The sequence below is a fragment of the Castor canadensis genome, chromosome 12, assembly GCF_047511655.1.
Source record: "Castor canadensis chromosome 12, mCasCan1.hap1v2, whole genome shotgun sequence".
Taxonomy (NCBI): Eukaryota; Metazoa; Chordata; class Mammalia; order Rodentia; family Castoridae; genus Castor; species Castor canadensis.
In genome coordinates, this window is record NC_133397.1 from 111285666 (window position 1) to 111357315 (window position 71650).

A 71650-nucleotide genomic window follows, 5' to 3' on the forward strand; every position below is an offset into this window, starting at 1 on the left:
CTGGGATTACAGATGGAGTCCACAGCCCCTGCTCTTTGGCCCCGGCCCCTGTCGTCTTCCTGGGTCCGAGTCGCGCCGGGGTCCATTCAAATGCTTGTGGTCGCTTCCCGGCGACTCCGCGCGCCACCGTCCCCCACACCTCGGGGTCGGGCCCTGGGCGGCCTTTGCCTTTTCTCTTCCAGAAACCTGGAGGTGGCGCGGCGTTGGCGGTCGCGTGCAGCCGGCCGGGGTCCCGCGAGGGCTGAGGGCGGGGCGTGCGCAGCGCGCATGCGCGGGGCCGCAGTTAAAATGCTGCGCGCGGCACAGCCGGCCCCGCGAGCTCCCCGCGCCGCGAGGTCCCGGGCGTTGTTCCGCTCCACGCCACGGTCAGTGGGGTGTGTGGGAGGGGTCAGGGTCCCACGAGGAACTGACGCCTCTGTCTCCGGGGGACGGGAGGGGAGGGGAAGGCGTCCCCAGGGGACATCGTGGTCTCCGCGTGGCTCCGGAGCGCTGTGATGGTGTCCTGGGCCCCGACTCGCGGACAGCAGTGCGGCCACGGGGACCCGGGTGATGGCTTCATCCCCGCCGCAGGTGCTTTTGGTGGGAAGGATGAATGGGCCGTGAAAACAAATAGGGCTGATTAACCTGCCTTCCAGGCTGTCCTGGGTGGGATGTCTGGGGTGGGGGTGGTGGGTATGGTTTATTGGGGACGTCCTCGAAGCCACTGTCACCTTCTCATCTTTGAACATGATTTGACCATCTCTCCTTATTCATGACCTTGTTCTGCGTAAAGAAAATTTCATTTCTCCTCACAGTACACCTTCCTTCTTCATCGTGTGTGTGTGTGTGTGTGTGTGTGTGTGTGTGTTGTATGAACCTGGTTTTAGTTCGTGTGTTTTCCCTCAATAGATGCTAAGTTTCTTTAAGGTATGACCATCTTTGTAGTGCCCCTAACACACAGAGTTCAATGGAACACTGGGTGTATTCTGCGACTTTTTGGGTACTGCTGGTGATCTGTGGGCTACATGGATCACGTTTCTTAAATTAGTCCCACACCTGGTCTTCAGCCTCCCTTGTAAGGCAGGCCTCTGTGTGGGTGTTGCCATGATTCGGGTTGGTGGACCTCGGATTTGGGATACGTGGTCTACAAGATAAAAGTACATCCCTCTGTTGGGAAGGATTACACCATGCTGGCATTTGTAACTTGTCATTTAGAAGATTCTAAATAGAGAAGTGGGAAGGGGGAAAGAATGATTTACTAACGTTTTCAGGTAGGTGAAATAGGTTGACATTGCTGTAAGTGTACTTCATAGTGAAATAATTTTTTTGAGTAATGACTATAAAGCCTAGGATTTATATTGGCAGCTTTTAAACACGTTTCACCTGTAAGTGTATTTTAGAGTAACAAAACTTCGGTTTTTATTCTTCCTTAGTGTCCAAAAATGCACTCTAAAACAACTTTACAAATATCTATTTGTGCTTAGTGCAAGTAATGCTTATGATAGACAGACAATACTCGTTTACTAGTCGTCTTTGTGGATTGTCTGGAACAAAACAACTTGTTCCTTTGAGGTTTGGGTGGAGATGTGGCAATAGAAATGATCAAGACTCATTCATAAATATTAAAACAACTGTGCACAGGAAAGTACTAGGAGAAACAATTTAAGAGACTCAAATCTGGGGTGAATGCTTTCAGAATGATGGATCCAGCTTTGAAGTAAACCTTGGTGGTTTTAATCATCAAAACCTTTGAAATATTTTCCACCGGTGCCCAGCTGAAGAACTGTGTTGTGTTCATGCCTGGGCTTTGAATTTCTTTGTCCCACAATGCTTCTTTTCCATGCTCTTATTTCATTCGCTTTCTTTTTCTTTCTGAATCTACTTTAAAGATACTAGCAGTTTTAAATATAATTTTGATATTGTTTCAATATAAGAAAATGTTACCTATTAAGAACAGAGTTCTTGGTTACCCCAAATTGTAACTTTGTAATAATAAACTGTGGCCAGCTCAAAGTTTAATTATCCAGTATGTGCTATATTAGCTTTTCCAAGTGAACCTTAGTGTATCAAACAGCTATACTGTAAACTGGCACTGGTGTTTTACTGTAATCCTAGCTACTCAGGAGGCAGAGATCAGAAGGATCACAGTTCACAGCCAGCCAGGGCAAATAGTTCAAGAGACCCCATCTCAAAAAAAAAGAAAAAAAAATCACAAAAAAGGGCTGGTGGAGTGGCTCAAGGTGAATGGCCTGAGTTCGAACCCCACTACTGCCAAATATAAAGGGGGGGGGGTGAAACTATACTGTGATTACAGCAAATGTAAGTGTAAATATCCTGGGATGAAATGGATTTAATCATTTTCCCCCTCTTAATTCAGAGGAGAACTTACCTTGGGTACTTCTATTTAACTCTGGAACCCAACTGTTTACTTTGAACTGAGATTATGGCTTCATTAACATAAGTGGTTACTCTAGGATAAGTATAACCTTCAGTTTCAAATAGTGGTATAGTCCCTAGGATGATTTTGTACCACCTCTCTTGAGGAGTTGGGGGTGTAGCTCAATGACAGAGTGCATGCTTAACATGTGTGAAGCCCTGGATTCAGTTCCTAGCACCAAAAATAAATAAGGTAAAATAAAGTGATCTCTACTAAGAGGAGAATAGGTGCCTATGTACAAATTCTCTTTTTCTTCCTTGCAAAACAAGGCTGCCTCACTCATCCCAGTTCTTATGCTAGTGTACTACCCAGGGCATAAAAAGAAAAACAAAGGAAAAAACCCAGAACGTATAGCTCCAGAGAAAGGACTTTGCAACAGACCCAGGCAACAGACTTCTTCCTATGATTGTCTTCTGTCAGTGTCAGAAATTGAAAAGAGAAATAGTTATAACTCATGAACTCATTGCTTTTTTTTCACCCTTTATTGTTGTGCTGGGTGTGAGTACATCGTAGCATTTACATTTACAGAGGTTCTTACACTGTATCAAATATGTCATTTTTGCATTTACATACATATGTACACATTATTTGTACATATTCATCCCCCTGCCCCCTTTCCCCACCACCTCAACTCATTGCTTTGAATTCAAATGAGGTCAGACCTTTTTTAATAATGAGGACTGGCAATTAATGGCCATTTTCCATAAATGAAACGAGCCAAGCACCATGGTTTTCACAAAGATGCATTCAATGCACATATAATACAATATAAATGTAAAATATGCCAGAAATTATGTCTTCACATCCATTAAACATATGCATTTGGATAATCAGTGTAAGGGAGAACAAAGTTGAGTTGAAGACCACAAACCTGGGAGACCCTTTGCCACCCCTAGTTCTCCTCCAAGTAAATCTGAGATATTATGTTGAAAGAAGATAGACATAAATGACTTTATGTCATTCTGGGTTTTTTTTCCCCAAAAAATGAAGTGATTCTTAATCTTCAGGAAAAATCCTCTCTAAATGATATTCACGATTCATCACAAGTTAGGTTGTAGTTGTTTTTGATAGTAGGTATTAAACCCAGGACTTCCCATGTGGACATGTTGCTCTACCACTGTTCATCCTGTCGACCTACACCTCTAGCCCAGACTTAAGCTTATAATAGGTCTTAGAATTATTTCAGTAATCAAGCGTGTCAGAACATAATGCAGAGGAGGAACAATTATGATTTCTTAATATTCCAGGGGGAGAAAGACCTTTTTCAGATACTGAAAGAAATTTGTCTTTCCACAATGTTAATCCCTAAGACTTTTCTCCTTTATAGACTACGATAGTATATACTTGTTTCATATTCTTACTCTATACAGAACTTCCACAGGAAATTTCTGAAAGTTTCCCCAGATATATAATACAACATTTTTTTGTCATCCTTACAACATTTGCAAAGTATGGTATGTACATCACATATAGATTCTCTTTTCTAAGTGAATATTAATTGTACAAAGGGGTTTACCTCCTTTGCTCTTCCTTATCCTCTCCCCTTTCTGAAAATAATTTTTAATGGGTTTTGTTGTTTTTATACGTGTATATAATGTACCTGGATCATAGTTACTCCCATGCCCCCTCCTTTCAGGTACAGATTCTAGTGATCAAGGGACTTCATAATTCCTTCTTTAATATGCTCTATGAGGTTAGTCAAATTTACAACCATTGCTGTCACAGGATCAGTCTCTTTCCATCCTGTTATGACTTTATAATCATGCCTGCTGACATCTGAATTGCATTTTCCAAACAGTTTCAGCTTTCCTTCATTATTTAGAGATTTGTTCAGCAACTGGCGGCTGGGCACTGGAAAGGATCACTTGATGCCCTGAAGTGACCGGCATCCCCAGCCTCAGCCTGGTATCTTCAGCACCTCCCTCAGCCCACTGTGGGGCTGGACTTGCCCAGTATTTTGTTTGATATTTTTTTCTGCTATACATCAAAAGTGAGTCTTCTAAAGGCCTACAATTGTGAAAGAAAATTAACTTGTTAATTCTATCTAAAAAAGACCCAAGTGAATGAATATTATTGAATGTGGCACAGCTTTTCAGAGCAAAAACAAGAAACCAAGCCAGGGACTGAGTTCAGAACCAACCAGTGTCAACAGAGGCCTTTACCAAGGGATGACATGCCTTGGGAGTTGAGGTCCAGTGGTCTGGGGAAACTCTGAAATGGCTACTATGCCAGTCATCTCTTTTTTGCAGGGGAAATGGAAGCTGTGGTCTGTTTTGCTTCAAGGACTTTACTTGACCTTGTTTACTCCATCAATGAATGGGAATGGGTGGGAAATTGTATTTCTGACAATTTCATGGGGAAAATTGCTGAAGAGATGAATCTGTAATTGGTATCACAGTGGTGACCTCTTGTTCAGATTTGATTCTTGTTCATTTTTGGGCTACAGCAGCTACTAGACAAGTTATATATGTTAGGAGGAAATGTGAGAGCTGTCCTTAGCTGGCCACCTGTCCCAAATCACTAGAGGACTGGAAGTTCTCTGATGGTGTCTGGACTCCTGCAAGCAGAGCTATCCCAGCGGAACCTGCTGGCCCTCATCATAACTCAGTCCTAGTTCTCTGGGCAGGAAGTGCTGGGAAGTTTGGGGGCCAGGCCAGAGCCTCTCAAGGAGCCTTTGGAAGATGTCTGTCATGTGGCTGCAGGAGCATTCTGAAGAGTTTGCTCAGGCTCTGCTTTGGTGGTGGCCTTGCCCTGATAAGTGTGAATGTTTCTGTGCAGACTATGAGTGAGCTAACATTTCTTAGATGCCCATGAACACGTGTAGGGGACAGCCAGCACGTTAGGAAGTTTTTCATAATTTGTATTTGGTTTTTTTAATCAACAATCTAAAATAAATCATTTTCTGCATATATATTATACATATTTTTTCTTTTCCTTTTTTTTTTTTTTTTTGCAATACTGGTGCTTAAACTCAGGGCCTCCACCAGCCCTTTTATGTGATGGGTTTTTTTTGAGATAGAGTCTCGAGAACTGTTTGTCCAGGCTGGTTTCGAACTGCAATCCTCCTGATCTCTGCCTCCTAAGTAGCTAGGATTACAGGTGTGGCCACTGGTGCTAGCCAGATACCATAGTTTTTTGTTTGTTTGTTTGTTTTTGGTGGTATTGGGGTTCAAACTCAGGGCCTCAAGCTTGCTAGGCAGGCACTTTACCACTTGAGCCACTCCACCAGCCAGCATTTTCTGGATATTGTGGGTGACTATCTTTTTAAAAGTAAAGTATTATGTATTTATGTTTGGTTTTAGTCATTTCTGATAACAAACAGTATGAGTTTAATTAGGTTGGTGAAGAATATTGAACATAGTTAATATTTAAATGATGGGTTTACACAAGTGAAGACCAGATGACTTTATGCCATACTTTAAACATAATAAAAATATGTTATTTATTTATTTTTCTGGCGATGGGATCAAACCCAGGAACTCATGCATGCATCCTAGGTAAGTGCTCTACCACTGTGCTACATTCCCAGCTGCATATTAGTTTAAATAGAAAAGTGTATATAGTAGTATAAACATACTCGCTATGACAGCATTAATCTGCTTACAGCAAAATGTTATCCATCTTATAAATTAATGTTTGTTTTGTGATTTTGCTTAGTAGTACTGTACCTAATATCTAAGTAGGATTACAACTAAAATCATCAATCCAGAAGTCTAAGTTTTTATCCTTTCCCTTTTTAGAAAGACTTTGTACATTAAAGTGTATGTGCTTTAGAACCAGATATACTTCGATTCAGATGTGGGCTCTATCACTGAACAACTTTGGGAATCTCTTCATTTATAAAATGCAGCCTCATTTAATTTTACAAATATAATTGCCTACGAACTTCTAGAAACTGTTCTAGACAAGGGGAGTATGTAATTGAACATGATGGATACAGTTTGTACTCACACGACCATACATAGTGGGAGAGAGAGGCAAACAGGAAATTACACTACAGTGTAGGTGTTACCACAGAGTAAGGCTAGGGTCCTGTGGTGCACATGGTACAGATGCCTAGCCTGCTTGTGGCAGCTGAATGAAAATGAGACCTGAAAGATTCAGCAACACTCAAGTGATGGGAGAGCCAGTTTTACACACAGGAACAGAAAAATGTAGAAGGTAGAAGGTGAAAGCACGTGGTACTTTGGAGAAGTTCAAGTGCTCTGGTACCGTTGGAGCTGGTATCTGTGGAAATGAGGAGAGGTAAGCAAGGGTGAGATAGGAAGAGGTTTGGAAGCTTTAAGAGGTTGTTATGAGGGTGACACATTGGATCCACAGAATAGTGTGAAGAAAAGGAGCACAACGAGCAGGGTTTACTTTCAGATCACTCGTACTGTAGTATGGAATATCGAGTGGGGCGAGAGAAAGGTGGAAAGCAGGAGCTAATGGGAAGCTGTGGCATTGATGTATTTGAGATGGTGGCCTGAACCAAAGGGCAGTAGCTGTGAGAGTGTGAGGAGGATAGGTTCAGGAGCTGTTCAGATGGGTCAGATGTGGGGCATGGAGGCAGAGGGGAGAAACGGACCACAGGTTTTTGGTTTGGTCAGTGAGCTGATCTGGAAAGAAGCAATGAATCATCACTTAGAAAGGAAGACATGAAAACAGATGAGATCTGCATGTCCATAGTATTAACCTGAGGGTGTGTGTGTGTGTGTGTGTGTGTGTGTTGTGTTGTGCATGCTTAAGGCCTGGCCAGCATCCATTCTCCCTCTGGCTGGCTCAACCTCCTTCTCCTTGATTTACTTATCAGATACTAGGCCATTATTACATGCCAAGAGGCTGGGGACAGGGCTTTGGAAAAGTCTCTATTTTCAGCTTTCTTATTAGTATGGGGTGGGGAAACTGACAGCAGTAAGAAGCAGCACAGTCCAGTGGTGAGGAGTACAGATTTGGGCACCATTCTGCTTAGGTTTGACTCCCACCTCTGAGCAAGTCCTGCACAACTTATTTTCTGGTTTTCAGTGTGCCCAGCTCTAACTTGGGAGTAGTGATAGTATTGACTTCACAGGGGTATTGATGGCATTAAATTAATCAAGTAAAGTGATTCATGTCTGCCTCATAAAAGCATTGAGTGTGTGGATTTAGTCTCTTAGATAGGTGCTGTGGAGGAAAAATAAAGCAAGGTAAGTGGAAGTGAAAGGCTGCTATTTGTTCAGGATGGTCAGAAAAGCCTCACTGCTGGTTGCCAGTGGCTCACGCCTGTAAATCCTAGCTACTCCGGAGGCAGGGATCAGGAGTATCACTATTGGAAGCCAGCTCAGGAAAATAGTTCAAGAGTCCCTATCTCAAAAATACTCAACACAGACAAAGGGCTGGCAGAGTAGCTCAAGTGGTAGAGCGCCCACCTATTAAGCATGAGGCCCTGAGTTCAAATGACAGAACCACAAAAATAAGTAAAGTAAGTAAGTATTTTGGAGGATAAATTTTGGGAAAGGAGAGAAAATTATAAAGGAAAAGACTTTTATATTGTGTGTGTTACATGAGTTTTCGCAAGTAAGTCAAATGAGTAATTTGGTTATCTTTGGTAATATAGATTTCAGTTATTGAAACAGGTATAAACTTGAAACCTATTACCTTTATTGAAAAGGATTTGGGCATGTAGCTCAAATGGTGGTGAGTTTTTACCTTCAGGCCTCTGAAACTTGGGAGCAGTACTATGCCTGTTCCACTGTTTTCCACCATATGCACACAAGGCAAGTACCACTGAGAAGCAGGTTAGTTCTTTGTAATAGGTATTAGGAGTTGTGTGGGATTGCTTTGTTATTGACCTACTTGTTATGTACTGTTTTAATTTCATGTCCTTCAGATATTTGGATTTGAACTTGGAATTCATCTTACGATGTCATTGTCAGATGGAGGACCAGTTGGATATACCCCCCCAGATGGAGGCTGGGGGTGGGCAGTGGTTGCTGGTGCTTTTGTTTCTATTGGTTTCTCTTGTGCATTTGGCAAATCTATTTCTGTATTTTACAAAGAAATTGAAAATATATTCAATGCCAGCACCAGTGAAGTGTCCTGGATATCCTCCATCATGTTTGCTGTCATGTACGGTGGAGGTGAGTACCCACTATGGCCTGCTCTGTTAACTTTCAGTAGGCAGACAAAAGCTCTGTGTTAAGTTCTTTCTATTCTTGATGATTTTATCAGTCAGTTATTTGAAACACTATTTTCTTGAAGCTATGTGATAAGAATCATTTTTCTTCTTAACAACAAAAGCTACATGACAACTGTGTACTCTCTTAGGTCAATTATAATATTGTAAAACAGCTGTTTATAACAGGGTGACTTTTGCCAGGCATGGTGGGATATGCCTGTAAATCCCAACACTCAAGTGGCTGAGGCAGAAGGATCATAATTTCAAGGACAGCTATGCTACCCAGAGAGAACCTGTCTCAAAAATAAACAAATCCATAAAGGGTAACTTTTAAAATGTGTTTTCTAATTGGTGATCAGTGGCTTATGCCTGTAATCCTAGCTACTTGGAAGGCAAAGATCAGGAGGATCATGGTTTGAAGCTAGCTGGGGCAAATAGTTTGTGAGACCCTATGTCAAAAAACATTCAAAACAAAACCAGGGCTGGTAGAGTGACTCAGGTGATATAGAGAGCATGCCTAGCAAGTGTGAGGCCTTGAGTTCAAATCCCAGTGCTGAAAAATAAAAGTGTTTTCTGGCCAGGGGGGGTGGCTCAGTGATGGAGCATTTGCACGCATGAAGCCCTGGATTCAATCTCCCTCCAGCACTCTAAAACAAGAAATAATGTTTTCTGCTGTTGCTGGTGAAAGGTAACTGATCTTTCTTTTTTTTTTTAATCATATATTCTATAACCTTGCTAGACTCTTGTTTCTTTTCTTTTTTTAATTTTTATTTTATTCATATGTGCATACAATGTTTGGGTCATTTCTCCCCCCTCCCCCCCTTTCTCCCCACCCACCACTCCCTCCCTTACCCTCCCCTTACCCTCCCCTTACCCCTCGCTACCTAGCAGAGACTATTTTGCCTTTATCTCTAATTTTGTTGAAGAGAGAGTATAAACAATAATAGGAAGGAACAAGGGTTTTTGCTGGTTGAGATAAGGATAGCTATACAGGGAGGTGACTTGCATTGATTTCCTGTGCATGTGTGTTACTTCTAAGTTAATTCTTCTTGAACTAACCTTTTCTCTAGTTCCTGGTCCCCTCTCCTATTGGCCTCAGTTGCTTTAAAGTGTCTGCTTTTAGACTCTTGTTTCTAATAGTTTACTGATAGATTCTGTCAAAATTTTTAAATATAAAAAAATATCTTCTACAAATACTGATAGTTTGGTTTCTTCCTTTCCTTACACCTTTTTTTCCTGTCTTACTGCACTAGCTGGGACTTCAAGTAAATGTTGAAGAAAAGTGGCGATGGTAGGCATTCTCGTTTTGTAGTTTTGTGTTGGTTTGTGTTCTAGCTAGTTTGTAAATGTTCTCTAAAGTCAGAAGTTGGATTGGATTGAGTTATACACTGCATCATAGTTATACATCTTTGCTCCCAGTGCCTATCTAAAAAATTACAACAGAGCAAGTTTGCTATGTATATGTTGAGGGTGTAATACATACTTGAAGAAGCCCACACACAGGAATGTGCAGCCTGCTTTACCTTACAAGAGGTAGATTATACTTTAGTTAAAATCCATTTAGTATATTCCAGATGAGTTGAAGATGTACAACCATTACTGTTTTTTTTCCCACTACACAAACCTATAACTAAAATGACAGAAAGCAAATATCCTTTACACTGCCTCTGTTCTGTTTATTCTGGGACCTTTGTCTTGGCTCCTTTCTTGGCAGTAATGCCTATGTGGACATGGGAGTGAGGAGTGGGCTTTTGTTCGGTACCAGGTTGTTTACCAAGTTGTGTGTTGTCTCCCAGGTCCTATCAGCAGTGTCCTGGTGAACAAGTATGGCAGCCGCCCGGTCATGATTGCTGGGGGCTGCTTGTCCGGCTGTGGCTTGATGGCGGCTTCCTTCTGTAACACCGTGCAGGAGCTTTACTTGTGCATTGGCGTCATCGGAGGTGAGTTGCTGCTGGTTCTTTTTTGTGCAGTCGTTTGTGAACAGTTTATAGCATTTACCTTCCTGTTCTTTTCATTAAAGAAATTACTGAGTGTTATTTTTAAGAGCTTAGATAAGTTAACTTAAGAGTCCCAGAAAACCAGGCTTTCAAAAAATATCCCGGCACTTAATTCACATTATTGTTTGTTGAATGCATGAATTTAAAAAAAAGCATTTCTGTCTTCCCTCTCTCCCCCTTGCCTTCTGTCCTTTCCTCTTAAGAAAGATAGTGAAAATCAGTGAAAGTTGTGGTCCATTGAGTTGTTGAAAGGGCAGATAGCAATTCTCATTGAACACAGCTTTTCTACCCAAGAAGGAATTGCCCATCTTGGCATAGGAGAGACAGGGTAAACTTTTCTGGTAGAGAAGCAGATACATTTTCAAGAGTAAAAGGCATATTGAGAACTCTTCCTGCCCCTTTTTAAAAGCTAAATTAAGAAAATGAGCCAGGTGCTGGTGGCTCACACCTGTAATCCTAGCTACTCAGGAGGCAGAGATCAGGAGGATCACAGTTTAGAGGCCAGCCCGGGCAAATAGTTTGAGGGACCCTATCTTGAAAATACCCAACACAACACAAGGCTGGTGGAGTGGCTCAAGAGGTAGAGTGCCTGCCTAGCAGGTGTGAGGCCCTAAGTTCAAAACTCCAGTTACTGTCCTCCAACAAAAAATCAAACTGCCAATATATACAAAGAATGTAGATTACACATAGCTATACACTTCAAAGTAAACCACCATTAACATTTTATGCTATATTCATTCATACACTTTTCCATGCACATAACAATTTTTTTAGGACAAAAAGAGTTGGGACTATATGTTATGTGTGTAACCAGGTTTTTTTGCGGTGGGGAGGTTTGCAGGGCCTTGCATTACACCCCTACCCTGTTGCCAGTTTTTTAAACATTGTTTTTTCATTTATAATAGTCTCTTTAAGAGTTCATTTTAAACCAGTTTCATTGGCCACAGAAAATAAAAGGACTATGAATAGCCTTTTATGAAACATGCAGGGAGCTGAGGAGGGCCAAGAGGAATCTAGGGCCTTGGTAGGTGCATTCCCTGGGGAGGGGGGGGGCCTGAAAGGGAGACCAGACAATCAGGTGAGACTTCCTGAACAACAGCATAACAAACAGGTCTGTGGTGATGTGGGCCTCTGCAATCGGACCCATGCCTGTTGGCTAAGGATGGAAGAAGGCCTCGAATTCCTGAGGGAGGGGGCTGCATCCCTAAGGGGGCATGCCCATTGGAGTTCCTCTGCCAGGGGAGATCCCCACTGGGGGAACCATGGGAAGCCTCATGCCAGGACGTGCATGCATCATCCTGAAAGAGAAAAGACCAAATATAGCTCGAGTGGCTTTTCAAGTCTTGAAAAGGTAGCAGGAACCATGCAAGGCTGTACACCAAAGCAGATGGACCATTCATCCCTCTCAGCTTCTGCTGGCAAGCTGGTTAAATGTCACACACATAGTTCCCCATCTCAATAAAGATACTTCGGCCAACATTGTTTTTCCATTGGCTGGATGCCATGATTCATCTCATCGTTCTCTGGTTGATGGATATTTTAATTCTTCACATTCTTTTTAACTACTGATAAACAGCATTTATGTGACAGTACTTCTCTGTATACCTTTACGCAAGTGATTTTTTTAGGATGAATTTTTAGAAATGGAATGACTTGGGGAAAAGGTTTGATACAATCAGGCAATGTACTCTGTTAGAAAGGTTATAGTAAGTTACAGCCCAACCTTCAGCATATGAGATAATGCTTATAACAGTTTTTTTAAATCTATGCTTTCATTACATTAATGCATTTAAGTAATTTAATCTATCCAGAATGTTTTAATTCTGTGAAGAAGGAATATAAATTCTCACATGATTATGTAGTCTACTTATTATTTCACCTATTAATTAATTCAACAAACACTTATAGAATCCCTACTCTGTTGCAGGCACTGTTTCAAGCAGTTTGGGGATAGAGTGTGACAGGCAGGTTTCCCCTTTTTTAGTGGAGGGAAGCAGACAATATACAGACCAACAAATAAATGAATAACAGTAATAATTAAAAAGGTAGTAATGAATGCTATGCAAAGGCTTGAAAGAGTTTTGGAAGGAGAAAGATTGGCTAGTTCCTGAGTGGAAGGCCTCTTTGAGGAGGTCACTTTGAGTTGAGATCTGAAGGTAGCACAGAGCTACCTAGACAAAATCTAGGGGCACAGCTAGTGTAAAGGCCCTAAAGCAGTAATGTACTGAGCACAGGTAAGAACAGACAGGAGAGCCTGGGCAGTTTGTATAGGCCAAAGTACTTTTCATCCTAACCCAAGGTGAGAGTTACAGAGAGGTAGTAATTGGAAAAATTGAATGGATGCATCCTAGTCTGGTTTTTACCTCACATGGGAGCTTAGTGGGGTAATCACTCATCCTAGCCCCATAGATTGAAAAGTTCATTCTTTCCCTATTAAATGTATTTTTGGTTCTGTTTCTGGACTTCTGCTTACTTTCATTGATCTGTTTTTCTAATATGAATAAATGCCATACTGTTCTAATTATTTTGGCTGTACCATGTATTTTTATATCTGTCAAAGTTGAGTCCATCAATGATTTATCTTTTTCAAATATTTCAAATGCATTTGTCATTCATTTATATTTTGTAGTCACTTTACCTCATTTGAAAAATAAAAGGCACTGCATTTTCATAGAAATTGCATTAAGTTAATGGATTTAGTTAATGGAGTGGTATTGGCATCTTTGACAATTTTGGTTTTGCTGTCCAAAGTTTTTCACTTGCTCAGTGTTCTTCATTTGTGAGATTTATCCTCTCTTCTGGTTTTCAATTCTGCATTCCTCAGGAAAGCTAATATCATGAGATTAAATATAGGATCTTATGTTTATTATTCTTTTGGCTGCTTGAGTGAAAAGAATTACGTTATATTGTAAATCTGGTATTTGGCACATAAAGAGACTTATGTGTGAATATTTATTTATCAAAGCCTACCTAATGAGCTACTAATTATAATAGCTTCTCATAGTCAAAATTTTGTTCTCTTTCCATTCCATTTCTTTGCCTCACTAATTAATAACAAATATGTTTCTGACATTTACTATTGTATATAGTTTTTTCCCCTCCCTCCTAGGTCTTGGGCTCGCCTTCAACTTGAATCCAGCTCTGACCATGATTGGCAAGTATTTCTACAAGAAGAGACCATTGGCCAATGGACTGGCCATGGCAGGCAGCCCTGTACTCCTTGCTATCCTGGCCCCCCTCAGTCAGACTCTCTTTAATATCTTTGGCTGGAGAGGAAGCTTCCTAATTCTTGGGAGCCTCCTGCTAAACTGCTGTGTAGCTGGATCCCTGATGCGGCCAATAGGGCCCAAGGCAACTGAGGCTGAGAAAGTTAGGTCCAAAGAATCTCTCCAGGAAGCTGGCAAATCCAGTGCAAAAATAGGTGCAGGTGATGCAAGTACAGAAAGTAATGAAGGAAACCGCAATGAGGAGAAACTACTGGCATTCCAAACAATTAGCAAAGTCTTGGACTTGTCCCTGTTCACTCACAGAGGCTTCGTTCTGTACCTCTCTGGTAATGTGATAATGGCCTTTGGACTGGCTACTCCTTTAGTCTTTCTTAATAGTTATGCCAAGAGTAAAAATTATGCTAGTGAGAAGGCTGCCTTCCTTTTCTCTATTTTGTCTTTTGTGGATATCATAGCCAGACCTTCCATGGGACTTGTAGCCAACACAAAGTGGATCAGACCTCGAATCCAGTATTTTTTAGCTGCTGCTATTATGGCAAATGGTGTGTGTCATATGGCACTGCCTTTATCCACCAGCTACGTTGGCTTCTGCAGCTACTCTGGATTCTTTGGTTTTGCCTTTGGGTGGCTCAGCTCCATATTGTTTGAAACACTAATGGACCTCGTTGGACCCCAGAGGTTCTCCAGCGCTGTGGGCTTGGTGACCATTGTGGAATGCTGCCCTGTCCTCCTGGGGCCACCACTTTTAGGTATAGTATATCTTCCTACCTCTCTGGTTCTGTTATCATAAAACAGGCATACACTATGGGAACAGTGATAGAAGGCAGAAGTTGGTGAGCTATTTGGTGAGTCTTGTTTCTGTACTCTTGGTGCCTGGTCAGACACATACAAAATGGGATTAAATTGAACCAGCAAGCTGAGAGGGGGACCAACAGCTCTTACAGTTCAGTAATTCTTAACAATAGTTCTTCTGGTCATAAAACTAATAAGCTTATTGTAGAAAAATGTGTAATACACAACTCCACCTTTAAAATACTAATAGTGATTTCATTTTAATCATGGAATTTATCTCAGTACTATTCAAAATAATAACAGCTATCAGGGGAGGGTTCACAGAGTACCAGAGATTGTCCTAAGATTACATTATATATCCTGTCGTATTTCACAAGTCAATGAGGTAGAACAGCTAGTGCCTGTTTTTATAAATTAAGAAATAGAGGCTCCTAACCCTCTTACACTGTTGGTGGGAATGTAAACTAGTACAACCACTCTGGAAAAAAATTTGGAGGCTACTTAAAAAGCTAAACATTGATCTACCATTTGATCCAGCAATACCACTCTTGGGGATATACCCAAAAGACTGTGACACAGGTTATTCCAGGGGCACCTGCACACCCATGTTTATTGCGGCACTATTCACAATAGCCAAGTTATGGAAACAGCCAAGATGCCCCACTACTGATGAATGGATCAAGAAAATGTGGTATCTATACACAATGGAATTTTATGGAGCCATGAAGAAGAATGAAATGTTATCATTCGCTGGTAAATGGATGGAGTTGGAGAACATCATTCTGAGTGAAGTTAGCCTGGCCCAAAAGACCAAAAATCATATGTTCTCTCTCATATGTGGACATTAGATCAAGGGCAAACACAACAAGGGGCTTGAACTTTGATCACAAGATAAAAGCGAGGGCACACAAGGGAGATATGAGGATAGGTAAGACACCTAAAAAATTAGTTAGCATTTGTTGCCCTCAACACAGAGAAACTAAAGCAGATACCTTAAAAGCAACAGAGGCCAATAGGAAAAGGGGAACAGGTACTAGAGAAAAAGTGAGATAAAAAAGAATTAACCTAGAAGGTAACACACACGCACAGGAAATCAATGTGAGTCAATGCCCTGTATAGCTATCCTTATCTCAACCAGCAAAAACCCTTGTTCCTTCCTATTATTGCTTATACTCTCTCTTCAACAAAATTAGAGATAAGGGCAAAATAGTTTCTGCCGGGTATCAAGGGGGTGGCGGGGAGAGGTATGGGGCAAGGTGGGTCGTAAGGGGGGCAGGGGGGAGAAATGACCCAAGCATTGTATGCACATATGAATAATAAAAAAAATAATAAAAAGAAATAGAGGCTCCTAAAAGTGAAATAACCTGTCCAAGATTCCACAGCTGGTAAGTGACTATAAAACTTGCTGGATTGTTCTCTAAGAATACCAGCTTCCTTACAATTGAAAATTACTGTTTACTATCAGATATGACAGTAATTTGGCCCTCCTGGATATACTCATGCTTTTGAGATTATGAATTATAAATTAAGAAAGAATCATAGAAGATCCACTCCTAACTTCCAAACTCCTCTTCCTCTACACCTATACCTGTCCAGGGAGTCTCCACATCCTGCCAGTTTTCATCTCCAAAATCTCTTTGTAATTTGTCCATTTTCTACATCACAACTACCTCCCTTACCCAAACTCCTGTCCGTAACACAGGCTGCTTCTAACAGTTTCCTAACTGGTCTGCCTGTATCAGCTCCAGCTGTTCTTCAGTCTGTTACAGCTCTCCATTCCACTGCTCTTAGGGTAAAAATCAAATTCCTAATGTGGCTTGCAAGGCTCTGCAGAGCCTGGCCCTACTGTCTCTCCAGCCTCATTTCCTACCTTTACCCTTTGCTCTCTCTGCTGCAGCAACCTGGCCCTTCTTCCCTCTCTCACACCGTGCTTCCACCTACCCAAGTGCCTTTGCACCTGCTGTTAGCCTGTATCCTCTCCCCACCCCTTCTAGATGACCTTATCCTCCTGCCATTCTCAGCTCTGTTAACTCTTCAAGGGAGGAAGCCTTTCTCACCCCACGTAGCAGTCCTAATCCTCTGTTTTCTGTTCAGAACCCTCCTATGGCACCTGTCACAGGTCATGTCACTGTTTGATGAATGTCTCTCTGTTCCTCTGAAGTGTGGATGTCGTGTCCTTTGCTCACCTCATCCACAGAGCCAGTGCCTGGTGTATGACAGCTGTGGGCACTGCAGGTGCATGATGCCCGAGTCAGGAAACCAGGTGGCATCACAGGGGGACCGGTTAAGTGGAGAGTAGGGTTTCCAAAGTTTATTCCTACAAATGCTGTTTTGATGAGATGCTTATAAACTGTGCTATAACAAGGGTTTCATGGCCAAAAAAAAAAAAATAATTCAGAAATACCAATTTAAATAGGCTTCCTTACTACCAGCCCTCACAGAGCCTTCCGAGAAAAGGAGGTGATAGGCCATTCCCACATTCATCTGACTTTCCGCCAGTGGATGGATCCTGCAGCGCAGTGGTTCCAGGTGCAGGCCTGGAGTCGGACTTCCCAGCTTAAAGCGGTCACTTCACTTGCTGGCTTTGTGACCTTGGAGACATAACTTAATGTTTCTACTTCAGTTTTTGTATCTGTGCAGTGAGGGTGACAGTAGAATGTGTGGTGGGAGGACTAGGTGCCTAGAATGGGTAAACTGTTGCTGTTAGGTAAATTTTCAGCCCAGGTCGAGGAGCCCATCAGGGAGGGTGATTGAGAAGGAGCGCTGGCCTTGGCCTTGGGAACTGGATTGCTCTGGCCTGGAAGGCCCCTCAGCCTCTGAGCAACAGGCTCAGAGAAGTGGTTGTACCTGACGTTCAGGTCTTTCTTGATTCAGACATGAATTACTGTCAAGCATGAATTGTTTTCAAGTTGCTAAAAATAACCAAATGTGTAAGGCCTATAAAATCAGAGACATTAGAAAGAGATGATCAGATAATTTTCAGCAGTTCTTTTTTATACCAATTTGTCATTGTGGGCTCTTTGAAAATTGAAGTGACATCTTTTTCTGAGTTTTCGTTACTGAGGCAGGGTCCCACTACATAGTCCAGGCTGACCTCCAACTCAGCCTCAGCCTCCAGAGTGCCAGGATTATAGACAAGTACTACCTCGCCCAGCTTCTGAGTGGACCCATAAACTGTCTGGGAAGGGGTATCCTTGTTCACTTTTATGCACATCGCTTTGTTTTTACGTCTCCCCAGGTAGTCTCAATGATATTTACGGCGAGTACAAATACACGTACTGGGCGTGTGGCGTCATCCTCATCATCGCAGGTGTCTATCTCTTCATTGGCATGGGCGTCAATTATCGACTTGTGGCAAAAGAACAGAAGGCAGAGGAGCAGAGAAAGGAAGGGAAAGAGGACGAGACTGGTATGAACTCAGATGAGAAGCCAAAAGAAGTCACAAAAGCAGCAGCTGGCACAGAACAGAAAGGCCTGGAAGAGAAGCATCGGTCTGAAGTATGGATAACAGCAGGAGATTTTGACTGAAAGTACTGGAAGCAGTCTGCTGAACCCTGTTCTTCTAGTGCTGCTTACGGTGGATGGTGGAGTTTGTGGGGAATCACACCAGTATTCACTGGTGGCGTTTTATTTCTTTCTTTCACGGAAGTCTAAAATAAATTCATCAATCCCTTGGGGACAGAAGATTTGCCAAAGATAATGGAGTGAAGGAGATCACTTTTATTGAAAGTTAGATTGATTAAGGTTTACTTTACATGGTTGTTTCCCCACCATTGTTTTTCTCTTTCTGGAGACATATATAGCCCAGGCTGTCCTCGAACTCACAGCCTTCCTGCCTCAGTCTCCTGAGTGCTGGGATTACAGGCCTGTGCCAACCCCCATCTCGATTTCCTTTTTTTTTTTTTTTTGGTAGTACTGGGCTTTGAACTCGGATCCTCATTCTTGCTAGCAGGTGCTCAACCACTTGAGCCACTCTGCCAGCTCTTTTTTGTGTTGGGTATTTTTGAGATAGGAGGTCTTGAACTGTTAGCTTGGGCTGGCTTTGAACCTTCATCCTCCTGATCTCTGCTCTGAATAGCTACAATTATAGGTGTGAACCATTGGTGCCTGGTTTCAATTTCCATTGTTTTAAGAGTATCTTGGCAAGCACACGCAATCCTAGCACCCAGGAGGCTGAGGCACGACCACCATCAGTTTGAAGCCAGTCTGGATTATTACATATCGAGACTTTTTTTTTTTAAAGTAAAGTTTGGAGAGTTTTGACAAAGGTGTGTAGTGGAATAACTACCCCACAATACAGAGAGTGTGTCAAAGAGCCGAAGTAGTTACCTCCCTTTGGGGTCAGCCCCTTCCTCCACCCACACCTCTGGCAGCCAATGACCTGGTGTTTTTCCTCTGTAGTTTTGTCTTTCCAAAATGGAATAAATGGTATCATAGTGTCTAACAAGGCATAAATTATTTGGTCTTTGTCCCCAGTTCCTGGCACACACCTGAAGAAGACCCTGTGGAATCTCTGGAGGTCTTTTGCATGCTAATGAGGTGACTTGTGCCTGGGGCCTGTAGATAGCTTCAGGATGGGGGCTCCATTGTGTGTGATTAGAGGTTTGGAACTTTCTGCTGCACCCCTTCATCTCAGGAGAGGGAAGGGGCTGGAGGTTGAGTTCAATCACCAAGGTCAGTGATTTCATCAGTGTGCCTGTGTAATGAAATGTCCATAGAAAGCCCTAAGCAACAGTCTGGAGAGCTTTCTGGTCAGGAAAGACCCTGATGTGCTGGGAAGGTAGCCTGCCAGGAAACAGCATGGAGCTCCATGGTGGCCCTCTGCTCCTTTCCCATGTGGCTGTTCCTGAGTTGTTGCTTTGTGATAAACCAGGAAATGTAAGGTGTTTTCTTAAGTTGCATGAGTTGTTACAGCAAGTCATCAAACTTGAAGAGGGTTATGGAAACACTCACTGTATAGCTAGGTAGTCACCTCCAGTGGCAACCTAAGAGTCAAAAATGTGTCTGAGGGAAGGGCATTTGTAACTTTTTTTGTTGTTGGTACTGGGGTTTGAACTCAGGGCCTCACACTTGCTAAGCAGGTGCTCTACCACTTGAGCCACTCTGCCAGCCCAACTTGTGTAACTATATAAGCAGCTACAAAACTACTTTCTAAGTGGCTGTAATTTTGTAATCCATGGCATTGTGTGGAATTCTAAGAGTTCTGCATCTTTGTGAGCAGTAGGTATTGTCAGTCTTAGTAGGTGTGTAGTATGGCTTAACTTTCGTTCTCCTGATGACTAATGTAATTGACCATTTTTTATGAGCTTGTCACACGTATATTTTTAGTGAAGCTTTGTTTTTTAATCCTGACACCAAAAAGGGTCTTAAAGATACTAAGTGCCCTGAGGTTTTATATTTCAAACTCTTTGGGTGACTTTTCTTGGCATATCTGACAGTAAAATGAATAATAAATTTGAAAATTCTTAAATGTGTGATAACGAGTTTAGATAGATGGTAATGAAGTCTGATAGCAAGGAAAGATCTTTTATTTTATAAGCATAATGTATTAGGCCAGTATGTAGAATACACTCAGGGAAAAAGGGGAAGGAAATTTACACAGAATTCCAATCATATTTGTGTTGTGATGATACTTTTTCTCCTATTTTCCTTATCGTGAATGTGATTGTTACCTTGTCACTAATAGCAGGAAATAAATAGGTTTGAAATAGAGGCCTTCAGTCAAGAGACCTTATCTCCTAAAAATGAAGCACTGGTTACTACAGACAAGTTATTTTTTTTCTGCTTCTCCAGGAGAAGCACTGGTGGAAGGGAGGTGAGTGTGGCATGGAACTCAAGAGCACAGTGGTCTGTGGTCATCTTGCTGGGGCTGGACCAAAGCTGTGGAGTACAGAGCCCACAGGTCACCTGGGCCAGCCACAGGCCTCCCTCCTGCAAGCAGGTATCTTGGGACAGCATTCTTGTGGTTCCTATTCTGAGCATGTCAGCTGCAAGTGAATACTTAACTCAGGAAGTCAGAGGTTCTGTACTCACCCACTTCACAGCTTTGTGGTTGCCACTGAAAACAGTAACACTGATGTCACAAAGACAGGGTGATGATAGCTGACCAAGGAAGTCTACCTTCCCACACATTCATTGGCAGGTACTGTTGACACTTGGACTGCACTGTGCAATTCTGAGCTCTGTCAGAATTTGAGAATCCAACAGGAATATTCAGTAGACTTTATTTATAGTAGGAAGACCTGCTGAACAGTAAGTTATAAGGAAACAAGTTTTCAGACCACAGCAATAGATACAAGATGAGCCTTTATTCATCGTTTTTATTTAAATGGTAGTTTGGGCTTAAGTTGATACAAGAAAGAGTAGGAAATACTCTGGAGTTAGTAGGTATAGGTAAGAACTTTCTCAATGAAACCCCAGCAGCACAGCAACTAAGAGATAGCATAGATAAATGGGACCTCATAAAACTAAAAAGCTTCTGTTCATCAAAAGAAATGGTCTCTAAACTGAAGAGAACACCCACAGAGTGGGAGAAAATATTTGCCAACTATACATCAGACAAAGGACTGATAACCAGAATATACAGGGAACTTAAAAAACTAAATTCTCCCAAAACTAATGAACCAATAAAGAAATGGGCATGTGAACTAAACAGAACTTTCTCAAAAGAAGAAATTCAAATGGCCAGAAAACACATGAAAAAATGCTCACCATCTCTAGCAATAAAGGAAATGCAAATTAAAACCACGCTAAGATTCCACCTCACCCCTGTTAGAGTAGCCATCATCAGCAACACCACCAACAACAGGTGTTGGCGCGGATGCGGGGAAAAAGGAACCCTCTTACACTGTTGGTGGGAATGTAGACTAGTACAACAACTCTGGAAAACAATTTGGAGGCTACTTAAAAAGCTGGACATCGATCTACCATTTGATCCAGCAATACCACTCTTGGGGATATACCCAAAAGACTGTTACTCCAGAGGCACCTGCACATCCATGTTTATTGCGGCACTATTCACAATAGCCAAGTTATGGAAACAGCCAAGATGCCCCAACACTGACGAATAGATTAAGAAAATGTGGTATCTATACACAATGGAATTTTATGCAGCCATGAAGAAGAACGAAATGTTATCATTCACTGGTAAATGGATGGAATTGGAGAACATCATTCTGAGTGAGGTTAGCCTGGCTCAAAAAACCAAAAATCGTATGTTCTCCCTCATATGTGGACATTAGATCAAGGGCAAACACAACAAGGGGATTGGACTATGAGCACATGATAAAAGCGAGAGCACACAAGGGAGGGGTGAGGATAGGTAAGACACCTAAAAAACTAGCTAGCATTTGTTGCCTTTAACGCAGAGAAACTAAAGCAGATACCTTAAAGCAACTGAGGCCAATAGGAAAAGGGGAACAGGTACTAGAGAAAAGGTTAGATCAAAAAGAATTAACCTAGAAGGTAACACCCACGCACAGGAAATCAATGCGAGTCAATGCCCTGTATAGCTATCCTTATCTCAACCAGCAAAAACTCTTGTTCCTTCCTATTATTGCTTATACTCTCTCTACAACAAAATTAGAAATAAGGGCAAAATAGTTTCTGCTGGGTATTGAGCGGGGGGGAGAGGGAAGGGGCGGAGTGGGTGGTAAGGGAGGGGGTGGGGGCAGTGGGGAGAAATGAACCAAGCCTTGTATGCACATATGAATAATAAAAGAAAAAAAAATAAATGGTAGTTTGGGGAGCATTGTCTATGTGACTGTAGCTTTGTGGCACCTGAGTACCTTCGAATCTCAAGGCTGAAAATTTCCAGGCTCGCTGGTCTCCAGATAACGAAACTATTCTGGATTCAAGTGGTTCTGATCACCACCTCATTGTTTAAGTAACATTGGAGCACAATAAGCAGGAGAGGCAGAGGACAGGCCTCCAGAGCTTATGCTTATTCAGAGAGGAGCTCTGCAAAGATTTCAGTCTTTAGTTGGAACCCCAGTGAGCTTTGGGTCATTTGTGAGGACTTCATCTTGCTCCTGTTATGTCTGTCCTGTCCAGCACTCAGTCCTAGCACATATGGGGTCTGCGCCTAGCAGGTCCAATTGTAGTGTAGTGTTGGGAGTGTGTATACCAAAGCAGCTAACGTGATCTCGGAAGGCTGCAAGAAGTCTAGAAGTACATTCCCCAGCCAGTGAGTTAGCTTCTTTGTTGTTCATAGAATAAGCATAATATAACCACAGATCTCAATTATGACGATTCACAGCTATGGTTTTTAATATTGGTTTTAATGACATTTTAATCCACTAACACCCTGCAGTGTAGTAAGAGAAGCATCGGGAAGTTTTTTCTGTTTGTTTTGAGCCAGGGTCTCACTTTGTACCCCAGGCTGGCTTCAAACTTACTGTGGCCTTGAACTCACAATCTCCCTGCCTCAGTCTCTCCACTGCTGGGATTACAGATGAGTATTATACATCCACAATTTAATTATTAACTAGAATAAAGATGGTCTGGTGATAACTACTTGGTTCTTCAGTTTGCAAAACCATTTTTCCTACATTTTTTCATCCAATCCATGCAAACTCTGGAAGATGGGTGTAATTAAAAACAATGGCCCCTCTAAATTCACTGTAGGATCCATTCCTGGATTGAATCCTAGAACTGGAAGCAGACATTAGTGAAAAAGCTGGACTGTCCTTCAGTTAATAGGATCATACCAATGTTAATTCCTTTTACAAAAGTACCACGGTTCTATAAAATTCACATGACGGCTGAGCTCAGTGGTTCAAGCCTGTAATCCTAGCTGCTCAGGAAGTGGAGATCAGGAGGATCACAATTCAACGCCACCCTGGGCAAATGTTCACAGGACTCCATCTCAAGCAATGACAGTGGAGTGGCACATGCCTGTCATTCAAGCTGCTTGGAGAAGCACAAATATGAAGATTGTGGTCCAGGAGTTCTGGGCATTAAGTGAAACCATATGTCAAAAATAACCAACACAAAAAGGGCTGGTGAAGTGGCTCAAGTGGTAAAGCAGCTGCCTAGTAGCAGAAGGCCTCAAGTTCAACCCCTAGTACAGCAAAAAGAAAAAGGTTAAAACGACAGGAAGAGCATGGTGCTGACTCCCTAGCTCGGTCTTCATCCTGGCAGGGCATCTCAGGCCAGAAGTGTGCAAAGCAGCAGCGTTCCAGCTTAGGGGCCTGAACTGAAGTGCAGGCTGAAGCTCTGGAGGCAGAGGCTGAATTGTGGGTGATCCTGAGGGCCATTGCCAAGCTAACCACCTGGCCTTGCATCTAAGTGAGTAAAATGATTCCTGGTCTCTAGAAAGTGCACACTAATTTATAAGCCTTTTCTTTGGCTTTGGGATTCATAATGGGATTCTTTTCACTTGTGGACTTCCTTTCCTGATACCTTTTCCTGTGGCAAGAATGAAAAGAGTGTCATTTACCTCTGATGGGATCCAGGAGGAAGTGACCTGCAGTCTGTCAGGTACCCACAAGGAGCCATGCATGGTGGCTCACGCTTGTAATCCCAGCCACTCAGGAGGTAGAGAATTGGAGGATAACCATTCAAGGCCAGCTGGGACAAAAAGCTATGGAGACCGTAAGTCAGGTGTGGTGGTGTACATCTGTTATCCTAACTACACAGGGGGCATACATAGGAGGATCACAGAGGCCTACCCCAGGCAAAAAGTGAGACCCTATCTGGAAAATAAACTAAAGGAAAAAGGGGTGGAAGCTTGGCTCAAGTGGTAGAGTGCCTGCCTAACAAGTGCAAGGCCCAGAGTTCAAAACCTAGCACCACCAGGGAAAGACAAAAAAAAAAGTTGGCATGGTAAGTGGCCTGGGAACAGGGCGCTGGGTGTGCTCGCTGTGGGTGCTAGCTGCTGTCTCTTACGAGAAGTTAACTTTCTGTCTTGTTGCTGTTTCATTTTCTGTGCCCTCAGTCTCTGCACCCCCCCGCCCGACTTTTTTTTTTTTAAATAAAAGGGTCAGAGTGCTTTTCTATCTGAGAATAATTCTTAATGTGTTCTACACTGAAGTTGTAGAAACATTTTTTAAGAACTGTTGTCCCAGCTCTAGAACTAGGCAAATTCTGAGCAATACCGTTTCTCCATGGCTAACAGTAAGCACAAGCCAAAGAAGAATTAGGCCACGGACACAGTTTTCTGAGCCAGGAGCTTCGGTGTTCTTCCAGAGTCCCTCCAACTCACACGCCCGCCCTACCCCTTCCTCCTGTGTATTTGTCAGCACTGGCCAACACCGACAGGTGGCCCCTTATCAGTGACTCCTGTCCACCCACCCCTCACCATCTTCCCTGCCACTGCCCTCTGCCAGGCCCTCACCCTGCTTGCCGGGATCCTGAAACAGCCTCCTATGCCCCCTCAGCCTCACTCCTCGCTCAACACTTCCATCCCATCTCCAACATTGTCACAGTCATAGCATAATCATCAAAAGGTTAGAACCATGACTCATAAATCCATAGAGAACATGTGAACAAAGGTTTATTTAACTCAATGAGGAAGCCAGTAGCATAGTACATTTTCAAAGGAAAATTGTAGAACCTGTTTACAGTCAATGAAAACAGTGCTAAAATAAGATGCAAATACAGATACAAAGAACCCAACTTTTGCTATTTCACCTGTTTGCCTTCTTAGACTGGGCAGTGCCTTCATTTTAGGTCTCTATGAGACCTTGGGCCAGTCCTCTGCAGGTCCCTCCTCCACACACACACACAGCACCTAGGACTTTTCCATTCCTAACCCTTCTCCCCCCAAATCCAAGGTCCCCTAAACTCCCAGAGACTCCTGGGGGGCTGTCTGCAACAGTATGGGGAGACTCCAACAGTGAGATGATGTCTGTGCAGATCCCCCAACCCTAGGTGGTGCGTTATTTCACCAGGGAAGGTAAAACCATTATAGACTCTTTGCCATCCAGTTGAAGGCTTACCTCTTCCATTTTTGGCTTGTTTTATTGGGAACACTGACTCTAGGCAGGTCCCCTCTCTGTCCTAGCTCAGCTGAACTCCTTGCATCTCTGCAAGGCAAAAATGTATCAGCAATCAGGTAGCATCCCAGAGTCCAGGCCCTAATGATAAACAGCAAAGGGTTATTCTCCCAGATTCTAGAACCTAGAAAATGAAATGCTCTTTGGATGGGTCCAGTAGATGAGGCTCCATCCACTATGACTTTGACAGAACAAAGCAGAGTCATCCTTTTGCTGGATTACTAAATTTCAGGTAATTTTGTGTAATGCTGGCAAAATGAGGTGCTCTTTTTATTTTAAAACTTTAATTTTGCAAAGCTAACCAAAAATGTTAGAAGGAAAAAGGTATGTTATCTTTGTATATTTGGTACTTCATCAAGCACTTAGTTTGAGAAAATGAGGAATTAAAACAGTTGAATCAAAGGCATACCTTGCTACTTGTATTTTTTAAAAAATGGTGAGACATTCCTTTTCCCCAATAGCTACAATATAATACAGTACACAGCAGCTCACTTTAAATCAGAGTGTAAAGAACATCTAAGCCAATCCTACCTATATTTCCACCCATGTAATGCCTTTTTGGTGCTTAACATTCAACAGAAATGACATCTTAATATGTCAACAGAAATGACAAGCTTAAGATCCTTGTCCCTCCAGTTCTGATGATGTGATATCTGACTCTCCATCATTGTAAATATTTTCAGCTGTCTCCATATCTGTGCGGTGTTATCCTCAGACACCTAGCAAATGACCTAAGGATTTCTGGGGTTCCAACTATAGATTGAAACCTTGGCAGAGCTCCTCCATGAATAAACAGAAGTTCTGGATGTCCGTCTTCTGCATCTCCTGCAATCAGTTGTCCAATGTTACTTAAGTCCCAAACATTGAAGTGGCAATCAGTATCACTTAAAATCAGAACCATTTTATTATGTGGAGACCATTGGGCCTAGAAATTTTCATCCTTATTAAATTCCAAGTGTGGAGTTTAAATTTAAGCTATACAGGTCCCGCCATAAATTTAGTCTTTTTATTATTATTATTTTGGCTCTATTGGAAGTTAACTCTGGCCCTTTTTGCATTAGTTATTTTTGAAATAGGGTCTTGCTTTGTGTCAATTCCAGCCTGGATTATGATCCTCCTATTTCTGCTTTCTATGTAACCAGAATGACAAGGCATACCATCATGTCTAGCTTTTTATGGCTTGAGATGAGGTCTCATGAACTTTTTGCCAAGGATGGTCTTGAACCTTAATCCTCCTGATCTTACAGCTAGAATGACACACTTGAGCCACAGGGCCCGACAAAGCTATAGTCTTATCTGCAGAGTTGCTAGAATGAACTTGCTGTAGAGATTGAAGGAGAGGCGATTGGCCTCTGCCATGTGCACATCCACCAACTGGCTCAGCATACAGGTGGTATTGGACACGGTGTCCCAAATCATAAGTTTCTGATCATCAGCAACAGATCCCAACAGTGACTCAGGCAGCAGATGCCAGACCACATCCTCTGCCATGGCAGAGTGGCTGGTAAAGGTCTCTTTAGTGTCCACCCTTTGGCCTTCCTTTGGCCCTGCATTTACAGTCCACAGACCAGGCAGTATGGTCATTGGATGCACTTAGAGACATCCACTCAAATTAGAATTCCAGGAAAAACACAGCATCCTTTTGGTGTCCTCTTAACTTAAAGTCAGGGTTACATTTTCCACTTGGGTCTGAATTAACAGGGTGTTTTGTGTAGTCAAAAACCAGCACAAGGGCTGGGGGCATCCCTCAAGTGGTAGAGCGCCTGTCTAGCAAGTGTGAGACCCTGGGTTCAAACCAAAACCAAAAAGAACCCCAACACATCAGAAGATGTTGTCTTTATAGCAAGGATGTGAGGATTCTTCAGCATATAACAATCATGGTTTACTTTTTTATGATTAATTTTCACATTCAATTTTTTTCTCATTACAGAAACAAAGCCACCAAATTCATACTTGTCACTGTCACAATGGGAAGCATCAAACTACATCATCATGGAATAGTGAACTCGAGCGACCACAAGATGGTTCTGCCATCAGATGTGCCAGTACCAGTAAATGAAGGGCACAATCCATTCCTTCCCGTTTAGTCACTTCAGGAAGCCACCTAACAGTAAGACTAGGCCACTGAAGAGCATGGGTTATAGCCAGATCATACAGAAACCGTATATTATATTTCCAGATTTCATATTCTGTGATGACAACTTCCTCCACAGTATCATTTGTGTGTGTGGGGGTGGGGGGGTACTGGCTTTGAATTCGGGGCTTCACACTTGCTAGGCAGGCGCTCTAACCACTTGAGTCACTCTGCCAGCCCTCCTCCACAGTATCTTCAAATGTCTCTTTACTTGCCATCCTGTGTTGGGTGACCTGCCCCCTCTTGCCACCTTGGACTTCTCTCACTAGCCAAGATCAGCCCCACTCCTGGCACTCCTGTCTTTCCCCGGTGAGTCATACACTCCTAGTTCTCCAAGCCTGAGCTCCATCTTGTTCCCCAGATGTCACATCTTTCTCTCTTGCTTCCTTCCCATTTGCAGATACCAAGGTCTGAGGTTCTCCTCTCTCCAAATTTGGAACCAAAATGAGGTGCTTTTGAAACAGATAAGAGAGACCCACCTCTCCCAGGTGCACTGGAGAAGGAGTTAAACCTTGTTAGAGTGCCGTTAAATCACTATTGATATCAATGATAAGCTCTCATTGTAAGTATGCTTTTTAATATCTGTCTTTCCCTTAAATATGCCAAGATGTTGGGGGTTGGAGTGATTCGACTGCTAATTGACAACTGCTAGACCTTTCCCTGGTGTTCTGGCTGGCTCTAGCAAAGGACTATCAGCCAGGCAGCCTGCTGGCCTGCCCTCATGCTAGTAGTGACTGCTTTGAACACTCTATTGACACCTTGAGGAATCTATATGACACTCACAGCTGCTTGCTTCCAGAGGACAACTCCTGCTCCCAAAAGGAGCTTGCACTAGACTTTTTGCCATCACAAGCCTCGGTGAACTCTAGATGACCCTGCAGCCATTTCTACCTAGGCCAGAGGGAGAGCACCTCCCATGGTGGCCCAGCAGAAGGCTTGTGACTGCTATAAACATAGTGTTTCATTTGCATGAAGGGACTTCTGTGATTGGTGCAGACACCCTTGCCACATCCCCTTTCTGCTTGCTTTGTGAGCCAGCCAGAGACACCCTCCTGTATGCCCCCTGACATTGCAACATCAGGCCCAATGAAAGGCTTTTCTACAGTGGTCTTATCTTGCCTACTTTTTATTTTCATCATTAATAGAGCCCTTGGGCTGATAACACAAAGAAAGTGACAGCAGTGGCAGATTATAGTAGCCAAGGCAGCCATTGCCCCAGCAGTGGTAATAGTGACAGTGGAGTCTACACTGACAGTGGAGACAGCTGTCACCCTGGCGTGGCAATAGCCATGGTAGTGGCAGTGATAGCAACAGAAGAAGCAGCAAAACTGGCACCCATGACTAAGGCAGCCCTCACCCTAGCAGTGGTAGTGATACTGGATCATTGATCCAGAGTTCGTATCCTGGCAAAGTCGATGATTGAAAACACTGGACTAGGAATTAAGAGTAAAGCAAGCACAAAGTTCATTGAAAGGACAGCAAAGCTCCCCCATGTAAGGGAGGGACTTAGGGAAAAAAAGTTAAGCTGTAGTATAGCTGAAGTCTAGGAGTGATATAGGGCTCTGTCTGGCTTAGGTCCAACTCTTCTATCTTGAAACTATATTTGCGATTGGCTGATGCCTAGTCAACTTCTTACTGAATCCAGCCACCTGCCTGTCCCCCTCCTTATCAAACAGAATATTCCTGGAAGGTCTGTTCCTGGGCTTGGGACCCATATCTAGCAGCTGTATTTTGTTATTTTGGTAAGGGGTTTGTTGTATCTCTGAGAAGCCTGTTGTTTCCCACACCTCTTTAGATGTGTCTCCCTCATCCAAAATGGAGTCACCTCTTACAGTAGTGGCAGTAGTAACAGCAGCCAGGGTAAAAGTGATAAGGAGCATAAGTGGCAGAGACAACAAGAGACAATGTGACAATGAGACAATGGAATAGAGAGACCAGAGAGCTGTAACACTCACCATAGCTCCCAAGCTACTACTATTCATTGCTGTCTGTTGCTGCCAAGGATCACCAAGGATCACAACCACAAAGGGTCTGAAATTAGACTAGCACTAGAACTTCTCCTCACTTACCCACAATTCTTATCTGGATAGAGTAAAGGACCCCAGCTAGCTGATTGGTAACATATTGGCAACCCAGATGGGACCACTCTTTTGGGGACCCAGAAAAGATGGACAATGGTTATGATCTGTGTGGACTTCCTTGTGGGTGACAAGCCTGAACCTTTGCTTCAGGGTCAGCCAGGTTTTATAAGGTTCTGACCTGGCCACCTCTGGCCATAGTGTTTTTCCCATTCTCAAGTCAACCCCTCCCCTCCCTGTCCTTTATTTTGGAATAGTGCTCATTTGGTTGCGCATGTTGACTTGTAACTTGTAATAGCCTCACTACACTGTTGGACTATGGACTGGTTGCATCAGTTTCACAGTCTTTGTAGGCTTTTGGTTTGGACTACAGGTTATCTGCCTCACAAACTCTATTTGGGATTGTTGGTTAAACCACAGTAGTGGGTTTCTTTTTGGCTTCTGAAGTGCCTCTGGGGTTTTATTCCAGTCTCAGGAACTCTGCTCTGAGTTGCTAATCATACCACAGTCGTGGTCCCTGTGGTAGATTCTGAGATTTGATGAGCTTCGTTTCCGGAGTCCAATGTTGTACTGTGGACTGGTTTCACTTGCGCCATAGTCCTTTGTGGCCTTGATCTGGTTTTGAAAACTTCATTTGAGGATATTGGTTATACAACAGTAATGATTTCCATGTTGGCTTCTGAAATCTGTACAGGTTTGGTTTAGTTTCTAAGGACTTTGAATTGGCATGCACTTTGGTCAGTGAGCATTTGTAAGAATTTGTTTGATGAGCACTTTTAAGGACTGAGTATCTAGATCAGACAGTTTTATGTGGTGAAGAATAGCCCAAGAAAATACTAGGATTTCCATCTGTGTCTATTTCTTTTTGTCTTGTGAGACACTTTCTCTTCTGTCTCTGCATCAAAAAGGTAGACATGGGAAACACTCATCATATTCCAAAGGATTCAGCCCTTTGGAGATCTAATGATAAATTGGTGTCAATTAAGTCAGAGGGGCTCAGAAAAAGGAAACTAGTTTTCTTTTGGCCTAAATATGAACTACCAAGAGACAGAGAATTTGTCTGTATATTACAACACTATCCTCCAGCTAGAGCAACTTGGCAAAAGGGAGGAAAGGTAGGAAGAAACCTTCTGTGCTCAGACCTTTATGAAATTATACCAGGACCCTAAACTGAGAGATTCCTGTTGGGTTTGTGTAACCACAATATCCAAACCTTCTGAGCCTACAGAATCCAACCCAGATACCCAGTGGAGGCCACACAAGGTTAAGACAAGACCCTGAAACCCCACTGTTAACCTGAATTGAGGAAGTCCAGTACAGCATCAACATAAGCAGAGCCTTAGATAATTCTTCATGTGGCAAGTTATTATAATTTCGTAATTCTCATGGGTAATAAACCTTCGTCTGTCACGGCTTTTATATATATATATATATATATATATATATATATATATATATATATATGTGCACATTGTGTATATTGTATGTCTACATGTATATTTGTTTATAGGGCACCAAATTGTCTAAGAAAAATTGAATGTTCATTTATTAAAGAAATATGGCTCAAATGGTTAAGGAAAAACTGTAGATAAATAAGACTTGTTTAGCATTGCCAGATACATCTGATGTGTCTTTTGATTAACCAAGTACCATGGTATTTCATTTTATACAGCCCTTGTTTAAGTAGGGGCCCCTTGGGGTATGGGCTTCCAGACAAGGCTACCTCCAGAGCTGAAAAAGCAACTGCCTGAACTAACTTGTTTCAGTTTTCTCATGGTTGGTGAGTCCTCTGGCTTTCTCTGAGTCCTGTGACCACCCCCCAGTGAGATGTGGTAGGCCTGTATGATAAAAACCCTAGGGAATTCTATTCAAATTGGTTATAAATAAGGGAGTACTCACATAAAATTACAACTGTTAAATTGGCCCAGAGGCCTTATGGTTTGCATAACAAACTAATCCAAATTTTCTGTTAAGATGAAATAGACAGGTGTTCAAAACTCTTATTATACGTTTTTACCCAGTTGCTGACCAATCAGGATCATGTCTGTTTCTGGTAGAAGTTTAAGCTAAATGTAAATTGTTTGGTATTCAAAGCACAATGTATTTGGGTCTTTCAAAGGGATTTAAACTCTAATTCGTGTATAATCATAAATGAAAAAAGGTATAAGAAGGAAACCCACTGGGTTTTGATAAAGGAACTGGAGAAGTATTTGTACAGGATTGCTTCAAATCTTAATGGAAGGAACAAGGCAGAAATGAACCAGTAAATAGAAGACAGGGATGTAGAGGAAGTTTGAGTAATGAGGTATGTTTTGGTTAAGGAGGTCAAAAGGAAGAGAGAGAATGTTTATGAATTAGAAAGGTTTTGGTAAAGTAAATTTTTGTCCCATGACTGGAGGGCTGAAAAGAAGGAAAAGGCAAACATCAGAAGGTTTAACTAAAGTTGCTGAAGTTTTATGAATTTTGCAGAAGGAATATTGTATGTTGGCAGAAATCAAAGGGAAGTTATTTATAGGTTTAATCCACCAGCGATCTGATGATACCTAAATAATTGCTATTCCAAAGTACTGTGTACAATGGAAATAGCTAAATTGTAAAATTGCTAACCATAACTGTTCCAAGCCTCTTGTCATTCAAGGTTTTGGCTTTTCTCAGAAGCATTTGCAGTCAACTTCACAGAAAAGATGCCAACAAGTGCTCTTAGATGACAAAATTGAACTGCTCTATAGTTAAGTTGGGTTTCTCCTAAAACTTGGTTATAAGCAAAAAACTAGATACTAATGTTTGCCTGTGGAGCAGATAAGATCAAACTCAGCAATGAACTTCAGACTGGCAGAACTGGTTTTCCAGGTGTTCACAACCAAGAATTAGAGGCCAAAGCTGAGGAAGATAAAGAGAACAAGGAGGATAACCAGAATTTGGTCCTAATACTCTCAAGTTAGCCAGGACCCAGGGGACAAGGGGATCCTTCCAAAAGAAAAAGGCTCTGCAACTCCAGTGAGTCACTCAACTTCCTAATTGAAATTGGAATACAGAGATTTTAGAGGCTGGGAGCCTGAAGGCCCCTCATAAAGCCCTAAAAGTGACCTCTAAAGGAGCCTAGACTGACCTTAGCAGTAGGAAGAAAAGGTTGATTGTGGCCAGCCTAGGGGCAGCCTACTCAGTCTTGAGCACCCAACAGGGAAGTATAACCAGAAGCTAGTGTTACCTGGTGCATGTGTGCATTTGATGAGTGGCTGAAAATGAGAAGGGAAAGATTGATTAGGAGCCAGGCCTGATGGCGCTTGTCATCCCAGCTACATGTGCAGGAGGCTGAGATCAAGAGGATCGATCGAGGTTCCAGGCCATCCCAGGCAAAAACGTTCATAAGATTCCCCTGCCCCCCCCATCTCAATAGAAAAAGCTAGGAATGGCGATGTGTGTGACATCCCAGCTATGGAGGGAAGAATAAAATAGGAGGATCAGGGTCCAGGCTGGCCCACATAAAAAGCAAGACCCTATCTCAAAAATAACCAGAGCAAAAAGGGCTGGAGAAATGGGCTCAAGTTGAGTGCCTACCTAGCAAGTACAAGGCCATGAGTTCAAAACCCAGTACTGCCAAAAAAAATAAGTTGATTAGGAAGCACAGGGTTAGGAAAAGACTCAAGTGAATTTGAAGGCAATAAAAAGGTCTAAACACAATGGATTAGTGGATTAGTAGGGGCCCTCAGTAGAAAAATAAGTGCTAAATAAAGAGTTGCTGAAGAGATATAATGGAAAAACTAAGAGTGTTTGTGAAAACCAAGTTCTAGACTGATAGCAGTTGTTCTTGGCCTAAACTGTACCAGGCATTGGAAATACCTGAGAGTTAAGAAACACCAATGGCAATAAATGAACAGCCACTTCTACAGTGAAGTTTGGTTGATGGCATTAAAATAAAAATCAGGTGGCATAGGATTAGGGAAAAGAATGGATAGAAGAAAAAAACATTCAAGGAATATATTTTAGAATGACAGAAGCCTTTTGAGAATGTCTTCGGAGTTCTAGCAGAGAAGTGTAGCTACTCTTGACTGAAGAATGGTTCTTCTCCACCAAGTGCTCAGCTTCTGAAGTGACACACGTGGAGTGGTGAGGAAGAAGGGCCACCCACCTAGCCAGCCACATCAGCTGATTCAACCTTGGCGATCAGTAGAATGACAGATGTCACTCCAGATCACCCTCACATCTTAAGTGTAAGCCTTTTGAAGACAGACAACAGGACCAGGACAAAAGGGTAAAGAAACACCATCTTGGGAAAGGGGGACAGGGAAAAGGATTTTTAAATGTAGGCTCCTCTCCCTGCCCCAGGAGCCTCCAGGATGACCAAGGCAAGCTTCCAGTACAAACCTCAGCTGACAACGTTGAGCACAGAGTGCCACTGAAAGTCTTGCAGCTGGGAGGGATGTAGAGGAAGCTTGAGTAATGGAGGTATGTTTTGATTAAGAAAGTCAAAGGGCAGAGAAAATGTTTATGAATTTATAAAGGATTTGGCGAAGTAAGATTTTTGTCTCATGACTAAATGGATACAGAGAGGAAAAGGATTCAGAAAGGTAAAAGGTTACAGGGTTGCAGTGATTTGGGGTATGGGTTTTGCTGCAGCATTCCCATGCAACCAACTACTTAGAAGGAAGAGCCAATCTCCCTCCCCGCCCAGTGAAGTATAGGGAGTTAATATTGCTCTTTTTAAAGGCAAAAGTGCTCTCTAGTAGGTGGCTGTCATCCTTTGTAAAGCTCACCACAAGACTAGCTCCTTTAAAAGCCAGGGGACTAACTTAATCTAGCAGATTAAGCTGCTAGATAGGCAGCCTTAAACAATGGAGCTGAAGAATTGCTGGCTGTGTGACTCCCTAACTTGTGCCTACGGACTCAAAAATTTAATGGTTGATATCATTATCATGGACAATTTTGTTATTTCTTTCTAGGCAGTATCACCAAGAACAGTATGACCGGAAGTCACCATTCACTCAGTGACATACCGTGACCGATTTATTTCTATTTCAGCTAACTATAAGTTGAAGAGGAATGTCACTCGTTAGAATTGGTGTCTTTCAAAGCATCACTAAAAAGTGGTTCAAGGAGGCCTTTATTGTTGGGGTCACTTGAGAAAACTGATACCTTATGTCTTCCCAGAGAGTCCATGCTGAATGGAGACACATTTAAGTGCCATGGAGCAGATAGGGACCTTTAGAGGCTTTGGTGTGAAACGTCAGAGTAGCCACCTTGGAGTACACGGTATGGCAATAAATACATCAAGAACCAACTCTGCATGTAGTACAGACAAGAACTGGTGACATGGATCTAGAAGTACACTGGCCTGCAAATAGACCCACACCTGGGGCAGCTAGGAGATTTGTGCTGATGGGTAACCAATGTAACCAGGGCCCAGACCCAGACACCGTGAGGCTGCTCTGCTCAGTGTAGCCTCCCATCCTTGCTTGAACCCCTAGTAACGACTGTACTCTTTCTGATTCTCTTAATTTTAAGCTCCTGAAAGGTTTGTATCTTCCATGTTTGAACAATATCATGCAACCTGATGAGGATAGGAGGCTGTTACTGCTGGGGAAGAGAAAGGTCCTGAAAGAACTTTAGCACAGTCATCCAATGACTTTCATGTCCCGGGGACTCTAAGGAAAATGCTCCTGTTCCAGCTTGATGACGGTACAGAAGACGTCACCCATGACGCCTTAACACTAAGGACCAAGTCTCTGAGGAAGAAATGAGACAGATGTGAGGGACCTGTGCCTCTCCCTGGGGTCACTGGGGTAGGAGTTAAGCATTGTTAAATCACTGCTAATGTAAATGATAAACCTTCATTGTAGGCACCCTTTTTGATGATTTTTTCCCCTTAATCATGCTAAGATGTTAGGGGCTGGGGCAATTTGATTCTCTAATCAACAGCTGTCAGATCCTTCCCTTGTGCCCTTGCTGCCTGGGGCAAAGGACTGCCCTCCTGCCAGCACTGGCTGCTTTGACCACTCCATGGCCACCTTGAGGAAGTTACACAACAGTCACATCTTGCTGCCAAAGTTCCTGCTCCTGAAGGCACAGCCCCAACAGCTTGCACTAGACTTTATTTATTTATTTATTTATTTATTTATTTATTTATTTATTTTTAACCACCACAAGCCTTAGCAAACTGTAGATGACAGCAGCATTTTCCACCCCAGCCAGAAAGGGAGGGAAGGCCTGTGATTGGTGCAAACACAATCCTTCATTTGCATGAGGGGACTGCTGTGATTGGTGCAGACACCCATGTCACACTCCCTTTCTGGCTACGAAAGTAGGTGGTTAACTTTGTGAGTAGTTGGGAGACTCCCTCCTGTGCTGTTCCCTGGTGTTACAGCAGCAGTTCCAATAAAGACTTCCCCAGAGGTCCTTTCTTGCCTATTTTATTTTTATTTTTGGTGGCACTGGGGTTTTGAACTGAGGGCCTCACACTTACTAAGCTCTCCCACTTGAGCCTCTCCGCCAGCCTACTTTTTAATCATCCTTAGTAGAGTGGACTGAGTTGGCAACATGAACAAAGGAGAAGAGGTGGCAGCAGACAGTGGCACTGGGAGCAGAGGCAGCCATCACTGTGGCAACAGTAGCAGTGGCAGCAGCAATGACAGTAGCCAGGGTAAAAGTGACAGGGAGCAAAAGCAGCAGAGGCGACAAGGATGATGGAAATAGACTGGAGAGCCTTAACAGACATTAAAGGCTGAGGCCACTGTCAAAGGCCTAGGATCCCAACACCAAGGCCCAAGAGCTGTCACACTTGTTGCTGTAGGCAACACTGCCAATAAGAGAGTGGCAACACTAACTGGCACCACTTACCACTGCTCGCTGCTGTCTGCTGCCACCCCTGGCTGAGTATTACAAAAAGCGCAAGGGTCTGTAATTACTAGAGCTAGAAGAGCTTTTCCTTGCCTACCCACAGTTCCTATCTGCGTAGAGCAGAAGGACCCGAGCCAGTCGATTGGTAATACCACTGCCACATCGTCAGTATCTGCTGGCTCAACTTGCCGATGTGGCATAGCAGCCAGACCCACCATAGCAGCTCCTATTGCATGTCCTTCTTCCCATCTTGGACAGCCATGCAGCTCTGGGCCAGTGGGGACCAGCTTCCTCTGCTGGTCCTCTGTGCCATCGAGTTTGGAAGCTGACAGGAAGACATGGGTTCTAGTTTGTCTTTTCAGAGTCGATGGCCCTTGTTCTTTCCCACTTCTCCTCCAGCAGCCTCTGCAGCCCTACAGCAATTCCACACCCACCCCATGCACGGTCCATGCCTTCCTTAGAATTTGTTCCCGGTTCCCACAATTATAGAAGGTCTAGTTTCTAAAATAAATCACGTATTTCATATTATTCTTGGTAATTCCACTTCTCTGCACACCCTCTGACTGATAAACTCCCTTACTTATTTCAATGCCTTTCCCCCCCAGTGCTGGAGATCAAACCTAGGGCCTCTCACATGCTCAGTGCATGTTTTACCGATGAGTTGCACCCCTGTCCCTTCATTGGGCTTTTGGGTTATTCTGTCTCCTTGTAGCTAGAATTCACTGGTTATTCAATGAACCTTGATGTTAAAATCCAGCTCTGAGCACCAGGGAAATTTATTTAACTTCTCTAAGCTTCAGTTTCTACACCTGAAAAATGGGAATAATAATAATTGTCCTCCCTCATAGCATTGCTATGAATGTCTAGGTTTCCTGACCCCAATTCTCTAATTAAGGTTCTACAACATGCGTGGGGACTTTGAGTGTCTGAATATTCTATCTCTGACCGGCAGCCAAGGGGACAGTGTGTAGTGGCATTTGAATATTTGTGCAATGTGTATGATAATGAACGAATGACTGGAGCCTCCTGAGGTGGATCTGATCAAGGGACAGGGACTGGCCCAACTGGCTGTCCTGCTCAAGGTCCTCTGTCATTTGAACATTTACAGCATTAGCCAGCTCCTTTGCTTCACTGGTCTAAGCAACACGCAGCAGGCCCTGCCTCCCCCAGCCCAGACGGCCAATAGGCTTCCTGCAAATCCGCTGGTTGGTGACCCAGTATATAGCCTCCAGCCAGGGCACAGGTAGTGCCAGTCAGGATCCCTGGCTCCAGTCATCCCTGGGATAGTGATGAGGCTAGGCTGATGCCACCCAGTTGACCTCCTGAGCCATGGGCCTGGTGACACCACTCATCTCTTTTGATTTTGCAATGATCATTGAAGGTGTTTCCCTAAACACTGCCAATCTGGGTTGGCAAACCCTGGTTCTGCCTGGTACCCAATCGGCCTGCCTCTCACACAACCTCCCTCCCCACGTGTTCCACCTGGGTCAGCCCAGCCTTGGGCCCTTCCCTGGGCAGCTGAGCTGTGGTGCTGCTCTGGGAGAGGAGAGACAGGCACCATGAGCACCTATCTTAGGACCTGCCTGCACAGAAGTCAGCCCAGCCCCCTATCCAGAGTCTTCAGAGCCACCTCTCTCACCAGGCACCCAGTATCACATGTCCCACTGCGCCCCAGAAGAGTGAGCCCTGGGCTCAGAACGACTTGGGTTCAAAGCCTGGCTTTGTGCCTCAGTTTCCTCACCTGTAAAATGAAGAAAATTATAGCTATTCAGTTCAGGACATAGGAGCCACTCGAGGTGTTCTGAGCAGAAAGTGATTTGAGACAGGGTTGAGAGAGGGGACAGGAGGCAGGGCTGGGTCTGCAGAGGGTCTGCCACTCTGTCTGAGCAGGAAAGGAAGGTAGGTGTCTGAGGCTACCACTGGCATTGCTGAGGTCCAAGCTACACTGATGTGGCTATGGTCCGGGGAGCAGACACACAGACATGGTCTCACTGCCAACTGTCCCTTTGTTCCCCAGGGGTGGGGAGTGGACACTGCACACTGCTGAGGTAAAAGCACATCTGCATGGTCCTGCTTGTCACAGGAACCAGCCCACCTTCCATCCTCCTGTGAGGCTGTGAATACTGATCTGATCCACCTGCATTGGCTACTCTGTACTGGGCCTGGGAAATGTGAATTTTAGCTCCTGCCTCTGAAGGACAGGAAGTAGGCGAGGTGGACCTGGTGTTCCTGGGCCCCTGTGGGCTGACCTGGACGGCGCCCTGAGCAGCTCCTGGCATGTGCTGAGAGAATGTGGGCTGTGTCCACGTTCCTGCTGTTACTGCTTCTGCCTGCCGCGTGTCAGGGCTGTGTTGGGCTCCAGGAGATGCCACAGCCCTCCCACAGTTCCCTGCTCCTGGACAGAGTTCATAGAAAGCCCTTCTCATCTAGGGAATGGAAAGGTGTGCTGCTTTTCCTCGGCCATCATAAGGGTCACAGCTGACATTCCTATCACAAAATACAAGTTAACAAAATTTAATCAAATTTTTATGTAACTATGGGAAACTTCAGAAATGACAACCCAAAGAGACAAGGGAAACCATCTGTTTTTTTGCTTAGATCATGTAGAACTGTGATTGGACAAAAAGTTATGAGGTAATATAACAGATTAAGGAGGAACCCAGCAGAAGCATCAGTGCAGATTCTTGTTGGCCTCTCTGTGTAGCCTTCCTTCCTTTCGGGCGTGAGGCAGGACCCTCTGGAATGAGGTCTTTGGGAGAGAAGAAAAGGGAAAGGGAATGACCTTTCAAGATTTTATGGCTTACTTTGGGTGAGAAGGGTTCTGGTTCCTATGAATAGCTTCAGCGGAAAGGGAAAAGCAAGAGACAGCAGAACAGGAGAAGGTCACAGACAGGCCTTCTGATGCCCTTCCAAACTTCTTCAAGTTAAAGTACTCAGCACGCCAAAGTGCCATTTTGGGGGTGTCTTGTTCTAAACCCTAACATCTCTTAAGGCCTGTATGCAATTGAATTCATCAACATTTGTCATGTACCAGAAATCACGGAGGCTTCTCCCAGTCCAACCTAGTAAGAACTCTTTTGCTGGATGACTCTATAGCTGGGAAGTAAGGGAATGGGGAGAGAGGAGAAAAGTGGCTGACAATTCCCCTGAACCTGGCCCTCTTTCTCCCCTAAGCAGGAAAGGTCAGTGGGCCATGGGGAAGCCCCCTTCATGCACGACTGAAGGAGACTTTCCAGGTGCCTGGCTCCCTCACTGCTACCTTGACAGACAAATCACACCACACAACCAACCACAGCACAAACTACCCCCCAGGGCAGATAGCCCTGACCAACCAAGGCATGAATTCCTCAGGGCCTGGAAACTGGCTATTCCACTGGCCACAAGGAACTCACCATGACCTACAAGAAATCTGGAGAAGGGGGCCAGTCTGTGGCTTGCAGAGCAGTCCTTTCCCACTGTCCTTTCCCAGAAGCCTGCTCTCCGGCTTCCTTCAGTTTTAGATATGGCAGTGTGGGGCGCCCTCATGTGGACAGGAGCAGCCCTATAGCCTTAGGAACCAGAATCCAGCTGGCCCCTCTTCCCCTCCTGCACTCAAGAGAAATTTTTCGAAGGAAGTTTGCAGAAACTCTACAGCTGGGAAGCTGAGGGTCAGAAGGGTAGGAGGCAAAAGCACTGACCATTCCTCTGCACCTGGCCCTCTAACTCCCTGGAACAGGATATGGGTCAGGGGGGCATGGGATAGACCCCATTATGCACATGTCCTCCTCCCAGAGCTGCCCCCACTGGATGTCAGGGCTCTACCTCCAATCCTTCCAACTGGCTGCCCTCCAACCTAGATTCCCTTCCTTCTATTACTTCGGACTATTTTTGCACTTATATTTTAAAATTCAGCATTCTGTGCATATCAAGGATTATGTATTAGATAATAACAAGTTGCTTCCAAAATGTATGAACATGAAATAGCAAACATCAATCATCTCGCCTTGTTTCCATGGGTCAGGAACCCAGGATCAGCTTAGCTGGGCAACTGTGGATCAGGGTCCCACGAAGTGGAGGTCAGGGTCCAGTTCATCCCAGCCCTTCATTCCCTGCCACCAGAGCCTCCCCATAAAGCTTTGAAAGACATGGCAGGTGGCTTCCCCAGAGCAGCCATGCCGAGAGTAAGAGCAAGAGAAATTAGAAGTCACAGTATCTCTAAAACCTCACTTTGGAAGTGACATAGCGTCTCTTCTACAGATCACTCAGGCCAACCCTGGTAGGATGTGAGAGTGAATATGAATTCCAGGACACAGAGACCACTGGGGTCCTCCTTAGAGGCAAGCTATCACAAAACTTGTTTTTAAAATATTAGTTATCACAAAATGTGTTCAACCCATGCACCTATCACCCACACAAGAATTAGAACATCACTTAGTAATTTGTATCTTCTTATCCATCCCTCTGTCTCCCTGTGTAAGAGGTAATCACTATTTTGAAATTTGTGTTTATCATTCCCTTGCTTTTTTTTTTTATTTTTCATTTCTTTTAGACAGGGTTTCACTATGTAGCCCAGGATGACCTTGAACTCACATTCCTCCTGCTTCCCTGGGATTACAGGCAGGGCACCACCACTCCCAGCCCATTCCCTTACTTTTAAAAGTTTTACCACACAGGTATATATGTTTAAATAATGTGCTTGTTTAGTTTTGCTTTTCTGATCTTTACAGAAATGGGTGGTTTTATGTAGTGAAGAGGTGCTTCCTCCTCAGAACCTTACTTCCTTGGGGTCCCTCCTTCAAGCTCCAAGCTTCTGTAAAACTCTTCCCTTTGATTCTTCCACCTTGGACAGAGCAGTTGCATCCTGCCATTCTTATTTCTGGGCCACCTCAGCGTTCTTTACTCATCCATTCTCTTGCCTGCAGATGTGGGGTCATCTCCTAGAACAGCAATGCCCGGTATTCTTAAGTCTATGTCTCCTAGCACATGTGTGTTAAATTTGCTATGTGCGTGTAGGATGCTGGATCCCATTATGCAACCGTTCCAGTTTCCGAGATAACATCAAATTGTTTTCCAAAGTGTTTGTACTGATTTCCACTCTCAAATGCAATCTCCTGTCCATCCATGTCCTCTCTCTGAGGCACATGTGGTGGTGGGAGTAGGTAGGAAGGGGGGATGGTGGACCCAGGGGCCTGGGAGGGGAGGGAGGCTGAGGGGTACAGTGGGAAGGTCCCACGTCCCTGGAACCCAGCTCAGCTCAGTGCTGGTGCCTGGGGAATATCTGGCTGACCCCTCCTGAGGAAGGTGGACTTAGAGAGGTATCCATTTGTGCCCAGCTGCTTCTGTGTGTCTGGGGAAAACCACTCATGCCTCCCTGTGGTGAGACTTTCCTGTTGCAAGGACTTCTCGAGAGTCCTGACAGAGAAGCCTGTTGCACACACGCATGCACACGCACGTACACAGCACATGCTTGTTGTGGCATCTTTCCTTTCCCGACTTCCTCCTCCTCATTAACAGAACATTCATTATTTGCTTACCCACAGAAAGGAAAAAGTTAATTACCTACCATGGAAATTTTGCAAAGAAAACATGAGTGTAAATTTTAATTAGGACCCTGCCGAGTAGGAATAAGAGTGAGCTGGTTTTACTCACATCCAATTGTTGAGGGTTAAAACTTCTGGTCTCCCACCCCCTCTGTCTCCCCAGACCTCAGCCTGGACCTCCTCTCAGAGGGGTCTGAGAGGAGGAAGTTACAGGAAACAGACACCTCCCCTCTAACTCTGGCCTTCACCCCTTAGGGAGCTGCTGCAGCCCAGGGAATCAGAAACCTAGGACAGGGTGCCCTGCCCCAAATGACCTCCTTGCCTGACTCACTGTCCCCTAAAATGTCACACTGGAATTGTGGGAGGGGCTGAGATGTCCCACAGCCCAGCTCCCCCTCCTGGACTGCAGGACATGTTCCCCAGCCACCAGGGTGCTGCCAGCCCCTTCCAAGACTGCCTGAAGCCATGCCACCCTCTTCCCAGGCCTGTACCCAATGACAGATCAACGTGGCGCCGGGCTGCTCACCCCGACTTGGGACAGCTCAAGGTCACTCCAGCTCCTGAGCTCCCCTGGGGCCAGCCAGAGCTGTGGTTTACACTGTGGGGCAGCTCAGCTCGTCCCTCTGCCCAGAGGTGGCCACCCGATGACCATTGCTGACAAATGTCCTGAAGGCTTATCTCCCTTTCAGAGTTTGCTTCCTTTTTTGGCAGTACTGGGGTTTGAATTCAGGGCTTCATGCTTGCTAGGCAGGCCCTCTACCAGTTGAGCTACTCCACCAGTCCTTTTTTGTGTTGAGTATTTTTGAGATAGGGTCCCGTGAACTATTTTCTTGGGCTGGCCTTGAACCCTGATCCTCCAGATTTCTGCCTCCTGAGTAGCTAGGAGCCAATGGTGCCCAGCTCAGAGTTTGCTTCTTGAGGATCCCAGCTTAACACAGACTTTAACCTTGGGAACACGGTTTCAATGCTATGGAAGGATCTATAACATTAAGCAAGTTACATTTCACAGGATCAGAAGGCATCAGGCCAGTCTCCCTCCCAACATGGCAGGCCCAGTTCAGCACCCGACCCAGCTGCAGGTCTGGGTTTGAGCACTGACAGGGAAGGGCTCATCCTCCCCCAGCACAGCCCCCTTGGGGCCTGGATGGCTCTCACTGCTGGGGGCACTTCTCACACTTCTGCAGAGCCCAGCTGCCAGGCTGCGCGTGAGACACAGGTCCATGCCGGGCCATGAGGAACGCAGGATGCTTCAGATGGACGCTGTGGCTGCCCTCAGGACAGACCAGGTGCAGAGTGAGGATGTGACAGGGCCTTGGCTGCCAGTAGACCCAGCCATCCTGGGGGGACACACTTGTCCCACATTCAAACTTCTGCACTGTGTCCTGGATGATGCAGCCAATCAAACATATAATAGGACAATCACCCAATTTCCTGGGCCCTGTGCCTCCATGAGCAGCCTTGTTACTGGTAAGGTCCCCAGTTAGGCTTCAAGGGCACCCCCAGCCTGACCTTGGGTCAGGCTTACAACACCCTAGGTCCCCAAATTGGGGACCAACTAACTGAGACTGCGTCACCCTCTGTATGGCAGGAAGGGCTGCTGTTCCACTAAGGAATGAGCCAGTCAGTGACTAGAGGACTCCCAGGTGACCCCTAGGACAATCCCTTTGACAAAGCCAGCTCTGGCCTCCTGTTGCTCTGGCTCCAGCTGCAGGCAGATGGCACTGTTCCATCAGTCCCTGTCTGACCAGCCAAGCTCACACAAGGAAGCAGAGGGCCTGAACGCCAGGCCTAGATATTTACTGAGGCCAAGGTCATAGCCCATTGGAGACACTGCCCCCCCTCCCTCCAGGGCTCAGCAGATTATTTATCTATTCAACAAATGTTTATGAGCCATGATTTACAGGACTCTTATAGGCAATGGTCAGGAGACAGCCTGAGTACCACTCTCCTCTTCCCTGCCCTCTCGACTTACAGGTAGCACTGAAGGCCATTGGGGCCTCTCCTGCTCTGTTGTCTGCATGGGGCTCCTGGGTCCCCAGAGGCTTGGCTGACTTCCCAGCTGGCAGGTGTGAGAACTGAGAGGTGAGGGAGGGAGGACGGTCATGGGGATCAGAACAAGCCTTTCGGTGTGATAACCTTTGTCTTTTCTGGGATGGGGGATGGGCTGTGCAGCGGTGAAAGGGTCTGGGTCCTGGGGCACCAGCGTGACCCAGCCCTGTGACATTGGGGAAAGTCATTAGTCTTTGAATATCAGAGAAAAGGAAGGAAACCATGTTTCCATGTGAGACACGCCTACAAAATTCTGCTGTAGGGGAAATAAGAGGGGTGCAGATTTAAACTGCACCAGGAGAGATTCAAGTCAGACCTGTGGTGATAAGGAATGGGGCTGGAGGTGCCTGCCAACCCCACAGCATTCCCTCCAGTTTGGAGGATGGGAGAGGAAAGAGGGCCACGGGGCTGGCAGCAGCAGTGTCACCCGACACATTCAGTGCGACATCAAACGAGTTGGGCATTACCAGTTGGAAAGAGAGCAGAGGTGGGCTGCTGGCAGGGAATGGATGTTATCAAGGGCCAGAAGGCCTGTGCTGTGGTTTGGATGTGGTTTGCCTCCCAAAGTTTCAAGCGTTGGAAGTTTGGTCCCCAGTGTGGTGATGTTAAGAGATGGTGGGACCTTTAAAAGGTGAGGCCAAGTGGGAAGTCATTAAGTCATTGGGATGCTGCCCTTGGAGGAGACTAAAGTAGTTCTCATGGGACTGAGGAGCAAGCCTGGCCCCTTCCAGTCTCTCTGTCTTGCCATTTGTGATCCCCCCCACCCTGTTTTCTTTTTCCTCTCTCTCTCTCTCTCTCCCCCCCTCCCTTGATCTCTCACTCTGTATCACTTCACTCTCTCTCCCTCTCTCTCTCCTCTCTCTCTCTCTGTCTCTCTCAGCCTTCCACCACAATGCCATTCACCATCTATGATGTAGCCAGGAGCACCTGCATCAGAAATCAAATAGATGGAGCCACTCAACTCTTGGACTCTCAAATTGTGAGCTGTATAAACCTCTTTTCTTTATAAAGTACCCACCCTTAGGTATTTCATTATGGTAACAAGAAGCAATACAAGCTAAGAGATGCCCAGAAGAACAAAATGAATAGGGAGGCTGAGTGGGGGAGGGGTAGAGGAAAAGAATGTTCCCATCTGCGGGCTGCATGGAGCCAGACTGTAGTTTTTTGCAGCCAGCTGGGCCCAGAGACCAGGAGAGTAAGCTTATCTAGGCTGCGGGGAGTGGAGGGGAGGGAGGAGGGCTCCAAGCACACAAATAGATGCAAATAAGATGCAAAGGAACAGGTAGAATTTCCTTAGTCTCAGTTGGGCTGTCCTGTGCTCCACACAGCCCCACATGGGAACACTGTCCTTTGGATCCTGGCACCCAAGGACTGCCCCCATACGCACCTCCCCACCCCCACCCATTAATAGTTTCCCCACTTTCTCTCTGGGATGTTCCTTGGGGCATCCACAGCAACAAGCAGCTTCCAGGCAGTCCACATAAAAGGTCCTGCAAATCTGCAGAAACCCCAAGCATAACTCTTTGAGACTCAGTTGAGCAGGAGAAGGGGGGAGGGCAAGGGGAGCCACAGCGCAGTGGGAGACTGCCATCTGTTGACCATGAATGAGCTGCGCACCAGCCTGGGAGCTGGGGAAGGGACAAAATTACCTCCTGGAGAGCCTTCCAACCCCAGACTGCCTTCAGCTAGCTGAATAAAGGTAGTAAGTATTCAGCAGGTGCTCTACAGGGACAGATGGAGGAGCTTCTCTAAGCTACAGGGCCCCCAAACAGACAAATGGGTGCAAATAAGATGCAAAATCCAGGGAGGGGCTGAAGACCAGGTCCCTGCCTCACCCTAGCTGGAGCTGTTCCCTTATTGGGACCCAGACAGAGTCAATTACCATGGAGCACAGCCATGGGAAAATCAATCTGCATGAATTCGTGCCTTCTGTAAGAGGAGGCGAGATGGTGATGAAACTCAGGAGGCTGAAGGACCTGACCATGGCCTCCTGCCTGCAGTGCGAGGCCAGGAGAGCAGGACTTCATGCCCGCCACAGTCCAGACAGGAAGCAGCCACCCCTGCCTAGCGTTTTTCACTCTTCACACTCCCTGCTTCCTTTTCTCCTCCACCTCTGGTTCCTTTGATGAACCACTGAGGGGCATCAAGGATCACTGAGCCTGGCATAAAGAGAAAAACAAAAACGAAAACAAAACCTGGTTTTTGAAGGTGGCTTTGGCACAGCTGTGTGATCTTGTACAAGTTCTATCCCTCTCTGGCCTCTGACCTCCAAAGCCTTCTTCTCTTCCTCCTCTTTCGGGTAAAAGTATGAACATTAATATCAGAGCTGCCCTCCAGCTCTGATAGTCTCTGGTCATAAGACCCATTTAGCAGATAAGAAAACCGAGACTTGACTTGTGAACGATATGAATGGGAAAAAGGCCTCTTACATTTGCAGCATGGAGCCTGCCCTCTCCTCCTGCCTCTCCCTTCACTCAGCTTGACCAAGGAGCTTGAGAGGGATACACTCCCTCGCCCACTCTGCATCCCAGAGACTCATTTGGAAGGCAACACACTTTTCTAGCTTCCTGTCTTGTCTGGACAGAGAAACAGGAAGCTTCTCAGTGTTTAACCAAGCCAGGACCAACCTAATTATCAGATGCACTTCTGTTAGTAAGTGCCTTTCAATTCATGCAGGGAGCTAACATACTCAGAATAAAAAGGGAAGAAAAACTGTTACTTTGAAACTGTCTGGGCATCTAGACCCTGGCTGAGCCCTGGGAAGTTTTTATGGGTAATTCTGGGCTATCACCCCTGCACAGCACACAGTCCCAATCAGGTACAGGCAGTGACCAGGGAACATAGAGGCCCCTCCAAGGCAGAGAAGTCATCAAAAAGAACAACTTTCTGTTTTTACTTCTCTTGCATCCTGCTTCTTGTGAGCGCCCCCTGCCGGCCTGTCTGCTTCACCCCCCACCAGGTTTGTTAGTTCAAGTTTCCTTTTGTTTAGGGAGACAAATCATTGCAATCCGAGATTCTGCAACAAATAATCTAGAAGCCATATTTAAAGAGGTTTCCTAGTTCTTCTCACAACTCACTCTAGTTGATGGTTGTATTGCTGGGATGAAGCAGAGAGAATGGTAAAATGGACAGGCTTGAAGATGGTGGCGGGGGTGGAGGGGGAGGGGAAGCAGTGCAATGAGGGAAGAAGAAGGTTCTAGAATTGAGGCAGGCTAGTCACAGGGAAAAAAAAAAGATACACCACCATAGGACTCAACCCTCCTCAACGAGGGGTCACTCCATGCTGAGTTGTCCTTGTCCCCTCCTAGTATGATCCTCTGACAACCCCTCTAATGGTCATCTTCTGGCCAGGATTGTAGTCATAAATTTCTTCGCAGTTGTAAATTCTCCAAAAAGACAGGGAAGTCTCTTGGCCAATTCAGACTGGAAAATGGCTCATTCCCGGTAAAGGGGAATCTGCCCTCAATCTGATAAGCCCTCTATTTAAGGAAGACCCTGTAAGTATTGGCTGTATCTCATGCATGCAATTAAAAACCTGGAAATCAGCGTAAGTGCATGCACAGAATACCCCATGCTAAATAACAAGACTTTGTCAATCAAACCTGTCAATCACCCTTGCCCCTCCTGCAAAGACCACCCAAAGTTTTCCCTCCCTTTGTCCTCACAACCTGTAAATTGCCCTTTGAACAAAGATCAGAGCTTCTGTGCTATCTGGCCAAAGCCCATCCTTCTTTCTTTTGCGGTGTCTATCTTTTCCTTTTTCTTTCAATAAAACTTTACTACTGCTTTGCAGTCTGAGTCTCTGTCCAGTTCATTGTTGAAGAGCTCTCAATCAAGGTCTCCTGAGACCACCAACCGATTACAGAATGACCCAGTATGTTTGGCTTGAGCAACTGGATGTGTGGTTATGGCAGTTAGTAAGATAAAAGAAGGCAAATGGAGAGCTGTTAGAAGATGTTTTAGGCCTCAGGCCCAACCTCAACTGGCCACTTGCCCCAACACACCAAATAAAAAGATAAATAATGGTGAAGGGCAGAGAAAGGAAGTTTATTAACAACACGGGCAGCCTTGGGAAGAGGAAAGGCAGCATTTCAACCTGTCTTCCTCACAGGAAAAGGAAAAGTAAGCATTTCAATCTGTCTTCACAGATATTTGCTTTAGGTTTAAATAGGAGGAAGAACTGGAGGCAGGGGAGAGGTATGTACAATTATTAAGCAGTCACAGTCACAGGTGTGTTCCAGAGGGGTAATCGGTAGCCACCACAGGTGGTCTGACAGCTCATTGTCACAGGATTGGTCAGGTGGGACCTTGTTACAATTAGAGTCATGGCTGCCTGGAGAATGGCCTTTGTTTTCTATCTGGTCCTTCATAGACTCCAAAATGGCTGCAGAAGAGAATGGCTTAGAGCGAAGGAGACAGATACAAAATGGAGGCTGGGATGCAAAGCTTTTATCCTGCTTTCAGTTAATTTGTGGGCCCAAGTAAGGAGTGCTTTTCAGCAAAAGCAGTTTTGAAGTATCTCTTACAAAGCCTGTTTGAAAGAGGAGAAATTTTAAAAAGTTATGTTTGATCTTGATTAAATTGAAGATGACCATTATAGATCCAAATGTCTAATGCTTCAGATATAGAGGATAAGGATGGGTTAGAACTAGAGACATAGATCAGAGAGTCATGGTATATTGGGTGTTAAGAAATTGCTTTTGCTAAAACGTGCTGGTTCCTCATCTGGGCCAAAAGCAGGAGAAAAGGTTGGCATTCCTGCCTCCACCTTAATCTGTCTCCTTTAAGTCTTTCTCCCACAATCACCTTGGGTTCCAGGAAGGACAGGACTGATGTTAACATCTTTAGGACAAGGGATCAAAACCAAAAACAAACAGAAGAGCCTCACAGGACAGACCACCCCCCAAATGAGAGCCATTACCTGTGATGATGAGGCTGCACCCTGGAGCAGAAGCAATCATCTTATGGGGACCAGATTGCTCTCCTCAAGTGATGACAGCCATAACAACTTCTTCAGGACCCTCCACAGAACCAGAACTGAGATAAAGATCAATCAGACCATGCTTTGCGTGAGACTGCTTAATTATGTGTACTTCTTGTACCCTGCCCTAATTCTTCCTCTATTTAAACCTAAAGCTAACGTTTGTACCCAGAAGATGGGCTGAGTGCTTACTATGCCTCTTCTGGCCAAGTGCCCGTGCTGCACAATACATCTCCTTTCTCTGCCCTTCACCACTACTTGTCTCTTTATTTGGCATATACGGCTAAGTGGCCAGACGTGGACTTGGGCCTCTGGCCTAGAACTCAGGTAACACTGGGAATGTATGGTGCATAAACCCACAGACTGGTTGAAAACAAGGGAATGTGCATACAGAGAAGTTATAGGCCTGCAGGACTAAGCCCTGGCCCAGGTGCACCCACCATTTAGAGAAGAGCAGAGGAGGCACCCCCTCCCCCAATTGTGGGAATTACCTCCTCTGCTCAGGGAGAAGCAAAGCTGGATTATGTTCTAGGAACAGGAAGCAAAGATGAAACCAGATCCCCTCTTCCAGGTCCTCTAGCCTTCCAGCCTCCCAGCCTCCCTCTGGTGTCCCCTACTGGCAGAACCAAAGGGGCTGCTACCATTAATGTGGAAATGTGACCTTCAAATGCTTACCCCAGCAGCACAAGGCCAAGTATAGAAGGATGGGCTTGAAGCTGAGAGACGTAGTTGAATAACTAGCACACAAGCTGATGTATTTGCATACTCCCCAGCACCAGTCCCAGTGCTGGAACTTTCTCTCCCTCTTGCATCCTGGTCTCTGAGAACTAAGAAGAGGCTGAGTGTGACAAACATGAGGAAAAGCTGGCATTAGTAAGAGAGCTGCTGCACTGGTGGTGGGGGACTGGGGGAAGAATGAAGCAGATGAATCTATGATCTTTAAGATTAAAGTGCAGCTATGAGCTGGCAGTGAAAGACGCCCACAATGTGAGCACTTGAGTGGTCTGAGTGCATGGAAGGATGAGGGGAGAGGCGAGTGTGAGGGGATTAGCATTCCCCATGAAGAAGGGAGAGGAGATATTTAGGCTTTCAGCTAGAACTCAGAGAGTAGGCCTCAGGGAGCTAATATCAGCTCTAGTGGGGAAAGGGGAGGGGGCAGGAAGGCCTTAGTGGAATTACATAACTGTGTTTTTCCTTCCAACCCCCACTTGGGTTAGGTTTTTAATGGACTCCATCAGAGCAGGGCGGGGTGGGACACATCAGAGATCAGAGAGGAGGAGGTGGGCAATTCTGTTGTCTGTCAGGAGCTCTCCCCCCATCAACAATTCTGGAATGATCTAAAAACTAACAGAAGACAGGAAAGGACAGCAGGAAGTACTTCTGCCCCACTGGGCACAGATCCACCCATTCCTCCTGGCTTATCCTTTAGACTTCCCACACTTACCACTTGCCAATCATGACTTATAGACATGTCAACCATCTATCAACAGGATATCTGAGCTCAGCCTTTCCAGATCTCCAGCTGTCCAGGTTTCCCGTGGAGACGCTACTACTTCATAATGTGAGTTTTACTTTGAATCTATATGGTTACTGTCCCACGTTCCTTTATGTGTTTTCCAGAGACGGGAAGCATTTTAAGTGTTTGCAATCAAGGACTAAGAAAGACATCCTGTAACACCTCAATCTAGTTTCCCATGACCAGATGAGCATGGAGGTCTTCAGGATAGTCAGTGCCACACTTGGGACATTACCCAGGAGTCCTCCACCCCAAATGAGGGCTCTAGCCACTCATCCCCTCCCCCCATCATTTATCCCTGCACAGCACAGATCTGCATAGGGTCAGTTGCCCAGTCCCTCTTTCTGGAACTTTCAACTTGCACTCCAGTCTGACACGTACAAAAAAAAAAAAAGAAAAAAAGATAATAGAACCTAAGCTCACTACCGATTTGGACAGAGCTCTGGTGACTATTTAAGCCGAAATGCATTAATACCTCTAAATATTTCATGCCAGGTACATTAGAACACGCAGCATTATTTATTGAAGGCTGATCGCCCTTTTTGGGTATTAATATATTTTGTTGTGCAGTGTCAGCCAGTGGGAAATTAGTTTCAAGGGGCAGGTGTGAAGTTTTGGTCTTCCCAGGTACTTTTCCCCCCGGGAAATAAAATCCTGCGTGAATGGCAGGTGTGGCCAGTGTTGTCATCCAATCTCACTTTGGCTTCTAATGAAACTTCTGGAAGGCTCAATCAGGGAGGCCTGCCTGTCACCAACCGTGTGTGAGTCAGAATTCCAGCATCATACCCCAGGCACAAGCAAGCCAGGCCGGGCAGCTGTCTCTACTGGACGTTCATTTCCCAACATCTACTTCTGCCTTTCTGCGAAAGAATCAATGGGCTTAATTGATGAGGGAAGGGTTTGGCTGATATGAGAGAGAAATTCACAGTTTGAACTCTCTCACTAGCAGGGTGTACGTATTCATCACGCAGAGTCTTGCAGCTGCTCCCCTTGGCCTGTGTTCTCTTAAACCCATTTATGAGTCAGCGTCTGCAGGAAGCAAACCACTCTGGCTATGTCAAACTTCAAGAAATTGAACCCAGAGAATTAGGTTGGAAGGATCAGAAGAGTGGGGTCTAGGCAAGCCATGGAACGTCACAGAACTGACCCTCAAGAACTGTCTATCTAGTCTTACTTTAGGGCCAGGCTGATGTTAATTTACTGCCAAGGAAACGAAGAAACTGTAAAGAAAAGATAAATAATCCTCTATAAGGGATTGGCTGCAACCCACACAGATCCAAAACCCACAGATGTTTGAGTCCCTTTTATAGAAGGGGGTGATTTTTTTCTTTTCTTTTGGCGGTATTGGGGTTTGAACTCAGGGCCTTGCACTTGCTTGGCAGATGCCTTACCACTTGATCCACTCCATCAGCCCTTTTTGTATTGGTTCTTTTTGAGACAGTGTCTTGCTTTATTCCCTGGGGCCAGCCTGGACCACAGTCCTAGTTCTGCTCCCCACATGGCTAGGATGACAGGCTTGAGTCACTATACTCAGCTCTTATTAGTTGAAATGGGGTCTCTCGAGATTTTTGCTAGGGCTGGCCTTGAACCATGATCTTCCCAATCTCTGCATCCCAAGTAGCTAGGATTACAAGCTTGAGTTACTGCACCTGGCTTTAAATGGTGTGAGTTTTTGGCATATAACTTAACACACATCCTCCCATATACTCAAGAGTCCATATAATCTCCAACACAGTGTAAGCACTATGTAACTATATTGTGTTGTCTATGGAATATAAGGGAAAAAAGTGGTATATTCAGTACAGGTACAATTTTTTCCCTGGATATTTTCCATTTGCAATTGATAGAATCCATGGGTGCTGAACCCACAGATATGGAGGACCAGCTGTATTTTGATACTGAGCAATGTAAAACCTGTGAACGGTATCTTTTAATTTTGTATTTAATCTGTGACTCTTCAAGCCTGTGGGTGAAGGTGGGGATGGTTCAAGTAGGAGAAATTTCCTAGGAGTCTTTCATGGGCTCCCAGGACAATCTCACCTGTACAGTGCATCCTGCTTGGTTGCTCCACCCTGCTCTGGCCACTTCTCTGTGCTTCTCCCCTGGGCACTGGTTCGGCCCTCTTCACCCCCCATCAGGTCCAGGCTATCTGCATTGCCCATCCCTCCATTATCCTTCATGGATTTTCTTCTAACATCTTGCTTCCCTACTCGAATGTGAAGTTCTGATGGGGGTGGAGGGCTTTATTTATCTTTTTATTTCATAGAAAAAATTATGTTTCACCAAGAACAGGTAACAATAAGGTCATTCTTAAGTAGTCCTTACCAACTGAATGGGTGAAGGAGCAAAATGCCAGGAGAAAGAACAAAGGGTTCATGACTCTTGGTACATACAGACATGTTTGATTTCAAAAGGATCGCAACCATTGTGCCACTTTAGAGCTCTGTGTGAGCATGTCTGCTTTATCCCAGTTTCACCAGAATCGAGTGTTCTCATACACATTCCTTCCTAAGTATGTCTTTCATTAGAAGGCAAAGAATGCTGTTTCATTTTCATTAAATTTTTTTCTCAAAGATTGACATTTTCCCTAATCTCTTCCACAAATTTAATTTTCATTCTAATTTTTTACTTTCTGAGTTGCCTTTTCGTATTCTTTGAAAGGGAGATCTTCTTCAAAATACCTTTGAACCAGGAATGGTGATACACACTTGTAATCCCAGCATTTGAGAGTCTGAGGCAGGTGGATCACAAGTTCCAAGCCAGCCTGGGCTACATAACAAGAACCTGTCTAAATAAATAAAGAACTTTAAATTTGGCATTTACATAGTACAGATTTCACTCTTTGAAACCTATTAATTTTGTGACTCTCAGTTTATTTGTATTTTTTCCCATGTTATAAGATCCTTTCTCTCTCTATGTATATTTCCTTAATTCAGGACTCTCACGTGTCAATTATGTAAATATTATATAATTATAAGTATCAGCAGCTGCCATGCTATACTTACTTCATGGTACCTCACTTACCCTTCACCACACCCTTTAACAGAAGAGGAAGCCTTGTCTCTGAGCAGCAAAGCCAGGGGTTGGGCAGACACTCCGCTTTCTAAGTCCCATGTTTGAGTCACACATTGTAGGCTCTCTCTCTAGTTAAATGCTTCTTTGTTTCATTTTCAACACCGGCATAATGCCTTTTCCACTGCTCTGTACTGTGTTCACTGCTCACTAATTTTTTTCCCATGGGTGGAGAGGGGTGGAGGGCAGGGGGAGGAGAGAGCCTGATGCACCCTTTGGCTCTTGTCATGCCTGCCACAGCCTCAGCCTAAGGAAAGAAATCCTCCCTTCCTCCCCAGCGCTGAGTGGCCCATCCAGGCAAGAGGGAGGAGAAGGAAGTAGGAGAAGAAGGAAGGGAAGAGGAGGTGTGGAAGGAGGGAGGAGGAAGGGAGAAAAGAAAAAGGGAAAATGGGGGTGAAGGGAGATGAGGGCAAAGGGGAAGGGAACAGAGTTAACGTCTATGCAGTTATTAATGAGTTCGCTTAAAATTCACAAGTGAGCTCGGTGTCAGAGGCTCATGCCTGTAATCCTAGCTACTCAGGAGGCAGAGATCAGGAGGATCAAGGTTCAAATGCAGCCTGGGAAAATAGTTCGCAAGACCCTATCTCAAAGAAACCCTTTACAAAAAAGGGCTAGTGGAGTGACCCAAGGTGTAGGCCCTGATCTCAAGCCTTAGTACCTCCAAAACAAAAAAACTCGCAAAAGTACTAAAAATGTTTTTTTAAGTGATAAAATAAAGTTGGGTGCTGGTGGCTTACACCTGTAATCCTAGTTACTTGGGAGGCTGAGATTAGGAGGATTGTGGTTCTAGGCCAGCCCAGACAAAAAGTTAGCAAGAATCCATCTCAACTAATAGCTGTGTGCCTTGGCATGCCCTGTCATCCCAGCTACACTGGAGGCTGAAATAAGGAAGATTTTGGTTCCAGAAAAAAGTCCTCGGAAAAAACTTCATGAGACCCCATCTCAATGGGAAAAGCTGGGCATGGTAGTGCACCCCTATTATCCCAGCTACTTGTGAAAACATAAATAGGAAAATGGCGATCCAGGCAGGCCCAGTCCAAAAGTGAGACCCTATCTCAAAAATAACCTGAGCAAAAATGACTGAAGGAGGTAAAGTTAAAGTGGTAGAGTGCCTGCCAGCAAGCAATGCCCTACAATACCAGCAAAAAAGAAAAAAAAAAAGTACTAAAATATAAAGTCTTTTTCTTTCTTCCAAAGTTTCTCTCTTATTATAGGGTTTATTTGCCATTTAATGTCATCCTAAGTAAAAATAAAAATGAATCTTGAACCATTAGCTTAAATTTTACTGTTCCTCTTTCTATTCTGCTATTCCAGTTTTAATTGTGCTAAATTCACATGTGGAATCGCCAGTTTTAGTTTACATTGCCTAGCTTGTGTGTTCATTCTATTCTCACCACACTAACTCAGTTGTTTTAATTCACTTCTTGATCTGTGCACATTTTACTCACATGCACTATGACCAATTGAAGAAGTGGAAAGAAAGGAACTGTTGCTGTGCCCTTCCCCCCATTCCTTCTGTGTCTTCTTATGTGTTTTCAGCATAAGAGGTTGGTTTGTACAGGGAATTAACAAGAATAAGAAAAGAAATGAAAATGTTCTTGCTCACTCCTGTGTCTTAGAACTGTAATGTCTTGCTTCTATTTGACCTGAGAGTGTGGTATCTGTGGGCTGTCAGCACTCCACCACTCCTTACTTAGTCTTAGATGCAACACATGGGTGCAGGAGAAGCTACCCCAAACCACACCCCAAAGATAGGCTGAAATGCTTGCTTTGTTAATTTATATATAAAGAGAGGAGTTTAGCCAAGTGCTGGTGACTCACACCTAAAACTAACTACTTAGGAGGCTGAGATCAGGAGGCTCAAGGTTCAAGGCCTGTCTGGGCAAATACTTCCTGAAATCTCATCTCCAAAAAAAAAACACAGAGCAATACCCACGGGAGGTGTGGCTCAAGCAATAGAGCACTTGCCTTGCAAGTGCAAAGCGCTGAGTTCGAACCACAGTCCCACAAAGAAAGAAATGAGAGAGAGAGGGAGGGAAGGAAGTGAGGGAAGGAAGAAAGAGAGGAAGGGAGGGAGGGAAAAAGAGAAAAAGACAAAGGAAGAAAGTGAGGGAAGGGAAGGGAAGGAGAGAGAGAAAGGAAGGAGGGAAGGAAGGAAGGAAAGAAGGAAGGAAGTTTATACTCTGTTTATAGTCTGGGGAAAATACATATAAAATAGTACTTGTAAAATTAAAAAGCACTTGGAATTTTAGAAAGTTTTCCTCCCCTCTCCACAGACCCTCCTGTGACACTATGTCCCAGTGTGTACCTAAAGGGAAGAAATGTTACAGAGAGATGCCATGAACAATCTGAGCAAACAAGCCTGGTTAAGTTCCCCCAGGTTCATAACCTTTGGGTCACACCTTTCTGCCCTCCAGTCATACTTCTGGGCAACTGTCCATGAAAATACACACTCCCAAGGTCTTCGGCCTTTGTGTTTTGGTGATGCTTGTGTTGCACAAAACCTTGATTAAAGAAATGTGTATGCTTCTCTGTCATTAACCTGTCTTTTGTTCTGAGGGTCTCATCCGTGCGTCTTGCAGTAGGTGAGAAACAGGCACTACCTTTTTCTCTTCTGCAGCTGAGACTCGCACTCTATAATTATCTTTCAGCTACTTGGTAAGTCATGAATAATTTTTGTCCAGTAGAAGTGCAAATAAATTCTATCCAGTAGAAAAGAAAGATCCAAAGAGTTACAATTTCATTGCTCTGCAAAGCATTAACAGTTTCTTAGTTAATTAAGTTCTTATTAATTAATTAGTAGTTAACTTAGCAATCTTTCTTCCTCTGAGTGTATATACAGGACCATTTTGAAATGGCTTTACCATGCTGGCCATTTCCTCATTGGCAAGTTAAATAAATGTTCACGATATATTTACTTGAGGGTCATCTTTTAACTTTTGAAAATTGCACTTCAACCTCTGGTCCCTTGCAGTTTCCACTTCCTTTAAGAGCCCCTCATGGACAATCACATTGTCTAAATACAGTCAGCAACAGACCACAGGCAGCTTGAGTAATGGCGATGATGATTGAGTGAAGAGGATCGTCCCAGGTCTGCTCTCATTTTCCTAGGGGACAGGACACCTTCCCATACTCATCTATTGAATTCAGATTCAATCTAGACTCTGAATTCCACACGGCTGGGCTTGGGTCCACATGCAAGCTGGCTCTGCAACCTTCCTTGGGTAGCCCCCTGCTTCTCTGGGCAGTTAGAAGTATAATTACATTGCTTACTCAAGCCTTCTACTTCCTCCTGCCTCTAGGGCAAGAGGTGGAGGGAGAAGTGAGAAAAGAACACACTTCATCGATCAGTCAGTTTAATACCCAATTTCCATTCCTTTTGGTGGTAGTGAAGTTTGAACTCAAAGCTTCATGCTTGCTAGGTAGGTGCTCTACCACTTGAGCTATGCTTCAGACCCCATTTTCTATTCCTAACAGGCAATTAATTTTCCTTTAGGCAGATTCCCCCATATGATCTTTCTGAACCCAACATATAATGTCTCTGTGTCTGTCTGTCTGTCTGTCTGTCTCTCTTTCTCTCTCTCTCTCTCTCACACACACACACACACACAGCCCTATCTCTATGGGTTCCTGCTCCACTTCCTCTTCTTTATCTTCCTCCAATTGCTCCTCCTCTTTTTTTCCCTACATGTATACAGGGGGTTGTCAGAATGATATAAATGGCAAGAACCCAAAGCCAGTCTGTTTTAATATGCTAATGAGAGAATACCAAAATGTATTATTTTTGCATACTTTACTTTGAATGCAAATGACAAGAACTGTTAATAAGCATCTCTGTAATCTCCTAGGGTTAAAGGACAAAGTGGGGGAGGAAATGACTTCAAAAAATTCATTTGCCAGCTCTTTCATAGCAGAACCTCTTCCATTCCCCAGAGCTGTCTTACAGTCCCCCTAACCCAGGATGAAGCCCTAGAGTCCTTGTCACACCAAGGAGAACTGTTAGTTTCATAGTCACTGGCTGTGCAAGTGACTAGCAGCCTGGAGACAGGTGTTATCACGCAGGAACAAAACACAGTTGTCTTCCTTCTCTTTGACTCTCCTCTTTTACACCAACTGGAATCCCAGAAGTAAAGAGATCGGGGAGAATCATGAGGGGAAAATAACCCTCCTCTACAAAGTCCTGATTCAGAGCACAGGCAAACTCCTCATGCCTCATTGCTTCTGCTCCTAACCTCCTATTCCCTGGCCTTTCTATGCCTGGTAGAAAACATTGCCAGCCTGACATTCTTGGATCACTTACCTTCTGAGAAGTCGGCTTACAGTTAAAACCTGTGATTTTTTAGCCTTGACCACAGGTAAAATTACATCTGTCCCCCTTTCTTGCTTGTGAGTCTCAAGAATTACTACATACTGTGCTGGACTGTGACATCCTGACATAAGAAGGAAGCTGGCCCGAACAACCAGGTTCAGTTCCATTCCATGCTGGAACAGGATGTCCTCCAATGCTTGGGTCCTTGTGTGTGTGATCCCCAAGGTATATAATGGGGAGGGGCTCTCCGTGTGCCTCAACTGCAGCACAAGTAGGACACATACAGAGACCCCATCCTCCCACCTGAGCCTTGGGGGACTGATTGACTTCCAATGACTCCTAAGCCTCTATGGTCCCTTCCTGTCTATCTGTGAGTAGTAAATCTTTGTGAAACTCAGTGTGCATGCGTGTGTGTGTGTGTGTGTGCATGTGTGTTTTACCTGATACAGACACAGGGGTGACCACTGCACAGTGACCCTGCCTTACAGCAATTACAAAGGCTTTCCAGGGTTCTCATGGGAAAGCTGCCCTTTCCACACCAGCCTTGGAACACAGTTAATGCACTGAAGTCTCTGAAGGGAGCAGTGGTCAAGGTCGAGGGCCCCATGGGTCATGTGTTCCCAGCTCTTTATATGAGGCCTTGTGTTACTGGTGGGTGGACTCAGAAGACCCTGGTCTAGAAGATCTCAGGCTCTTGCATCTTCCCAAAGAACAGGACAGTGATACAGACTGCAAAGCACTAGTAAAGTTTTATTGAAAGGAAAAGGAAAGGATAGGCACTACAAAGGAAAGAACAGTGGGTTCTGGCCAGATGACTCAGAAGCCCCAATTTTTGTCCAAAGGGCAGTTTATGGGTTGTTCTCATGTCCCACATGAGCTTGTCCTGGAAACCTAACTGGGGGCAATGGGAGATACAGAAAGGACAACAGACAGAAGTCCAAACATGCACAAAGCTGGGGCCAAGTAGGCTGGGCACTAGGATGGAGACACACCAGCCCCCTCCACCTCCAGTGAGTTTATTATATACAGTGGCAACACTAGGTGGAGAGGCAGTTCTCAGGAGAGGGGGCTGACATTGTAATCCTCGGGAACAGGAGGAACCTGTGACTGCTTCTCTCTGAACCTTAGGAAAAGCAGCTATACTGCATCTTCCCCACTTCTGTGGCTGAGCTGTGCCAACTCAAGCCTGCAGTTTATTGGGCATAACTGTGCTTGTTTCCTTCTGCAGCTGGGGCTGTGCCAAACTTGAGCCTGCAGTTTATTTGATACAGCTGTGTTTATGTACTCTGCTCTCCACAGGTTGTAAGTGCAAAAGGAGGGGAAAATCTGGGCAGTCTTTACAGGAGGGGCTAGGGTGAATGACAGGTTTTTTTTTTTTTTCAGTACTAGGGTTTGATTTCAGGGCCTCACATTTGCTAGGCAGGTGCTCTACCACTTGAGCCACTCCACCAGCCCTGTTTTTGTATTGGCTATTTTTCAGATAGGATCTTGAGAACTATTTGCCTCTTGATCTCTGCCTCCTGCATAGCTAGGGTTACAGGCATGAGCTACTGGGACCCAGCTGGATTGACAGGTTTGAGCAATAAAGTCTTGTTATATAATGTGGGGCATTCTGTGCATGTGCTTATGCTGATTCCCAGGCTTTTAATTGTATGTATAAGTTGTGACCAGTATTCCTGTCTTCAGTAGAGGGCTTTACCTGGGAGGTCAGATTGAGAATAGAGTGCCCTTTACCAGGCTTAAACCATTTTCCAGTATGAACTGGCCAAGAGATTCCCTTGACCTTTTGGGGAATTTACAATTGCAAAGGAATTTCCAACAGCAATCCTGACCCAAGATTTTGCTGAGGAAGGTCAAGTCACATAGCAGGTTTTTTGTTGTTTTCCTTTCCCTGTTACTAGTCTGCTTTGCTTGGCAGATGTCCTTTCCATGTGCCTCTGCCCAGGTGTCCTTAATGGGATGGGAAGAGGAGTGGGCAAAAGTCTTAGGGAAACTCTGACTCAATTTTCAGGACCTTTCCACTTCTAGTCCTTTCCCCTCCCCTACTCCTTTACCAGCTCTAAGGTCCATTAGCCTGCCAGGATCTTTTCTGGCAGCTGCTCAACAGTGAAAGGAACCCCAGGGTTAGCCACGAAGTGAGGCAGGCACCTTTGGGAGCAAACTTCCTTATTAATGCACTTTTAAAGTGTCCTTTTGTTTTAGCTAAAACTTTTTGGAAAACTGAGCATGCTCAGAAACATGTCCACCATCTTTTCTTCTTGAGCTAGGACCTTACACTGAGCATGCTCAGGAATGTACTCCTTAACCAAACATGTTCAAAATGTGCCCATCCCTGAAGTGCTTTTCTTTATGAATATGTATAAGCTTCCTGAATAAAGTCCCCATGCTTCTGTTGTGGGGTACTGGGAGGCTGCTTCAGGGGCTCTTGTCTTTGCTGGGCTTAGGAATAAGCTCAGGAGACATGGAGAGTGCACACACAGGTAAATTTATTAGAAAAAGAAAAGGCTGCGCTGGAGCAGTGCAGCAGAGCCAGGAAACTGGTGGCTCGCTGCTGAAGTGAAGGCTGGGGCTTTTTATGGATGCTTTAACTCTGGGTTAGGGTAAGGGTTAGGTGGTTTCTCTCCATTGGTCATGGATTCGTGCCCATGGACTCTCTTCAATGAGCTGGTCTGTTGGCTTCTTATCAGGGAAAACAACCTTGAAAGCATCCTATCTATTAGCCCCATGGCAGATTGATGAGACCATGTGTCTCCTCCTCAGGGTGCAGGGCTCATGGTGCTCTCCATGGGGGATGGGATACTGACTCACTCTTCTACCCTTTAGGTTCCTAGACCCAGCACTTCCTTTATTCAAGGAAGACACTGCTTTGGAAATAACTCCAGCTCCAGAGTGCTCCTTACCTGGGGCAGATAATAAGTCTTTCTGTGTTTATTTGGCTTTGCACTCACCAAGAGGTGAACCCATGATGCTTAGTTTCAACCAGGTCTATGCTTATCCACCTGATTCTTGACTGGTGCCCCATTTGATGAGGATAGGGAGCAATGGAACAGGGGGAGCCCATGCCTCCTCTTATTTTAGCCTCTTGCTTACGCTGTTGCTAGGTAAATCATAACTCTTTCATTTATGGATTGTTACTTTAATTGGCAGCTCCAATACCTGAAAGCTCAACTCATCATCCTCTTCCTGTGCTCCACCTTTCTGCCTAGCTCATCTGACTTTCTGACACCTTCCCTTACAGTTATCATGACCATTAGACCAGGATACCCTTAAGGTCAAAAGGACTTTTTCCTGATAAGAAGGGGTAACATTTTCCAGCATTTTCTGTGTGACAAACACAGTGCTATGTACTATGTTTGGAACTGGGGATGTAGCCCATTGATAGAGCATATGCCTAGTGTGCCAGAGGCCCTGGGCTCCATCCCCACCACATACAAACACAGACAAATCAATTGGCCATCAGGATGAGGTGGCTCCAAGGCCTTGGGTTCCTAAACAGGAAATATGAGACCCCACTCAGTGTAAATGGTAAACCAAAACTTTACCTTATCAGAAACTGTCAACTAACCTCTAACTAGAGACTTTCCACTTTAGCCATCCAAATATTTTCTTGGTCTTGCTTCTGAACACACTATCAAAGTTTCTCTTTAGCCCTCTTAGAGCCTAAACTATTAGTGGTTTGGTGCTGCCTGATTCACAGTCACTGTCTGCTCAAATAAACTCCTTAAAACTTTATTATACCTCAGTGTATTTTTTATAACAACTTCAATGTATCATCTTGAGTAATAATCACAAAAATTGCCTTTCTTATGAATAAATATGTACCAGACACACTCCTGTTGGAACCAAAATGGCTATTTTTCTGGGATTTATTGTGTGTCTAGAATTTACCTTGAATTCCCTACTCTGGAGGCTATAAGCAGCTTTCTGCAAGCTCAAAAGTGTCACAGACCTCCAGCTAGGCTCTGCAAGGTTTTCTGTAACTGTGACCACATTCTGTAGGGGGGTTGGGGGAAACTCTGTAACCAACTTGTTTCTCTGTAACTGACTTGTGTTTCTGACCACCTGTGAACCATCTACTGCAAAAATCCCCTGGTTACATAAACCACCTGGGGGGTATATAACTCATCTCCTGATACTGATCAGGGGAGAACTCATCTCCCCTGAGTCTGCTAACATAATAAAATTCTTGCTTCCTGCAAAGTGATTTCGGTGACTTTGTTTCCCTCACCATTTCCCGCAACATTTCTGGAGCATTGGCTGTGAAAGGGAGAGACCAAAGTTGGCATTTTTGCCTCCCTGGCTGTTGGGCTGTGGCCCAACTCCTGGGGACACCAAGGCTCCACTGGACACTTAGTCCAGATGGCTAAGGAAGCCTCCCATGGAGACTGAGGCCTCAGGTCTGTACACACCAATGGAACCTGGGTAGAGACCTCAGAAACCAGGAAAATTTGGAGAGGCTCCTGTCTGGAACAGGTAGGACCGGGATCCATGAGAATAGGCCCGACCATGAGAGGATGGAAGAGGGGCTTGATCACCCCCTAGGTTCCCACTAGTATTCTTGAATCCGGTTTTTTGGTTTTTGTGATTATTCAGGAGGAAGCTGGGATACCTTCCAGACTGTTTATTGGGTTGGATGAATGGGTGATGTGCAACTGAGATCATGAAAGGAGTGTGACTCTGGTCACCACATGGTGTGCAGAGTCCATTTCCAGAAGCCAGAGGCATTCTCATATAGTCTAGGGCAACCTCCCTTGGGGCACTGGTCCAGGGTTTATATGGGTTCACTATGGCTACAAGAAGTCTGAAATATCTCCACAAGGAGAACAGCTAGGGAGGGACAAAGCGGAAGTTGTTTGTCTTCCCTTTGTGTAGGAAACTGAGGACCCCATACCTCATTTCCAAACTCCCTGATCCTCTTGTACTTTGTCTCCACATGGGTTGGAGACAAAGTAAAAAGACTCCTTTGCAATGTGTGTTTGACAATTTCAGTAGAGGGAACACAGGTGATTATGATGTGGAACTCACACCCCAGAAACTTTGGACATTCTGTCAAATAGATTGGGCGTCCTTTAAGGTTGGATGGCCTTCCAAGGGATCTCTAGATAGAGAAGCCAATCGTAGGGTCTATCAGGTAGTGACAAGGATGCCAGGTCATCCTGACCAGTTCCCCTACATAGACATATGGCAAACATTGGCAGCTCATCCTCCTTCCTTGGCTTAAGAAATGCTTTGAAGACAGTTGCAAGATTATGATGACAAGGGCTACAAATACTGAGGCTCTTAAAAGAATGGAAAAGAAAGAAAAGGCTCCTCCCCCAGTGCTCCAAATGCTCCTCAGCAGGAAGGAATGGAGACAAGTCATCCAGGGAGCCCTTCATTGGCTGGATGTACAAACCTATGCCCAGATGGCTTTTCCAGAAACCAAACCTGCATGGGACCCAAATGAAACAGAAGGCTGAGAAAACTTACACAGACATAGAGAGACTCTGATGGAAGGTCTAAGAGAAGGGGGAAGAAAGGCCATAAATATGAAGAAAGTCACAGAGATCTAACAGAAGTCTGATGAGGACCCAACACAATTCTATGAGAGACTATGTAAAGCATACCATCTATATTCTCCCTTCAATCCTGAGGCCCCTGAAAATCAGCAAATGATCAATGTCGCCTTTGTGGGGCAAGCCCAGGCAGACATTAGAAGAAAGTTGCAAAAATTAGGATTTGCAGGCATGAATGCATCACAGCTCCTGGACATGGCAACTGAGGTGTTTGTCAACTGAGACCAGGAAGCTCAAAAATAAGCAGAACAAAAGATGAAAAAGAAAGTTTATCTCCTGGCAGCAACATTAAATGGATGGGGTAGAGGCTGAGGAAGAGGCAAAGTGGGACCAATAGGAAACTCCCCATAAGTATGGCCCCAGGGATCAGAGCCCCTAAAGAAAAATCAATGTGAATACTGTCACCAAGAGGGATACTGGAGAAATGAGTGTCCACAGCTCCAGGCTGGATGCACAGTGACAACAGAGAAAGAGGACCTTGTGGGGCTTGCAAGCATTGAGCAGGCTAAAATTTAGGGCCAACTGTGCTAACAGCCCACAGTCCATATGTCAGTAGGGGGTCAACCTATAGATTTCATGGTGGACACTGGCACTGAGCAGTCCATGATGACCTGACGGGTGGCACCAATTTCAAAAGGACACCAGACAATTGTGGGGGCCACAGAGATCCAAGCCCACCACCCTTTTCTCCAGCTCCAAAAATGTATTCTGGGAGGACATCTCGAGACTCATAAGTTTCTCTACATACCAGAGTGTCCAGTGGCACTGATGGGCTGAGACCTGTTAAGAAAGCTGTGGGCCCAGATCAGTTTTCAGGAGGATGGACAAGTGGCTTTGAGCTTTGGCTCAGGGCTCCCTGGGGTCCTAGCCCTCATCACTCCCTGGGAAGAAGAATGGAGATTACATTCAGTAGAGACTGCCTTAAAGGGGCCAGAGGTTCAGGGAGTATGGGCTGAAGACAATCCTCTGGGGTTAGCCATCAACATTCCTCCAGTGGTGATAGAAATAAAGCCAGGAGTCATCCCAGTAAGAGTGAGGCAATACTCAATCCTGATGAGAGCATGAGAAGGGATGTCTCATCACCTCCAGAGACTCTTAAACTATGGAATCCTGAGACCTTGTCAATTTGCCTGGAACACTCCCTTGCTGTCAGTTCAGAAGCCAGGCATCAATGATTACCGCCCAGTGCAGGATCTCCAGGCAGCCAATCAAGCAGCAGTGACTCAGCACCCCGTGGTTCCTAACCCATACACCTTGCTGGCCCTGATACCAGCAGAGGTAACCTGCCTCTCATGCCTGGACTTAAAAGATGCATTCTTCTGCATCCACTTGGCACCTGTGAGCCAACCCATCTTTGCTTTCCAATGGGAGGACCCCCCAGTCAGGGAGGCAACAACAGTTAACTTGGACTTGTCTCTCACAGGGTTTCAAGAACTCCCCAACCATCTTTGGAACTGCTCTGGCATCAGATTTGCTAGCATACCCAGCAGAGGAAGCTGACTGCACTCTCTTACAATATGTGGATGAACTCCTCCTTGCAGCAGCTAACTACCAAGACTGTCTTAAAGGGACAGAGCTCTTATTCCATCTCTTAGGGGAAGCTGGATACAAGGTATCTCAAAAGAAGGCTCAGATTTGTCAAGACCAGGTCAAATATTTGGGGTTTCACATCTCCCAAGGCCGGTGGAACCTTGGCGCAGAAAGAAAACAAGTTGTCTGCTCAATCCTGATTCCGACTTCAAGAATACAGATCCATGAGTTCTTGGGAGCAGCTGGGTTCTGCCGGATTTGAATACCTAATTTCTCATTGCTAGCAAAGCCTTTGTATGAAGCCACAAAGGTGGCAGGGGTGGGGTGGTGGGAGGAGAGGATGCCCCTAATCTGGGAATCTAAACAACAGGCTTTTCATGCCATCAAGAAGGCATTAGTCAGTGCCTCTGCTTTGGGACTCCCAGATGTAAAAAGTCCTTCTTCCTCTACATGCATGAGAGGAGAGTTATGGCAATTGGAGTCCTGACCCAATTCCTGGGCTCATGACATCAGCCAGTGGCTTATCTCTCCAAGCAGTTGGATTCAGTGGCAAAGGGATGGCCTGCCTGCCTGCAAGCTCTTGCAGCGACACCCTTGCTGGTATCAGAGGCAGAAAAGCTAACACTTGGAGGGGAGTCTCACATTCTGTAGTGACTCTAATGGAATACAAGGGACAGTATTGGCTGACAAATGTTAGGATAGTCAGATACCAGAGTATGCTTTGTGAAAATTCACAAGTGAAGCTAGAAGTTGTCCAGACTTTAAACCCGGTGACCCTCCTCCCGTCAGCTGCAGGGCCTCTGGACCATGACTGTATTGAGGTGATTAATGAGGTTTTCTTAAGCCGCCCTGATCTCGGTGACCAGCCCTTAACTCATCCTGACCTCGAGCTTTTCACAGATGGGAGCAGCTTCCTTAAAGAAGGAACAAGATATGCTGGTTATGTAGTGGTATCTCTGGATTTAGTCCTGGAAGCTCGGGCTCTAGCTCCAGGCACATCAGCGCAAAAAGCTGAACTCGGTGCACTGACGTGCACCCTCCTCCTGGCAGCTGAAAAGACTTAACAAATACCCAGACTCTATGCTTTTACCACTCTTCATGTTCATGGGGCTAAATACAAAGAAAGAGGACTAATTACCTCAGGAGTAAAGGACATAAAGTATGGGTCGGAGATTCATGAGCTCCTGGAGGCACTGTGGGCCCCCAAAAAGGTCGCTGTTTTGCATTGTCTAGGGCATCAGAAGGGCAAGACTCTGGTGGCATTGGGAAACTGGAGAGCAGATCAGGAAACTCGTGCAGCAGCTCTCCGGGTGTCACCCGTCCTGCCTGTGGCTGTAACTGCTGCACTCCTTCCGACCCAACTGACAGAATGTGTTCCACACTACTCCAGTCATGAATGTAAGTGGTTTATCCAAGAGGAAGGAAAACACTGCAGAGGGGGATTGTATCATCTGGCAGATGGGCGGATAGTGATTCCAGAGACACTAGCCCCCACCTTTGTGAAGAATGCTCATAGGGACTCTCATATGGGGAAGTTGGCCCTTGAGCAGCTGCTGAGCTATTTCTATATTCCCTGCCTCACAGCCTAGCCAGCAATATTTGTAAGCAATGTGGAACATGTGCCAAAAATTACCCCAAACGGGGGCCCCTCCCTAAACTGGGAGTCCAGCGTGTGGGTAGTTCCCCTTTCAAAGACTTTAAAAAACTTCACTGGGATGCCCCGAACCAGAGGCTACAAATATCTTCTGGTGACTGTGTGCCCATTCTCTGGGTGGGTAGAGGCTTTCCCCACCCGAACAGAGAAGGCCCAAGAACTGGTCCGTACTTTACTAAAGGAAATAATTTCCAGGCATGGGATCCCCATCTCCATTGGGTCAGACAATGGACAAGCTTTTATGGCAGAAGTTGTTAAACAACTGACAAAGGGACTAAAAATAACCTGGAACCTTCATACAGCATACTGGCTTCAGAGTTCAGGCAAAGTTGAAAAAGTGAATCTGACACTAAAAACTCAGATGAGTAAACTCTGTCAGGAAACACACCTGACATGGGAACAGGTCTTGCCATTAGTCTCACTTAAGGTCAGCTGTAGTCCCACCAAACAGACTGGGTTTTCTCCCTCTGAGATTCTGTACGGAAGGCCACCCCCTCAATAAAGGACATTAAGGGAGATGTAAAAGAGACAGAAAATCTAACTTTGCTCCAACAGATGCATCATTTGGGAAAAGTACTCAATGACCTACACCGCCATGTTTGAGAAAGACTCCCTATTAGCTTAACCACTGATGTACATTCTTTTAAGCCAGGTGACCAGATTTAGATAAAGGAGTGAAATCTTTAGCCTCTCCAGCCATGGTGGAGAGGGCCCTATTTGGTGATCCTAACCACTCCCACAGCAGTCAAGGTGACAGAGATCACCTGGGGGATCTACCACACTCGAGTGAAGAAGGCAAGTCCTGAGTGGAAGAGTCAACTGGACTCCAGCGATCCACTCAAACTGACCCTGAGGGGGGTCCTTCAGCCTTGCCCTAGTCACACACCGGAAGCTGACTAGTCTACACACGGCAGAAGCTTGAGGAGTCCACTGGACAGACAGTTAAAGGACTGTAGTTTTTCATGGGCAGTGTTCTGTGGTGATGTTTGAGTTCTGCCATCCCTCGCCTACCTCTCTTTCTGATATTATATCCTTGTTTTAGTCAGTACAATAGCAGTAACTGCCCCAGCAGGGCAGAGCCGAATCAAGTGGCTTTTTCTGGCAATCTTTCCCCTCCTACTGACAGGATGTGATATTGTTTTTGGTTGCTTCTGTTCTGGGTTCCTTTTGTTATGGTTCTCTACAAGAGAAAGATTTAAAAGAATGTTTGGGGCTGTAGTAATTATAGTGTTGGGTTGTCTTATACTCCCATGTGTGCTGCCACTGGTCATCTGTCCATATCGACCCTGTTGGAAGCCACTGTGGAATAAAAAAGGGCTACAAAATTATATCTGTTACAAGGTTACCAAAGAGTAAATCCCATCCCTGAGGATGAAAAAGATGATGCATTTTGACAAATAAAGTATCAAAGCATCAAAGGAGGGAATATTGGAGCCAAAATGGCTATTTTTCTGGGATTTATTGTGTGTTTAGAATTTACCTTGAATTCCCTACTCTGGGGACTACAAGCAGCTTTCTGCAAGCTCAAAAGTGTCACAGACCTCCAGCCTAGGCTCTGCAAGTTTTCCTGTAACTGTGACCACATTCTGTAGGGGGGTTGGGGGAAACTCTGTAACCAACTTGTTTCTCTGTAACTGACTTGTCTTTCTGTCCACCTGTGAACCATCTACTGCAAAAAACCCCTGGTTACATAAACCACCTCTGACTCTGATGGGGCTCAGGGCTTTGAGAATTTATCTCCCCTGAGTCTGCTAGCAAAATAAAATTCTTGCTTCCTGCAAAGTGGTCTTGGTGACTTTGTTTCCTTTGTCATTTCCTACAACACTACTAATCGAATCAAGAATTATTAGACAATTACTAATCAAATAAAAAATTATTAGACAATTAAGGTGCTAGCCACAGTGGCTTATACCTGTAATTCTAACTACTTGAGAGGCTGAGATGGGGAGGATTGGTGTTCAAGGCCAACCAGGGCAAGAAGTTTGGGAGATCCTATCTCACTCAACCAATAAAATCAGGGTATGGTGACATGAGCCTGTCATCCCAGCTATGTGGGAAGTATAAATAGGAAGATTGTGGTTCAGATCTGCCTAGGGAATAAATGGAAGATCCTATTCAAAAAGTAACAGAAGCAAAAAGGGCTGGGAGCATGGATCAAGTAGTAGAGTGCCTGCCTAGCAAGCATGAGGCCTTGAGTTCAAACTCGAGTACTGGAAAAAAAAAAGAATTATTAGACAACTAGATTTGGGAAGGTAGATGGGGAGTGACTACCTTAATATCCCTATGCCACTCTCAGTCCCACACATTAACAGGGCTCCATCAGCTTTGAAATCACATCATGAGGAAGGGGTGGAGAGAAGGCCTGGAGTGTGTGTGTGTATGGGGCAGAGGTTGTTGTCCAGAGACAGCATCAAGTCTATGCACTTCTTTGAGTCCTGAAACCGCTTCTCTCCACCAGCCCACTGTAACTCCTCTTCCATCCTAAGATCAGGACACAGGCATTTTAAAGACCATATCTGTCAAGATATAAGAAGCCTTTGCAGATATTGGGAAAGTTTACACAAATCTGATTATCCCTATAGTGAACCAAATTATAGTCCATTCTTCCAATAAGATCAGCATCAAGTAGATTTACTGAATTTAATGCCAGTAGCCATGACTGGTAATGTGGAAAGAGCAGAAAAACAGAGGCCTTTTCCTTTCGTGGTCCCTACCCCTCCCACACGGAAACTTCTAGATCTTCAAGGGAAAGAGCCTGAAATCACTCTTGCCATCCATTAGGTGATCCACATCCAATGCAACAGAGTTCTGCCTGTTACCCACCACATTCTGCCTGGACTTCCCTCCTGCTGAAGGGTAAACAGGCTCTCATTACCTCAGCCACCTTATTTCCTGGGCAGCTCCTGCCTATTGCAGAGTAATAATTGAACCGAACCTTGGAACTGAGACAGAAGTGATTTTTTTCTCCCTAAGGTCTGGTGTGGGTTGGGTATGAATTGGCCAGTAATTACATGCAGCCTGGGGAAGTTCTGCCTCCATCATTACCAAACTCAAATTTAATCATGATCTAAATCTAAAGCCATTTCCCGTTGGAGTCAGTCTGCCTGACTTTCTCTTTGGCATTTGATTTCTAAACCTTTCTTTTAATATTCAATTAAAAGAGAAGGAGTTGTCATTACTATTAGTCATGGTTATCATTGGTTAGTCAACCATCAACATCCCCCTCCACCTTACCCAGTGGTATCACACACACCTTCATCTCCTCCAGCCTAAGCAGGGCCCAGCTGTGGAGATGGATCATTATCTCCCCTTTAGGGAAGATGAGGATGAAGCTCAAATGACACTGAGCCAGGCTGGAATCCTGGTGAGACCTCAGTGAACCCTGCCAGAAACAGATTGGAGGAACCTAACGTCTCTAAACGCATCTGGCTCTAGATTGAGCATTGTTAATTACTGTTAAGAATGTTAATTCCTTAGGTCTTTATTATAAACACACTTTAATGTTTTTTGTTTGTTTGTTTTTTCCTGTGAATGAAGAAAAACCATCAGGAGTGACCATTTGCTCCTTAAATGACAGCTGGCAGACCCTTTCCTTATGCCAGGTTGACCTGAGCAAGGAGAAGTCAATCAGTTCCTTCTCTGATAACTGTCCAGCTATTCTGAACACTTCAAGATCACTCCTAGTAAACTCCACTTCAGCTACAAGAACCACAGCAACCCCAGTTGTTGCTCTGGTCACAACTACTCCAGGCAACTTGCTCTGGCTTTGGGAGACTCCTCTCAGGGCTAGAAAAGCCTCAGTGAACTCCAGATATGCTCCTCATCCTGCAGCTCTTCTCACTCAGCAAAAAGCCTGTGATTGGTGCAGTGCATGGCTTATGACTGGTTCATAAGAGAGGCTGTGGGTGGTGCATACGTAAGGCTTGTAATTAGTGGAACTGGAAGCTGTGCACATCAAGACTGTGATTGATGGAGTTCCAATCTGAGCACAAGTACCCCATGCCCCTTTTCTAGATATAAAACAGGCCATTTCTCAGTCTTACTAGGTCAATGAGTGACCTCTCTCTTGTGTACTATCCCCCTGTGTTGCAACATTAGGCAACAACAAAGGCTTCTCTTGAATGGTCTTTTGAATGGTCTTTTTTGTCTATATATTTCTGTTCTTTATCATGGAAAGAATGACCTGAGCTGGTTGCACAAAGAACAGAAAAGCTCCTGGAGCTTATAGTTCCAGAGCTACCTAGCAGCAGTGAGAATGCAGCTGAAGAGTTGCAGAGACAACAACAGAAAAATTACAGAGAGCTCAGATGCTGAAGGCAAGAGGCTATGAAGACCCCAAGGTGAGAGCTGCAAAAGAGTTTCTTTTTTTTTTCTTTTATTCATATGTGCATACAATGTTTGGGTCATTTCTCCCCCCTTCCCCTGCTCCCTCCCTTACCTCCCACCCCCTCCCTCTTCCCCTCTATTCCCTTACTATCAGAAACTATTTTGCCTTTTTCTCTGATTTTGTTGAAGACGGAGTATAAGCAATAATAGGAAGGACCAAGGGTTTTTGCTAGTTAAGATAAGGATAGCTACACAGGGAGTTGACTTGAATTGCTTTCCTGTACATGTGTGTTACCTTCTAAATTAATTTTCTCCAACTAACTCTTTCTCTAGCTCCTGGTCCCCTTCTCCTATTGGCCTCTGTCACTTTATAGTATCTGCTTTAGTTTCTCTGCATTGAGGACAACAAATGCTATCTAGTTTTTTGGGTGTCTTACCTATCCTCACCCCTCCCTTGTGTGCTCTCGCTTTATCGTGTGATTAGAGTCCAGTACCCTTGTTGTGTTTACTCTTGATCTAATGTCTGCA

The 71650-nt window shown here is 44.7% G+C and overlaps 1 protein-coding gene and 1 pseudogene across 5 annotated transcripts; one reads left to right on the forward strand and one right to left on the reverse strand.

Moving 5' to 3' along the window:
• The first annotated feature begins 288 nt into the window (after nt 1-288).
• Nucleotides 289-20280, forward strand: LOC109681719 (monocarboxylate transporter 1-like). 5 transcript variants are annotated; one of them, XM_074050741.1, is made up of 6 exons: nt 289-365; nt 8265-8514; nt 10349-10492; nt 13659-14525; nt 15106-15359; nt 17807-20280. In XM_074050741.1, the coding sequence occupies exons 2-6, from the start codon at nt 8298-8300 to the stop codon at nt 17981-17983; spliced, it is 1659 nt and encodes a 552-aa protein (XP_073906842.1). In that variant the 5' UTR covers nt 289-365; nt 8265-8297; the 3' UTR covers nt 17984-20280. The 5 variants fall into 5 exon arrangements, with proteins under 5 accessions (XP_073906842.1, XP_073906841.1, XP_073906843.1 ...); XM_074050740.1 differs by lacking the exon at nt 289-365 and adding an exon at nt 449-570; XM_074050742.1 differs by lacking the exon at nt 289-365 and adding an exon at nt 449-570 and having other exon boundaries at nt 15202-15359.
• Nucleotides 20281-26180: 5900 nt separating this feature from the next.
• LOC109681712 (histone-binding protein RBBP7-like) lies at nt 26181-27917 on the reverse strand (annotated as a pseudogene).
• Between the last annotated feature and the right edge of the window lie 43733 nt (nt 27918-71650).

Bases quoted from the DNA above. Each gene is read 5' to 3' on its own strand.
- LOC109681719 (XM_074050740.1), top strand. From the start codon at position 550: ATGGCTTCATCCCCGCCGCAG. The intron at 8,515-10,348 runs GTGAGTACCCAC...GTTGTCTCCCAG, and splicing joins TGCTGTCATGTACGGTGGAG to GTCCTATCAGCAGTGTCCTG. The intron at 14,526-15,105 runs GTATAGTATATC...CATTTGATCCAG, and splicing joins CCTGGGGCCACCACTTTTAG to CAATACCACTCTTGGGGATA.